Source organism: Tachypleus tridentatus, chromosome 13, assembly GCF_004210375.1.
Source record: "Tachypleus tridentatus isolate NWPU-2018 chromosome 13, ASM421037v1, whole genome shotgun sequence".
NCBI lineage: Eukaryota > Metazoa > Arthropoda > Merostomata > Xiphosura > Limulidae > Tachypleus > Tachypleus tridentatus.
The window spans coordinates 204132032-204204120 of NC_134837.1; the positions used below are offsets into that span (position 1 = coordinate 204132032).

General features: G+C 32.9%; 1 protein-coding gene across 1 annotated transcript; it reads left to right on the forward strand.

Annotated features, from left to right (window-relative positions):
• The first annotated feature begins 16136 nt into the window (after positions 1-16136).
• LOC143237723 (protein Wnt-7b-like) lies at positions 16137-57763 on the forward strand. Its single transcript, XM_076477252.1, has 4 exons — positions 16137-16477; positions 44483-44709; positions 50289-50557; positions 56825-57763. The coding sequence occupies exons 1-4, from the start codon at positions 16329-16331 to the stop codon at positions 57311-57313; spliced, it is 1134 nt and encodes a 377-aa protein (XP_076333367.1). The 5' UTR covers positions 16137-16328; the 3' UTR covers positions 57314-57763.
• The last annotated feature ends 14326 nt before the right edge of the window (positions 57764-72089 follow it).

The window sequence follows — 72089 nt, forward strand, 5'->3', positions numbered from 1 at the left end:
AGGACGTGCTGTTTGTCTTTTGAATTTCGCACAAAGCTACACGAGGGCCATCTGCACTAGCCTTCCCTAATTTAGCAGTGTAAGACTAGAGGGAAGGCAGCTAGTCATCACCACCCACCTCCAGCTCTTGAGTTACTCTTTTACCAACGAATAGTAGGATTGATCGAAATTTATACCGCCCTCACGGCTGAAAGAGTGAGCATGCTTGGTGTGACGAGAATTCGAAACCGCGACCTTCGCATTATGGGTCGAACGTCTTAAACACCTGGCGACGCTGGGCCAAGTCGTGTCCTAAATGGCTCTACTAATGTGGAATGAATAAGTGACACTGATAATTTGATTTATTTTTAAACAGTAGAAACTCAATTTCATGAACCTCACAACTAGCCTCTAGTATCAGGAGAGGTTGTAGTTTTTTTCCTTCTTTTTTTTTTAGGGCTGTCTCAGGAACTGGTCCTTGGAGTTTTCACCAGGTTGTTGGAATTATTATTCTGATGATTTGGACATTAACTACAACATGTTAGCACTTTAGTTTTACAATATTTTTTTATCTATTTATTAATGATACAAACAAAACCTGTTACTTTTCGTAGTAAAATGCAGCTTCTTGTGAAACATACAAAACAACGAAAGACTTTTATAACTGATTATTACAGTTGATGAAAACGGATGAAAAAGGTTTAGTTACGATGTGATAAAACTACAATAGCTAAAACTGTTTGGATACAATGTAATAAAACCACAATAACTACAACTGTTACAATGTGATAAAACACAAAAACTACAACTGTTTAGTTACAACGTGACAAAACCGCAGTAGCTACATTTGTTTAGTTACAATGTGATAAAATTACAATAACTACAACTATTTAGATACAATGTCATAAAACCACAATAACTACAATTGTTTACTTACAATGTGATAAAACCATATTAACTATAATTGCTTTGTTACGATGTGATAAAACGACATTAACTACAATTGCCTAATTACGATGTGATAATATCACAATAACTACAATTGTTTAGTTACAATGTGATAAAACCACATTAATTACAATTGTTTAGTTATAATGCGATAAAACCACAATAACGTCAACTGTTCGGTAACAATGTGAAAACAAACATTAACTACAACTGTTTAGTTTCATTGAGATAAAAACACATTAACTACAATTGTTTAGTTACAATATGAAAAAAGCACATCAGCTACAACTGTTTAGTTATATTGTGATGAAACTACAATAACTACAAACTGTCTGGATACAGTGGGATAAAACCGTAATAGCTACATTTGTTTAGTTACGATGTGAAAAAACCACAATAACTACAATTGTTTTGTTACAATGTGATAAAACTACAATAAATACAACTGTTTAGTTACAACGTGATAAAACCGCAATAGCTACATTCCTTTAGTTATAATGTAATAAAACCACATTAATTACAATTGCTTAGTTATAATGTGATAAATCACATTAACTGCAATTGTTTATTTACAATGTGATAAATCACATTAAGTACAATTTTATTTGATGTTATCTTAGTTCTAACATTGCGTAAAAAAAGCAGAGCGTTTTAAGAAAAGCTTGTAATATTGTGAGTGACTGAATAATTTGTTTTCAGGTTATGTTTCTATTTTTTTAGGATTGCTGAATGAGTCGATTCCATGTCTTACGTTGGAAATAAAAGTTACATAATTTGAATGAATGATGAAGAATTAACAGATTTACAATAAAAAAGCATCTTAGAAAGTGACTTATTGGTAATAAATCGATAGTAACGTCACCTAGGTTTTTTGTACAGCCAAATATATAATAACGCCGACTAGCAGCTAAGTGAAACTAAACTTATGATAATGCTGTCTAACTTCTGTGAGAAACTAAATTAATAGTTCTGCTCCCTAGCTTTCACGTGATTTCACTGGCGCGAAATTTCAATATTGAACCTTTTAATGTAGCTTAGTGTCGAAGTAACCCTTTCGATGTGTCTTATAACTCGACATCACAGATATTAAATAATAGGTTGAACAAATTCGTGATGACGTGAAACCCACTTGAAGTAAAAATGTATTCTGAAGACGGCTGGTACGAGTATTAAAACAATAACTAAAATAAAGCGGAGAACAACGTTTTGACTTTCTTAGGTCATCTTCAGGTGAATAAAGAAAGAGTTTGCAACTAACCGTTACAGGGAACATGTCTTAGGGACGAGAGTATAAACGGTTTCGGGATTGTAGGAGGCGTTGTAGTTAAATATTAGGTTATTTAATAGTGTAGGTATAAGGGTGTTGGTTTAATTTTGGTTGTATTTGTTGTATAAGTAGGACTTCTTTAATTTTGCGTTTCTTTATATTTGTTTCCCTACTTAATATCTCTATGTTTTCTATGGTTATGTTTTGTTTATTTAATTTGCAGTGTTCAAAAATGTGTGAAGGTGTTGTTTTTTGTGTGTATTCTTTGAATCTGGTTTCCATTTTTCTGCTTGTTTGTTCAACACAGAAGTTGTGGTAGTTGTTAACCTGAAGATGGTCCAGAAGGTCCAAACGTTGTTCAGTACTTTATTTTAACACTCATACCAGCCGTTTGAGATGCATCAAAAGATTGAAGAGTTGTCACTATTTTGTTATTTTAATCGCTTATGCGGTTTTAACTATATTTGTCTTTTTATAAAACTCCACATTGCACATGTTAACAACCTGTAGAATTTCCTGGTTCTACTAAGTCACATAAATTATCCTCCTTTCAGAACGCCTGATTTCTCCAAGTTACACAGGTTAGCAGTCTTTTAGATTTCCTGGTTCTACTAAGTCACATAAATTATCCTCCTTTCAGAACGCCTGGTTTCTCCAAGTTACACAGGTTAGCAGTCTTTTGGATTTCCTGGTTCTACTAAGTCACATAAATTATGCTCCTTTCAGAACGCCTGGTTCCTCCAAGTTACACAGGTTAACAGTCTTTTGGATTTCCTGGTTCTACTAAGTCACATAAATTATCCTCCTTTCAGAACGCCTGGTTTCTCCAAGTTACACAGGTTAGCAGTCTTTTGGAGTTCCTGGTTCTACTAAGTCACACAAATTATCCTCCTTTCAGAACGCCTGGTTTCTCCAAGTTACACAGGTTAGCAGTCTTTTGGATTTCCTGGTTCTACTAAGTCATATAAATTATCATTCTTTCAGAACGCCTGGTTCCTCCAAGTTATACAGGTTAGCAGTCTTTTGGATTTCCTGGTTCTACTAAGTCACATAAATTATGCTCCTTTCAGAACGCCTGGTTCCTCCAAGTTACACAGGTTAGCAGTCTTTTGGATTTCCTGGTTCTACTAAGACATATAAATTATCATCCTTTCAGAACGCCTGGTTTCTCCAAGTTACACAGGTTAGCAGTCTTTTGGATTTCCTGGTTCTACTAAGTCATATAAATTATCATTCTTTCAGAACGCCTGGTTCCTCCAAGTTATACAGGTTAGCAGTCTTTTGGATTTCCTGGTTCTACTAAGTCACATAAATTATGCTCCTTTCAGAACGCCTGGTTTCTCCAAGTTACACAGGTTAGCAGTCTTTTGGATTTCCTGGTTCTACTAAGTCACATAAATTATGCTCCTTTCAGAACGCCTGGTTCCTCCAAGTTACACAGGTTAACAGTCTTTTGGATTTCCTGGTTCTACTAAGTCACATAAATTATCCTCCTTTCAGAACGCCTGGTTTCTCCAAGTTACACAGGTTAGCAGTCTTTTGGAGTTTCTGGTTCTACTAAGTCACACAAATTATCCTCCTTTCAGAACGCCTGGTTTCTCCAAGTTACACAGGTTAGCAGTCTTTTGGATTTCCTGGTTCTACTAAGTCATATAAATTATCATTCTTTCAGAACGCCTGGTTCCTCCAAGTTATACAGGTTAGCAGTCTTTTGGATTTCCTGGTTCTACTAAGTCACATAAATTATGCTCCTTTCAGAACGCCTGGTTCCTCCAAGTTACACAGGTTAGCAGTCTTTTGGATTTCCTGGTTCTACTAAGACATATAAATTATCATCCTTTCAGAACGCCTGGTTTCTCCAAGTTACACAGGTTAGCAGTCTTTTGGATTTCCTGGTTCTACTAAGTCACATAAATTATCCTCCTTTCAGAACGCCTGGTTTCTCCAAGTTACACAGGTTAGCAGTCTTTTAGATTTCCTGGTTCTACTAAGTCATATAAATTATCATCCTTTCAGAACGCCTGGTTCCTCCAAGTTATACAGGTTAGCAGTCTTTTGGATTTCCTGGTTCTACTAAATCATATAAATTATCATCCTTTCAGAACGCCTGGTTCCTCCAAGTTACACAAGTTAGCAACCTTTTGAAATGCTAAGTTTTATACAAATGATCAAACTTTCAGTGGATCTGAGTGCGAATTGAGTTGACTTACTCGCCCTTTTAGAGAACCTAATAATCCCAAATCACACAAGTTGCCACATTCTAAAGGGTCTAGTTCCACCAATACACACAGTTTACTACCTTTCAAGAAACCTGGTTTAACCAGATTACTAATTAAATACTTTTAATCATCACAAAATATTTTCATATTGTATGGAAGCTCCAGCATGGTTAGAGCCTTTAGTTGCAATGTGAGAGTCACGTGTTCGAATCTGAAAAATGCTCGCCCTTTCATTCTTGGGGCATTATAATGTTATTGTCAATTTCACTATTTGTTGGTAAAATAGAAGCCCAAAACCTGGCGATGAAATTTGTTGACTAGCTGCCTTCAATCTAGTCTTACACTGCTAAATTAGGGACGGCTAGTGCAGATGTCCATCCCTCGTGTAGCTTTGCGCGAAATTCAAACAAATCTTGGAGAAACAAGGTGCACGTTCTTCGTTTCTTTAGCCGCATCGATCATTATATTTTTAATGGTGAGAAAACTCCGTCACCCGTTTGACAGGGTGAAACATCACGTGTTTCAATGACACGTGGCTCCTCTACCTAACCTTTGCCCCTGTATTCCGGACTTTTGTTCCGGTGATTCCTGGCTGTAAACTCCTGTTTGTTTCTAGAACAACGTACATGTGTTACAACAAACCTTTACCTGACACACGTTACCAAGCACGTTATTCATCACAAGTTGGGTGGAAACCCTGACCTAGACTAAATCCTTTTCTGTTATCACAACATAGTACGTCGGTGCATTTGTGACGTCATAAACAGGAGGTGTATGTAGGAGGTCCCTGGCTTTGACTAGTGAGAGTAAATACATGTATGTCTGAAGTAATACTACTAATGGTATTGAGAACATGATTGTACTGATAGACAAACATAAAATGTTATTTTGGTGTAGCACACTAAACCACTCTGAAATTTAGAAGTAAAATATTTAATGTTGTATAACGTTAAACATTGATATATTTAATTAAAACGTTCATAATGTCCTACCTTGAAATTGTTTAATTTCAACCTGCAATACCTTAGTACTTCATTAAGACTTCTGATGTGTCATTGAGTTGTATATGACTATTATTAAGCAGTTTATGACCATTGCTGAGTTGTATATAACCGTTGTTGAGCTGTATGTGACCGTTGTTGAGTTGTATATAACCTGTTTGAACTGTATGTGACCGTTGTTGAGTTGTATATAACCGTTGTTGAGCTGTATGTGACCGTTGTTGAGTTGTATATAACCTGTTTGAACTGTATGTGACCGTTGTGGTGTTGTATATAGCCATTGTTGAGTTGTATATGACCGCTTTTGAACTGTATGTGACCCTTGTTGAGTTGTATATGACCGTTGTAGAATTGTATATAACCGTTGTTGAGCTGTATGTGACCGTCGTAGAGTTTTGTATAACCGTTCTTGAGTTGTATGTGATCGTTATGGAGTTGTATATAACCGTTGTTGAGCTGATGTGACCGTTGTAGAGTTCTATATGACCGTTTTTGAGTTATATATAACCGTTGTTGAGCTCTATGTGACTGTTGTTGAGTTGTAAGTGACCGTTCTTGAGTTGTATATAACCGTTGTTGAGCTGTATGTGACCGTAGTTGAGTTGAATATGAACGTTGTTGAGCAGTATGTGACCGTTGTTGAGTTCTATATAACCGTTCTTGAGCTGTATGTGACTGTTGTTGAGTAGTAGATGACCGTTGTTGAGTTGTATTTAACCGTTCTTGAGCTGTATGTGACCGTTCTTGAGCTGTATATGGTAAAATGCTCTTGATCTACGCATTCCTACGAGTCAACGCTGTTTGGATTTCGACCTATCTTACTCCTGCTGTATGTATAATGATTCGTGACAATCAAATGTTCAGCATAAGTAAAATGTACCAAACTTGGCTGCAGACAAATATTTATATAATCTAATAGGTGTTTCACAGTGTGAAAGTGCGGTATTAGTGTTAATAACAGTACAGCAATATGTTGAGTGTTTTTTATTTGTTTAATGTCACACATAGCCAGTCCTCGACTGTATGTTCTAGCCATTCCTAGCTTTAATGATATATTAGAGAAAAAACACCATTTACAGTCCAATAGAAAAGTGGGACAGTATGGGATGAGGTTCTATCCTTATCCTGCAGACTGAAGGATACTAGAACTGTATTATGGAGTTAAATTAGGATTGTTTGAAATTGAGTGACTTTGAAGAAATCGAGTGAACACTTTGTAAAAGAAAACTAAGAAAAAAGTTACTTAATATCATTGGGATTAATGAAGAAACAGTGCTTTTACTGGATATTTGTTTCTAAATTAAAATTTACTTGTATACCAGTTCAGTGATGCCACCTCTCTCAGTGTGCATACACTTTCCACGTCACTAATGGTCATTATGTATAATAAACTCAAGGTATCACCTTACCTACCAATGGTCAAGATCAACTTCGTTTTTCATAGTATTTTCTGCTATACAATAATCATTACCGAGAGAAAACTCACGTGACACCATTAAGAAGTGACCCAGTGAAGTAGATAACCAGCGAAAAAGTAAATTAGCCACATTTTTTGCCAGTGTTCTGTTGTTAAAAACCATACGTACAGCTAGAAAACTGTTTGAATCATTTTAAATCTTCATAGTGAATATTAAAAGTAACTTTACTAAACTAAATAATAATAATTAAAAAACAACAGGAAATATGTTCAGCAAACCATAATATGAGGATGTTTGAAAAAATGAAAGTTGTCGTATGTAATAAATAAGGTAATCTGGAAAATTATTAATCTTGAATATGAAATGAGTTGCTTTCTAGCTATTATATATATTAAGGTATAAATAAACTCCCTCTAGAGGTCGTTATTAGACGATCATAGATGAAAAACAAATATAAAAATAAAATACGTTGTTGTTGTAAAAGCAAGAATAGAATGAATAACAATAATTTGCACATTTTGAAACTAAAATAACTGAAAACATTTCAAAAATACGAAAGTTTCATAAACTTCAAAATGTGAAAAAAAGGAAACAGATATTATACACTTTATTATGACGACAGTTTCCACTGTACACTGTATTACTTTCATTTCTTACTATACATGGCAATACTTTCAGTTTTTCTGTACACTATACCACTTTTAGTTCCCACTATATATGGTAATACTTTCAGCCTCCACAGTAAACTGTAACATTTTTAACTTCCACTGCACATTGTACCACTTTCAGCCTCTTCAGTAAACTGTAATATTTTCAGATTCCACAGCACTCTGTAAGAGTTTTGGCTTCACTGTACACTGTTACAAGTTAATTCTCCACAGCTACAATGTATTAGTTACAGTTTATATTTTACATTGTAGTAATTTTATTTTCTATTGTTTAAGTTCCATTGTTATACTGTACTAGTTTTATATTCTAGTGTTATGCTCTATTAGTTTCATCTTCTGTTACACTGTATTAGGTTTATTTTCCACGATTACATTGTATGAGTTTTATCTGCTATTGTTACACTGTATTAGTTCTATTATCCACTGTTATACTTACTGTATTAGTTTTATCTATTATTTTTACACTGTATTAGTTTTAGCTTCTATTGTTACAGTGTGTTAGTTTTACTTGCTATTGTTACACTGTTTTAATTTTATCTTCTATCGTTACATTGTTTTAGTTTTAACTTCTATTATTACACTGTATTAGTTTTATCTTCTATTGTTACACTGTATTGTTTTTATTTCCGCTGTTACATTGTATTAGTGTAACTTTCTATTGTTTCATTGCATTAGTTTTAACTTCTATTATTATATTGTATTAGTTTTATCTTCTATTGTTACACTGTATTGTTTTTATTTTCCACTGTTACATTATATTAGTTTTACCTGCTATTGTTACACTGTTTTAGTCTTGTCTTCTATTGTTACATTGTATTATTTTCATCTTCTATTGTTTCACTGTGTTAGTTTTACTTTCCACTTGTACATTGTATTGCTTTTACCTGCTATTGTTACAGTGTTTTAATTTTATCTTCTATTGTTACCCTGTATTAGTTTTAGCTTCTGTTGTTACAGTGTATTAGTTTTATTTTCCACTATTACACTGTATTAGTTTTATCTTCTGTTGTTACATTCTTGTTTATATTGTGTGCTATGTGGTTTTTAGACTATTTAAATAATTACTTACCCTAGAAATAGTGAAGCATTTTACATGTTTTTTCTTAGTATATCCGAAGTAACAAAGAAATGCTTTTTAGCGATTTAGGAGATAACTTTTGAAAGTGACTTCCTCTCCATCATTGTGAAGAAAACATTTATATTTTTAAAACAACTGAAATCGATGATTATGGTCTTGAGAGAAGCACAATTTTTACCCAAACAACACAACCACGATGTTGACAAACATGATGGAATCAAGGTCACAGTATTGGCCGATACAGGTCAGAATGAATATAGCTTTTATTTATAGCAGTCCATTCATAATACAAAACAAAGTAATAAAACGTTACAGAAGGGTTTGATTTAGTGTTCAAGGACTGCCATTATTCACGATGTTGTCGTTCGTAGTCCTATTAGAATTTCATGAGGCTCAGACAAATTAGAAGCTACGGTTGATGCTTAAAGTCATAAATTGTAGTTGTTAGTGTAATGATATGTTGAATCGGATTGTTAAGTTTCAACGACAATTTTGATATTGTTTTAAACAGTATTACTCATGGAAAAAAACAAGAAACAATATAAGAAACTAAAAACCCACCATAAGGGTTAACACATTAAATAAATGTTTAGACAAATTTAAAAATTAATGTTCTAAATGTGGTATCGAATGTCTGCATTTACCTATAAGTCACGTAAAGACAAAATTTAATCTTATACAAAGGCTTTAAATGATACAAGTTCATCAAGTGAAGTTGAACCTTTCAAGTGAAAGAATTTACAGACAAAAATTATTTCCGTCCTGCAATATGTTTCGAATATTAAGTTTCTGAAGGTTTAAAACAACATTTAACCTGAAACACGGCTTCTCTTAATTGCTACCAATTTAACCTAACTGATGCTACTATAGGGAACCTCACCATCTACCTTTACCACTCAATCAGCTGTTGTCACTAATTCTAGCGTGTTCGAAACTCAAGTTCAACAATATTTTGTGAGTGTTCAAAAGAACTGAGGTTCAATTGTTTGTTTTTGTTTGTTTTTTTTAATTTCGCGTAAAGCTACTCGAGAGCTATCTGCGCTAGCCGTCCCCAATTTTTCAGTGTAAGACTAGATGGAAGGCAGCTAGTCATCACCACCCACCGCCAACTCTTGGGCTACTCTTTTACCAACAAATAGTGGGATTGACCATTACATTATAACGCCCCCACGGCTGAAAGGGCGAGCATGTTTGGCGCGACGGGGATGCGAACCCACGACCCTCAGATTAAAAGTCGCACGCCTTCACATGCTTGGCCATGCCGGGCCGTTTACGATGTCCAAATGTTCCTGTAAAATACCAGATAAACGTTTTTCATGTAGTGTATTATTCTTATCTTTATAAATATCAGGTCATCCCATGAGTTGTGTCATTCGTAACACTAAGATTTAAAAAGATATAAACTCAAATAACAACTTTAATCAATTATGTATTTTCCATCACGTTCAATAACAATCTATAAACGTCTCAAAAGATTTTTTCATACCACATTTATAAAAAAACAGGTGATTCTGAGACAAAGAAAGATAAAAAGGTTACCTTTTAACTCATTCATGGAATTAAACTGTTTTTCATTCATATGATGTTGCAAGCTTCTGAAGAAATGGTAATCTGAAGGAGCAATATGAGGGGGATGGTGAAGTTTCTCCCAGCTGAGCTCTTCAGTTTTTCTTAAGGTGATTCTAGCGGTGTGAGGACGTGCATTGTTATGGTGGGAAACAACTGTTTTCCGATCCACCAAAGTAGGTCTCTTTTTTTATTTTTTTAGTGCAGTGTCCAATCGATCCAGTTGCTTACGATATATCTAAGCAATGATTGTCTGGTTTGATTGTAACAACTCAAAGTCTATTATACCATCTTTATCCCATCAAACACTAAACAAAACCTACCTAGGATAGACGTTCGCTTTTGGCTGTGGTGTAGCTGGTTCTCCTGCACTAATCCACTAATAAATGTGCATTTAAACTGTAGTTTGGACTATGGATACTATTAACTAGTTGTCTTCTCTGTTTAGTAGTTTGGACAGTAGATACTATTAACTAGTTGTATACTCTGTCTAGTATTCCTTTTTAAAACGTCCCGTGCTAGGCTGTTACACAGTAATTCCAGTATTTTTTCTATTACACGTTATATTGTTACAAAACAATTCCCATTAATGTGAGGGTTAATGATTCCTATTCAAGAAACAAGTAGATTCTAGGAAGTAATAACCTGGAGAAGACAGTATTATCTTAATGAATGTACAAAATAACGAAAAAAATGGGTTAATAAACAGAAGACAAACATTAGTAGATTTTGAAACTTGGAAAACCTAATTTTTTAGACCGGTTCAGATGTCACCAGCACGACATTTAGTATGGATTATAAGTGTATCTAGACACGAGATCAAGTTTTAGTTATTTATTTAGTCAGATGTGACCTACTTTTGCAGACGCTCGGCAGCTTGTGAGTTATTTCAGAAATTTCCCATGTTTACTGGAGTTTCGTTACGAACTTATTTGTTATCGGACTTCGTTCATCAATGTCTCAATCTTTCCTTTTTGATCTCTTCACCTGTCGTCGAGTTCATTTAAAGGCGGTTATAACTTGCGTGGAGTAACCTCGTCACACTGCCTATTTAAATTGAAGTTTTTAATCTCGGAAATCAAAGAGATACTCAACGTTCCCTGAGGACTCGAAACCAATCATATCTTCCCCACCCAACTCTTGAACAAGATGAAAAGAAAACAACAAAACACGTCAGCTAAACTGCCATAGTCTATACAATTATAACTGATTCCATCAGTGCTTTACCCTGTAAGGCACTTATTGATCATCGCATGAATGAAACCTTCTCTGAAGCTGGAACATCAGTGTAATATTAATGATTAAATGACCGCGTGTCTCAAACCGTTTCAAGCAGAAAATCGGATTTCGATACCTGCGATGGAAATAGCGAAGATAACCCACTGTGTAGCTATGGGTTTAAAAACAAAGAAAGTGAAGTATTGCCTGAGTTAACCATTAGATAAATGTAAGGAACATCCTTGTAGTTATTTCTTCCACAGAACACTGGAAAATATAAGGAACATCCTTGTAGTTATCTTGTCCACAAAACACTGGCAAATGTAACGAACATCCTTGTAATTATCTCGTCCACAGAACACTGGCAAATATAAGAAACATCCTTGAAGTTATCTCGTCCACAGAACATTGGCAAATGTAAGGAACATTCTCGTAGTTATCTTGTCAACAGAACACTGGCAAATGTAAGGAACATCCTTGTAGTTTTCTCGTCCACAGAACACGGCAAATATAAGAAACATCCTTGTAGTTATCTCGTCCACAGAACACGGCAAATATAAGAAACATCCTTGAAGTTATCTCGTCCACAGAACGCTGGCAAATGTAAGGAACATCCTTGCAGTTATCTTGTCCATAAAACACTGACAAATGTAATGAACATCCTTGTAGTTATCTTGTCCATAAAACACTGGCAAATGTAATGAACATTCTTGTAGTTATCTTGTCCACAGAACATTGGCAAATGTAAGAAACGTCCTTCCAGTTATTTCGCCCACAGAACTATGGCAAATGTAAGGAACATCCTCGTAGTTATCTTGTCAACAGAACACTGGCAAATGTAAGGAACATCCTCGTAGTTATCTTGTCAACAGAACACTGGCAAATGTAACGAACATCCTTGTAGTTATCTTGTCAACAGAACACTAGCAAATGTAAGGAACATCCTCGTAGTTATCTTGTCAACAGAACACTGGCAAATGTAAGGAACATCCTCGTAGTTATCTTGTCAACAGAACACTGGCAAATGTAAGAAACATCCTCGTAGTTATCTTGTCAACAGAACACTAGCAAATGTAAGGAACATCCTCGTAGTTATCTTGTCAACAGAACACTGGCAAATGTAAGGAACATCCTCGTAGTTATTTTGTCCACAAAACACTGGCAAATGCAAGGAACCTCCTTGTAGCTATCTCGTGCACAAAACACTAGCAAATGCAAGGAACCTCCTTGTAGTTATCTCGTTCACAGAACATTGGTAACTGTTAGAAACTGAGTTGAAACTTGATAGACTTCTACCCTGGTTTGTCACGTGAACACAGACGCCTTTTTCTAAAGGTTTTTAATTAAGTCAGTTTAAAACGTTGGATCCCACAAAATTCAACTGGTGGTTTGTCATAGTCTTCCAGTAAGACCCGCGACCCACCGATGTGTCTTGCGATATATTCCTTTTAAAGGGCCATTTATTGGCTGGGACAAAACGACCACATTTACAGATGAGAGTGGGACATCAGTACGTTTCTTATAGAAATGACAGTGGAACATCAGAATAACATATCTTTTCTAGACCCTGGAAAGTATAAGCAAAATAGGCTTGGGAGTCAACGTGTTAAGGATTTTTATGAGGTCAAAGGTTAAACAACCCAAATATGTACATTTTTGGCTCCTGTATTTATAACAATAAAAATTAAAATTGGCACAAATATAAATTTTAAGTTTATTACGTGAGTTATAGCTCAAAATAAAACATGATTCTCGGGGTTTGGTCAATTATTCGGTCACATTTGAACCAATTTACCTGGGGTTTGGTAGAGGTTACCTTTTTACCAGTCCAAAACGGTGACGTAACCAGCTTTGAGATGCTTTTCTCTTTGCTTAGGGGCCCGGCATGGCCTAGCGCGTAAGGCGTGCGACTCGTAATCCGAGGGTCGCGGGTTCGCGCCCGCGTCGCGCTAAACATGCTCGCCCTCCCAGCCGTGGGGGTGTATAATGTGACGGTCAATCCCACTATTCGTTGGTAAAGGGTAGCCCAAGAGTTGGCGGTGGGTGGTGATGACTAGCTGCCTTCCCTCTAGTCTTACACTGCTAAATTAGGGACGGCTAGCACAAATAGCCCTCGAGTAGCTTTGTGCGAAATTTCCAAACAAACAAACAAACTCTTTGCTTAGGTTTTCTTGTGGGAGAGCATAATTTGGGGTTTTAGTGAACTTTTCACGTCTATTTACATACAGTTTGGTTAAGTAATATCATTTTGCAATTCCAAGCAGTGATAAAAACAGTTTTTGAGTTTTCTGGTGTCAGAACTAGCAAAGAAATGTTTTATTCTGTCGCAAATCTATAACTTAAAATTATTTTTTTGAGTTTATCTTTTCTTTCCAAGTTTATGTTCAGATACATACGTGGTGTTTATAAACGTTTCAGATGGCCTCACGTATTAAAACGGGTTACCTTACTTCGATAACAAGATAGGTGATTGTTGAGAATAACAAGTTTCTCAGTTATTACTGACTATGTAATTGTTTTAGAGAAAAGTAATTTTCCACAGTTACCTATGTATCACACAAACATTTAACAACCAAATATTGAAGAAACGGAAAACGAATCCAGAATTTTTAGTCCCGTAAAGTTTCATCTAACTCATGGTAAGTAAGTCTGTAAGGTTATTTAACAATGATCAATGTCAATTGTATCATAATATAATTAATTACAAGCCTTTAAGCCATGCAGAACCAATAAATAAACGTTTCAGTCATGTAGGAACCAACAACAAACATTTCAGCAATGTAGAAACTAATAATAAACCTTTTGAGATATGTCGAACTAATAATAAACCTTTCAGATATGTAGAACCAATAATAAACTTTTCAGATATGTAGAACCAAAAATAAACCTTTTGAGATATGTCGAACTAATAATAAACCTTTTAGATATGTAGAACCAATAATAAACCTTTCAGTTGCCTAGATCCAATAATAAACATTTCAGCCATGTGGGAAGCAACAACAAACATTTCAGTAATGTAAAACCAATAATAAACCTTTCAGTTGTGTAGAACCAATAATAAACACTTCAGCCATGTAGGAACCAATAATAAACATTTCAATAATGTAGAAACTGATAATAAACCTTTCAGATATGTAGAAACAATAATAAAAATTTCAGATATGTAAAACTAATAATACACTTTTCACCCATGTAGGAACTAATAATAAACCTTTCAGTAATGTAGGAACCAATAATAAACCTTTCATTAATGTAAAAACAATAATAAACTTTACAGATGAGTAAAACCAATAATAAACCTTTCAGATATGTAAAAACCAACAAGAAACATTTCAATAATGTAGAAACTAATAATAAACCTTTCAATAATGTAGAAAACTAATAATAAATATTTCAACCATGTAGAAACCAACAACAAACCTTTCAGATATGTATAACCAATAATACTAATACTTTTCAGATATTTAGAACCAATAATAAGCTTTTCAGCCATGTAGGAACCAACAACAAACCTTTCAGTAATGTTGAAACTAATAATAAACTTTTCAGCAATATAGAACCAATAATAGACCTCTCAGATATGTAGAAACTAACAATAATCCTTTCAGTAATGTAGACATCAATAATAAACTTTTCAGATATGTAGAAACCAATAATAGACATTTCACATATGTAGAACCAATAATAAACCTCTTATCCATGTAGGAACTAGTAACAAATCTTTCAGGTACTTAAGAACCAATAATAAACTTTTCATCCATGTTGAAACCAATAATAAACCGTTCAGTTTCTTAAGAACTAATAATGAGTCTTCTAGCTCCTTAAGAACTAATAATAAACTTTTCACTTGTGTACGAACCAATAATAAATGTTTCAGCCATCTACGAACCAATAATGAACCTCTGAGATATGTAACAACCAATAATAAACCTTTCAGCTACAGATTCCCTTCAGAGTTTTTATAAAACATTTCAACCCCACTAAGTTATTATAAAACATTTCAACCCCACAATGTTATTATAAAACATTTCAAACCCCTGAGTTGTTATAAAACGTTTCAGACCCCCTACTCAGTTCTTCGCCAGGTGTTCTACGTGATATTCATTACGTAGTTTAAACACATTTATCATTATTATTTTCTGGTATTGAGAACACGTTCTAGCTGGTCATACTGCCGTTACGAGTTTAGCCTCGCATCGTTGTTTTCCAGGGTCTATATCCTGCTGGCATAACTTAAGTTGTTGAACATGTTTTGTTTTCTAAAAAATATATATATATGTTGAGGAAAAATGGCATTTAATATAAATATATTTCCTACATAGCTCGACTCGTGTTTGTATCTTTGAATAGAAATAATAAAGTCTACACATGGTCCGTGATGAAACATGACACGAAAGGACAAATACTTTACTCAGTCTGGTCCAGGAATATTCGTTCCGGAAATTATTATACTTTGATCTAATCTACAGATACGGATTAGAACACCTTAACACACGCTTTATCTGTGAATTGTCCTTTTCTGATATTTAGCCCAGCATGACCCTGGCTGCTCGTTGTCAAAAAGATAAAAAATAAAAGGCTGTTCAAGTCCCTCACGTCATGTCTTACCTGTCGAGCTACAGGGAACCCATGGAGGGACAGGTAATTAGTTAACCGAGCAGCCTATCTGTGGTTCCCCGCTCCGAGCTGACCAATCGGAACCTAGCAGGACCTCGCTGTATCACCGGCTACTAAAACTTCTTTCCTGATTATATATCATACAGAGAAGAAGTCGGTTCTCCAGCAAAATAGTGAATCCATTATTCTATATTGACTCAGAAGCACACAAGTAGAAACTTACTTTGAGAAACAACTTTACACAGTCCTGTTCTTTAAGCCTAAAGTATGGAGTGAATTACAATGAACAAGCTGATGGACCAAAAGTTAGTTCCTTCACATGAAGTTTTCGTGATGGAAACAATGGAAGATGAGAAATGGAAATGATAACAAAAATCTGTCTACTCTCTACTGTTGGAGTTATTCTGGGATCCGTATGTTAAGGAAGATGAAAACTGGAACCTCGTCCCCAGTAACCATCACCGTCTTCTTGCTGTTCCTCACTGATATAAACTTCTGGTAAGTTTATAACTGATATCACGCTTTTCATCAAACGGAACTGACAAACAAATGATGTTACAACCTCAAACATGTATTACATCCTAAACCATTAATTACATCTTAGATCATGTATTCACAAAATATTTCGCTTTTAAAAATTGACGATTATTTAAGATGAATTATTCAACATGAATTATTAACTGACAGATTGTGTCATTAGATGTTTATATAACACACAGATATTAGTACCAAAAAGAGTCAGGATACAGAGCTTATTACCTGACAGAGTGTGTCATTAGATGTTTATATAACACAAACATATTAGTACCAAACAGAGTCAGCATGTAGAACTTATTAACTAACAGAGTGTGTCATTACATGTTTATATCACACACACATATAAGTACCAAACAGAATTTAGATGCAAAACTTATTAACTGATGGAATGTGTCATTCATTACATGTTTGTATAACATACACATATTAGAACCAAAGAGAGTTACGATGTAGAACTTATTAACCGACAGAGTTTGTCATTAAAGTGAATATAGCATACACATATTAATAACAAACAGAGTCAAGATGTAGAACTTATTAACTAAGCGAGTGTGTCATTACATATTTATATAACACACATATATTAGTACCAAACAGCGTTAGGATGTAGAACTTATTGCCTGACAGAGTATGTCAGTAGATGTTTATATAATGAAAACATACCAGTACCAAATAGAGTGAAGATGTAGAATTTATTTACTGACAAAGTGTGTCGTTATATGCTTATATAACACACATATAATAGTACCAAACACGGATTTTGTATTATTAGAAAAGAGTAATGTAACATAACGGTCTCCATTATTACTAAACAGTAAAGTAACACAACGGTTTTCATTCACAGTAAACAGTAAGGTAACATAACAGTGTTCATTATTATCAAACAGTAATGCAACTGTTCATTATTAATAAAAAGTAATGTAACATAAAGTTGTTCGTTATCAATAACACCAATGTAATAGTGTTTATTATAAGTAAACAGTAATGTACATAACAATGTTAATTATTACTAAACAGTAATGTAACATAACGGTTTTCATTATTACTAAAAAGTAATGTAATATGACGTTCTTCATTATTAAAGAATAGTAGTGTAATATAAGAGTGTTCATTATTAATGAACGGTAATGTAACATAACAGTGTTCATTATTACTAAACAGTAATGTAAAATAGCAATGTTCATAATTAGTAAACAGTAATTTTAAATAACAATGTTCATTATTAATAAACAGTAATGTAACATAACAGTGTCTATTACTAGTAAATACTAACGTAACATAACAATGTTAATTATCCGTAAACAGTAATGTAACTTAGTGGTTTTCATTATAAGTAAAGAGTAATCTATCATAACAGTGTTCATTACAGGTTAACATTCATGTAACAAAACCGTGTTTATTTTTTTTTGTAAACAGTAATGCAACATAACGGTTTTAATTATTAGCAGACAGTAATATAAAATAATAATTTTCAATATTAGTATACAGTAATGTAACATAAAAGAGTTGATTATCAGTAAACAATAATTTTACACAACAGTGTTTATTACTAGTAAACAGTAATGCAACATAACAATGCTTATTATTAGTAAACAATAATGTAGCATAACAATGTTCATTATTAGTAAACAGTAATATAACATAACAGTGTTCATTTATTAATGAGCAATAGTGTAACATAACAATTTTCTTTATTGGTAAAAGTATTGTAACATTGTTCGTTATTTGTAAACAGTAATGTAACATTGTTCATTATTAGTAAACAGTAATGTAACATAATAGTGTTCATTTCTAATGAACAATAAGTTAAAATAACGGCTTTCATTATTAGTAAACACCAATGTAACATAACGGTTTTCATTCTTAGTAAAAGTAATGTAATATGACGTTGTTCACTATTAATGAACAGTAATGTAACATAATACTGTTCTTTTTTAATGGACATTTATGTAAAATAAGTGTGTTCATTATAAATAAACAGTAATGTAACATAACTGTGTTCGTTATTAGTAAATAGTAACGTAACATAACAGTGTTTATTGTTAGTAAAGAGTAATGTAATATATCAGTTTTTTATTAATGAACAGTAATGTAACATAATAATGTTCATCATTTGTAAACAGTAAAATAATATAACAGTTCTTTATTAATGAAGAGTAGCGTAACATAACATTGTTCATTATTAGTAAGTAGTAATGTAAGATAACAGTGTTCATTATTAGAAAGCAGTAATGAAGCACAACTGTTTTCATTATTAGTAAATACTAATGTAACATAACGGTCTTCATTATTAATGAACAGCATATTAACATAACTGTGTTCTTTATTAGTAAACAGTAATGTAACATAGAATTGTTACTATTAACAAACAGTAATGTACCATAGAATTGTTACTATTAACAAACAGTAATGTACCATAATGGTTTTCATTATTAATAGTCAACAATGTAACCTAACAGTGTTAATAATTAATGATCGGTAATATAACATAACGGTGTTCATTAGTAGTACACAGTAATGTAACATAACAGTTTTAAGTATTAGTAAATTGTAATGCAACACAACAATGTTCTTTATTAGTAAACAGTAATGTAACATAACGATTTTCATTATTTGCAAAAAGTAATGAAACATAATAGTTCTTATTTTTAATGAACAGTAATGGAACATAACCGTGTTCATTATTAGTAAACAGAAATGTAACATAACGGTTTTCATCATTAGTGAAAGTAATGTAACATGGCAGTGTTCATTACTGGTAAACAGTAATGCAACCAACAGTGTTAATTATTAGTGTGTGTGTGTTTTCTTATAGCAAAGCCACAGTGGGCTATCTGCTGAGCCCATCAAGGGGAATCGAACCCCTGATTTTAGCATTGTAAATCCATAGACTTACTTCTGTACTAGCGGAAAGCGTTAATTATAAGTAAACAGTAATCTAACATAACGGTTTTATTAGAAGTTAACAGTAATGCAACATGACATTGTTAATTATTGGTAAACAGTAATGTATCATAATAGTTTTCATTATGAGTAAAAAGTGAAGTAATATGACGTTGTTCATTATTAATAAATAGCAATGTATTATAACAGTGTTCATTATTAGTAAATAGTAGTGTAATATAACGGTTTTCATTATTTGTAATCAGTAATATAAAAGTGGTCATTAGTAAACAGTAATTTAACATAATAGTGTTCATTTTAATGAACAATAATGTATCATAACGGTGTTCATTATTAGTAAACAGTAATGTAACATAACAGTGTTTATTATTAGTAAAGAGTAATGTAGCGTAACAGTGCTCATTATTAGTAATCAGTAGTGTAACATAACGGTTTCATTGTTAGTAAATAGTGAGGTAACATAACGGTTTTTGTTATTAGTAAATAGTTTTATAACATAACAGTGTTCCTTATTAGTAAAAAGTAATATAACATATCAATATTGATTGTTAATGAAAAGTAATATACCAGTGTTCATTATGTACATTAATACAACGTTACAATGTTCGTTATTAGTAAACTGTAATGTAACATAACAGTGTTAATTATTAGTAAACAGTAACGTATTATAACAGTTTTAATAATTAGTAAGCAGTAAATTGTAACATTAGTGTTAGTAGTAAACAGTAATGTAACCTAACAGTGTTTATTATCAGTAAACAGTGATGTAAAATAACTGTTGATTATTAACAAACAGTAATGTAACACAACGGTTTTTATTAGTAGTAAACAGTTATGTAACATAAATTTGTTTATTATAAGTAAACAGTGATGTAACATAACGGTTTCATTGCTATCAAACTCTGATTTAACATTTCAATCACATGATATTTTACTTAAATTAAATAAATTAAGCTATATTTATTCGATGTTATAAATAATATACATTATTGTGCATACACTGCTGGCCAAAATATTAAGGCCAATGAACAGAAAAAATATGCATTTTGCGTTGCTAGACTCAACCGCTTATTTGAGTTGAGCTTCGAAAGATGAAAATAAGAAAAGAGAAAATAAAAATAAAAACCTTTTTAAACATTTAATAAAGAAAATGTAAATACTATGAAATTAGCCTAAATATTAGCTGGTCAAAAGTTTAAGACCATACCAAAAAGAAGTTCTAAACAGGGTAGGAAATGCCCAACAAGAGGTTCCAGTGGTGAGTTGCACGGCCGTCATTGCAAATAACTTCAAACATTCGCTTTGGCATGGTCGATATAAGCGTTTGCAGAAGGCTGGCTGGAATGTTATTCCTAGTGGTGAAGATGGCTTCATAAAGATTATGCACTGTTTGGAATTGACGTCCATTTCTATAGACTTCTTTGCCATCCACCCCCAAACATTTTCAATGGGGTTCAGTTCGGGCGAACACGCTGGATGGGCCAAAAGAATCACGTTATTCGCCATGAAAAAGTCCTTTGTCCTGCGTATATATTGATTGCAGCATTGTTCTGCTGAAAGATCTAGTCATTTCCACACAAGCGAGGGCCATTAGTCAATAAAGATGCTCTCTCCAACATGCCAATGTAGCCAGCTGCTGTTTGTCGTCCCTGTATAACCTGAAGCTCCATTGTTCTATGGAAGGAGAAAGCACCTCAGATCATGATGGAACCTCCTCCACTGTGTCGTGTAGAAAATGACTCCGGTGGGATATCCTTATCGTGCCAGTAACGTTTGAAGCCATCTGGACCATCCAGGTTAATGTTTTTCTCATTAGAGAACAAATCCTTCTTTCACTTTTCTTCGTCACATGTTTGGTACTTCTCAGCAAAGTTTAACTGAGCTGTTTCGTGGTATGGAAGTAGGTGTAGCCTATGAAGACGTTTACAATTTTTAAAGCCTTTTCTCGTAGATGCTGTCTTATTGTTCTTGAGCTGCACTCTGTGTCCGTGAGGGCCTTAATCTAGTTCGACGATCGACTGGTGTCTTGCTGGACAACCCGCCGAATCCTCCTGCTCAACGCCGGCGAAGTTTTCTTGGGCTGAAAACTTGAAATTCTCGTTCCATATCCCTCAGGGTCTTTTAAGAAATTTGCAACAACAGTTTTACTACGCCCAATCTCACCAGCGATGGCAAGTTGAGAGAGACCTTGCTTTTGCATCTCGACACTTCTGCCACGTTCAAACTCTGTCAACTCTAGCTTTTGCCATGTTTTTACCCAATGTAACACAGGAGATGTCAGTGGGAGATGTTGACAACGCTAATGCTTGAACATAAATGACTAAATTTCGTTATGTGTTTACCGATTAACGCTTCGTTTCAGTATGGTCTTAAACTTTTGATCAGCTAGTATTTTGGCTAATTTCATAGTGTTCACATTTTTCCCTATTAAATGGTAAAATATATTTTTTTTTATTTTCCCTTTTCTTATTTTCACCTTTCAAAGTTCTACTCAAATAAGTGGTTGAGTCTAACAATGCAAAATGCATATTTGTTCTTTATGTTCATTGGTCTTAAGATTTTGGCCAGCAGTGTTTGCCAGAAAGTCTAGATATAATTAAACTGAAAGTCATATCGAAGTTTATACGGCTGATTGCGGGATATCGTATTGAACTATTATAGCTTAGGCAACTTGTCCACAGCCGTCATTGCCCTGCCATTCACACCTGTGATATAAAAGTGAAATTTGACTGTCACTCTTATAATGATCTAACAAATATCCTACTAACGATCTAGAATCTTTCCCCGAAGGAGCTATTATTTTTGGAAATGTGCATAAAATCTTAGATAACAAGAAGTTAATTTTTGAAAATGCTTATGAATAGAATCGTTTATTTTCATCATAAATATAAATCGAAGTTCTGGTCTTTGAAAGTCGTGTATCCTATTAGTACGTTTCAGAGAAATCCTTAAGTTATAGAAGGAAACACTAACTATTCCTGGTTCAACTCCGTAATTATGAAACATTTTCTCTTCTACACGAAGAATTATCGAATTGTACGAGACATAATTTATCCAGTTAAGGAACGAAAGGAAAGTAATTTATTGTAGACTCCCCTCTTGTGTGTCAAGAAACGATTAGTAATAAGTCTTTTAGATCTGGTACAACTTGACCCTAGACAACCGTTCCTTCCACCTGAAGATGATTAGTTGTGGTTACTTCTAGGTTTATTTGTATATATATATGTCATCATGAATTATACATTTGTAAACTACGTCTTTTGTAAAATCCACTATCATAAGTACTTAACATCTATCTGTCTTACACGTTACAACGTTTTATTTATCGACCAATGGATGAAGGTGTAAGATACAGCACTAGCAATACAAATCCAATCATCTGCGTTGTTTTTTATCCAGTTAACCTTGGCGAGTGTAAATTACGTTGACAAAGTATTCTGTAACGAAGCAGAAAAACATTTAAAATGTCAAATTTTTAGGAATCTGAATAACAAAAATGAAATCCGGTTAACAGAGACAGTTTGTTGTAGGTTCAAATTATTTTTTTTGAGAATTCGAAAAATTTGCTGAAAAATTCGTTTTTTGATTGTATTCTATAGCGAAAACGTTTTGAGTAAACGTTATTTGGTAAGTACATAAAGATAAACACGATCATATAGGCTCTGCAGTTAACATACAGGAATGGGAATCTGTACTTCTCATACCGTTACTGCTCCAAAAGTTGCACTCTGCACTTCCTAGCAGTGGGTGTGTTATAAGGCGATAGTAACATATTACTATTTGGTGGAAAAGTATCCACTTTCTGGCAGTGTGTGTGTTATAAGATGACGACAACATATTGCTATTTGGTGTGAGAAGTAGCCACTTTCTGGCAGTGTGTGAGTTATAAGATGACGACAACATATTGCTATTTGGTGTGAAAAGTAGCCAAACTCTGGCAGTGAATGTGTTATGAGATAACGACAACATATTGCTATTTGGTGTGAGAAGTAGCCAAACTCTGGCAGTGAATGTGTTATGAGATAACGACAACATATTGCTATTTGGTGTGAAAAGTAGCCAAACTCTGGCAGTGAATGTGTTATGAGATAACGACAACATATTGCTATTTGGTGTGAAAAGTAGCCAAACTCTGGCAGTGAATGTGTTATGAGATAACGACAACATATTGCTATTTGGTGTGAAAAGTAGCCAAACTCTGGCAGTGAATATGTTATGAGATAACGACAACATATTGCTATTTGGTGTAAAAAGTAGCCAAACACTGGCAGTGAATGTGTTATAAGATGACGATAACATATTGCTATTCCGTGTGAAGAGAGTAACCCAAGAGTTGACGGTGGGTGGTACTGATTGCCTGCCTTCCCTCTGATCTTTTACTTCAAAGTGAGGGATAGCTAGCACAGGTAGTCCTAATGTAACTTTACATAAAATATTATAGTTAAACTGACAATACGTCGAATTGTTACATTAAGCTTGAATATCAGAACATTTGTTATACACAAAATTAAACCTAAATCTAATTAAAAAATCCATAGACCATAGAACAGAAACTTATCTAGAATATGATTGTTTCGGAGTAGAAGCCTTCATTATATGAACCACCGAAAAATCTATATCCTACCAACCACGACAGAACCTTCGTTCTAACAATCACGAAATGTTTCATCATAAAAGCCTCTATTCTAACACTCACGAACTGAAAATTACTGGATGAAACCTTTAAAATGAGTTTACAAATTATGAGTTGAAAATTGCAGACAACCAGGAAATACTAAACGTTCTATTAATTTTTACTAACAGACAACCAGAAGACACTGAATGTTCTACTAATTTGTACTAAAAGACGACCAGAAGACACTTAAGGTTCCATTAATTTGTACTAATAGAGAGCTAGGAGACACTGGAGGTTCCGCTAATTTTTACTAACAGAGAACAAGGAGACCCTGAAGGTTCCATTAATATGTCCTAACAGACAAACAGGAGATACTGAAGATTCTATTAATTTGTATTAAGAGAAAGCCAGAAGACACTGAAGGTTCTACTGATTTTTATTAAGAGACAACCATGATATACTGAAGGTTATACTTTATTTGTATTACCAGACAACCAGAAGACATTGAAGGTTCTACTAACTTGTACTAACAGACAATCATGAGATACTGAATAATCTACTAATTTGTACTAACAGAAGACCACAAGACACTGAAGGTTCCACTAATTTGTACTAAAAGAGAGCTAGTAGACACTGGAGGTTCCACTAATTTGTACTAAAAGAGAGCTAGTGGACATTGGAGGTTCCACTAATTTGTACTAAAAGAGAGCTAGTAGACATTGGAGGTTCCACTATTTTTTTTTTATAACACAGAGCTAGGAGACATTGCAGTCTCTACTAACTTATACGAGACAGTCACGAGAACTTCCTACTCAATTGATATGGTTTATGTTACAGCGACAATGTAAGCTTCACTTTCATTGTCTGACCAACGATTGAATGTAGACAATTTGTTCTCTAATCTCTTAGGATTTGTCGCTGAAGATGATTGTTTGTTTAAATGTCGTGTACACATATCTGACGAATACGGTGCTAGCTACCATCAGTTAGTATTGATGCTTAAATATGGTTTCTGAGAGGTCGCTACGTTTTATTTCAATACGATTACCCCGACATTTCACCAAGGAATTTATGAATAAGAAATCAGGTTTTGTTTTTATCTGTGCCCGACTCACACGCAAGATAACTCACGCTATTAGCTATGCTTTTATAATTCGTTATGTAATGCCTTCTACAACTAATTAGATCGACATTTGGATTATAAGCCCATTAACACGTAGTAGCTTCATACATAATGACTTACCACAAGTCACCATCCTTTACTATGAATATTAAACGTACTACACTCAAGATAGTGTGGATTAAATTAATACCGATATTCTATTCTGTTTCGTCACATTAATCAATGTTTAAAATTCGTGTTTTTGTATATGTTTTCTAACCATGAGTTTCGAACGTTAACATTATTGGTTATCGAGCTGAAACTGGGAATTTGAAATGTACACTGCGTCATAACGTATTTGAGTTTTAACATATATCTATATATAAATCATCTCTCTCGTTCAGGTAAACATTACTCGCTTCGAATAACACCAGTTTTAATGGCAAAAATTATTATTCCACATGAAACATAATCACTCAACCACAAATGTTTAGAAGAATATAAAACGAGAAAGTTGCTGTCTTTACCCTACCTTCTGAGGCAGAATGGGATTTGTTGCGATAAAATGATTTATGGGGAAAATGAAATCATTTAGTTATTTAACTTTATATACCTTTTAAATTGTCCTTACCCTCTACTGTAACCTCAATTCTAACATTTCACACTAATCACATCAAGAGGATCAGATATAAAAAAGGTTTTTTTCTTAATTACTTACTTTATTGATACAGACATAGATACAAAGAGCTACTTAGCATAGTTCCTCTCTCTCAGGTGTATATGACTCTCTTCAGCTATCCGGAGCGTTCCAAAGTCGAAAACCAGCGTCTACCTACTCCTAACAGTAACTGTAAAATGGTCTTCACGATCTCTGATTACATATTATATTATTATTCTGTGTAAAATTTATAAAATTTTACTGTGTAAAACCCAGTAACTCATACATGTCATTGTAAACAAGAATAAGGGAAAAATCACTAAATAAAATAATTATCTAGGGGTATGTACTGAACTTGAGAAAAGAACCAAACAAGCTAAATATGTAAGTGGACATATCACTTGATCAGCTAGTGAGCACATATCAGACTAGGCTGTCTCTACTTTACGTGGAGAATAAATGTATACATTACTGGCTTCCTTACTGACGAAACAAATAGAACCAGAATTTCCAATCGTAAAATAAAACGGTACTCTATTTTAAAATAACTTTAAGAGTAGTATTCTAAAGTTAACTAACTTAAAGGTATAATGATGAAAGCTGAGGTTATATTCAAAGTCCAAATTTCGTATTGAAGTTAAGTCAGTCAATTGTCATTTCATAATACAGCCAAGGTGTTCTTAGAAATAATAACTGTTAAACTTTTTTGGATTAAAAAAAACAACTCAAAACGGCCTTTAGGATCACAAGAACCCCCCCCCCCGATTTGAGTTTTTGTTTGTGTATTCAACTGGGACATAATGATGGATAAAACCAACTACTTAACTTGACTAACTACTGTTTGATGTAAAGTTATTATCAGTTTGGCCGCCAATTTGATTTCATTCCTTTGAGCTGCACAATCAATCTTTTTTAAACATCACCACTTTACACATCTAAGGTGTTTTTGATTTAATAGCTTAACATTTTGTCAATACACTCCAACAAACATATAGCGAGTAAGAAAGTGATACTCGATAGCGTTGACATTAGAACTGCAACTTCATCATTCGGAACAGACCTATACTTTATAGATTACTTAAAATATATGGTAGTTGGTTGCCCTATAAAACAGTGTTAATAGCTTCCTTTCCAGCAATGCCATGGGATTTAGATTAACAGATTTTTTGTCATCGTCAGTACAGTGATGACATGTCAGAAACAGTTTGTATAGTGATAAGATGAAGTAATTCGTGTTAACCTTTTTGTTAACCTGAAGATGACTTAGGAAGGTGAAAACGTTGTTCTATACTTTATTTTAATTAACGTTTTAATACCAATACAGCCGTCTTGAGAATACATTATACAATGTTTCTAAACCATCTCATCACGATATAAACTGTGTCTAAACCATCTCATCACCATATAAACTGTTTCTAAACCATCTCATCACGATACAAACTGTTAGCCTGAAGAAGACCTAAGAAGGTCAAAACGTTGTTCTGTACTCTATTTTAATTAAAGTTTTAATACCAATACCAGTCATCTTGAGAATACACTATACAATGTTTCTAAACCATCTCATCACAATATAAACTGTTTCTAAACCATCTCATCACAATATAAACTGTTTCTAAACCATCTCATCACAATATAAACTGTTTCTAAACCATCTCATCACAATATAAACTGTTTCTAAACCATCTCATCACGATATAAACTGTTTCTAAACCATCTCATCACAAACATATAAACTGTTTCTAAACCATCTCATCACCATATAAACTGTTTCTAAACCATCTCATCACGATATAAACTGTTTCTAAACCATCTCATCACGATATAAACTGTTTCTAAACCATCTCATCACGATATAAACTGTTTCTAAACCATCTCATCACAATATAAACTGTTTCTAAACCATCTCATCACGATATAAACTGTTTCTAAACCATCTCATCACCATATAAACTGTTTCTAAACCATCTCATCACGATATAAACTGTTTCTAAACCATCTCATCACGATATAAACTGTTTCTAAACCATCTCATCACCATATAAACTGTTTCTAAACCATCTCATCACGATATAAACTGTTTCATCTCATCACGATATAAACTGTTTCTAAACCATCTCATCACGATATAAACTGTTTCTAAACCATCTCATCACGATATAAACTGTTTCTAAACCATCTCATCACGATATAAACTGTTTCTAAACCATCTCATCACAATATAAACTGTTTCTAAACCATCTCATCACCATATAAACTGTTTCTAAACCATCTCATCACGATATAAACTGTTTCTAAACCATCTCATCACGATATAAACTGTTTCTAAACCATCTTATCACAATATAAACTGTTTCTAAACCATCTCATCACAATATAAACTGTTTCTAAACCATCTCATCACGATATAAACTGTTTCTAAACCATCTCATCACGATATAAACTGTTTCTAAACCATCTCATCACGATATAAACTGTTTCTAAACCATCTCATCACAATATAAACTGTTTCTAAACCATCTCATCACCATATAAACTGTTTCTAAACCATCTCATCACAATATAAACTGTTTCTAAACCATCTCATCACAATATAAACTGTTTCTAAACCATCTCATCACAATATAAACTGTTTCTAAACCATCTCATCACGGTATAAACTGTTTCTAAACCATCTCATCACGATATAAACTGTTTCTAAACCATCTCATCACCATATAAACTGTTTCTAAACCATCTCATCACCATATAAACTGTTTCTAAACCATCTCATCACGATATAAACTGTTTCTAAACCATCTCATCACGATATAAACTGTTTCTAAACCATCTCATCACAATATAAACTGTTTCTAAACCATCTCATCACAATATAAACTGTTTCTAAACCATCTCATCACCATCTCATCACGATATAAACTGTTTCTAAACCATCTCATCACCATATAAACTGTTTCTAAACCATCTCATCACGATATAAATTGTTTCTAAACCATCTCATCACGATATAAACTGTTTCTAAACCATCTCATCACCATATAAACTGTTTTTAAACCATCTCATCACGATATAAACTGTTTCTAAACCATCTCATCACGATATAAACTGTTTCTAAACAATCTCATCACAATATAAACTGTTTCTAAACCATCTCATCACGATATAAACTGTTTCTAAACCATCTCTCATCACGATATAAACTGTTTCTAAACCATCTCATCACGATATAAACTGTTTCTAAACCATCTCATCATCACATCTCATATAAACTGTTTCTAAACCATCTCATCACAATATAAACTGTTTCTAAACCATCTCATCACGATATAAACTGTTTCTAAACCATCTCATCACGATATAAACTGTTTCTAAACCATCTCATCACCATATAAACTGTTTCTAAACCATCTCATCACGATATAAACTGTTTCTAAACCATCTCACGATATAAACTGTTTCTAAACCATCTCATCACAATATAAACTGTTTCTAAACCATCTATCACCATATAAACTGTTTCTAAACCATCTCATCACAATATAAACTGTTTCTAAACCATCTCATCACGATATAAACTGTTTCTAAACCATCTCATCACAATATAAACTGTTTCTAAACCATCTCATCACCATATAAACTGTTTCTAAACCATCTCATCACAATATAAACTGTTTCTAAACCATCTCATCACGATATAAACTGTTTCTAAACCATCTCATCACCATATAAACTGTTTCTAAACCATCTCATATCACTGTTTCACTATAAACTGTTTCTAAACCATCTCATCACCATATAAAACTGTTTCTAAACCATCTCATCACGATATAAACTGTTTCTAAACCATCTCATCACAATATAAACTGTTTCTAAACCATCTCATCACCATATAAACTGTTTCTAAACCATCTCATCACCATTTCTAAACCATCTCATCACCATATAAACTGTTTCTAAACCATCTCATCACATATAAACACTAAACCATCTCATCACGTTTCTATATAAATAAACTGTTTCTAAACCATCTCATCACGATATAAACTGTTTCTAAACCATCTCATCACAATTTCTAAACCATCTTCTCACAATAAACTCAACCATCACACATATCTCATCACTAAACTGTTTCTAAACCATTTTCTAAACCATCTCATCACAATATAAACTGTTTCTAAACCATCTCATCACGATATAAACTGTTTCTACCATGTTTCTAAACCATCTCATCACAATATAAACTGTTTCTAAACCATCTCATCACAATATAAACTGTTTCAAACCATCTCATCACAATATAAACTGTTTCTAAACCATCTCATCACAATATAAACTGTTTCTAAACCATCTCATCACAATATAAACTGTTTCTAAACCATCTCATCACGATATAAACTGTTTCTAAACCATCTCATCACAATATAAACTGTTTCTAAACCATCTCATCACGATATAAACTGTTTCTAAACCATCTCATCACGATATAAACTGTTTCTAAACCATCTCATCACGATATAAACTGTTTCTAAACCATCTCATCACCATATAAACTGTTTCTAAACCATCTCATCACATATAAACTGTTTCTAAACCATCTCAAATATAAACTGTTTCATCTCATCACCTGTTTCTAAACCATCTGTTTCTAAACCATCTACTCATCACAATATAAACTGTTTCTAAACCATCTCATCACAATATAAACTGTTTCTAAACCATGTTAAACTGTTTCTAAACCATCTCATCACAATAAACTGTATAAACTGTTTCTAAACCATCTCATCACCATATAAACTGTTTCTAAACCATCTCATCAAATAAATAAACCATCTCAAACCATCTCATCACTCACATAAACTGTTTCTAAACTGTCATTATAAACTGTTTCTAAACTAAACCATCTCATCACAATATAAACTGTTTCTAAACCATCTCATCACAATATAAACTGTTTCTAAACCATCTCATCACAATATAAACTGTTTCTAAACCATCTCATCACAATATAAAAACCATCTCATCACGATATAAACTGTTTCTAAACCATCTCATCACGATATAAACTGTTTCTAAACCATCTCATCACAATATAAACTGTTTCTAAACCATCTCATCACCATATAAACTGTTTCTAAACCATCTCATAACAGTATAAACTGTTTCTAAACTATCTCACCACAATACAAACTGTTAGCCTGAAGATGACCTGAGAAGGTCAAAACGTTGTTCTGTACTTTACTTTAATTAAAGGTTTAATACCATACCAACCGCCTTGAAAGTACAGTGATGAGATGTTTTTAGAAACTGTCTGTATTATATTAATTTACACTATACATATGTATGTGAGAGGACGTAATTGCCGAACAGTGGGATGTAGGGAGCCTCCAAAACTGAGGCTAACTCTATGTGATAACTAAATCTTATAAAAGCCGTTATTGTTGCGTGATTTCCACCACGAAAGATAGGTAATAAGTCGATGCCGGTCCACGCCCCTTGTAAAGACTCACGCTTCCTGGCGCTCCTTATGAGGCTGTCAACTAGTTTGTATCATAACTCTTCTCAGTTGATCGCCTACCCCAGTAGTGACCGCAATTCAATTAGAAGTCTCCGATCGACATTCCGTAACAATTACTAAACGTGTAAAACGCTTATCCTGAGCACTAAATTATCACTGATGAAAATAAGACGAGTTCGACTAAAACATCCACAAACGGTGTATTATAGACGACACAGCACTAAATTATTACGGATAAAAATAACATGAGTTTTGTTAAAACAGCTACAAACGGTGTATTATTGATGACAGAGCACTAAATTATCACTGATAAAAATAAGACAAGTTCTGCTAAAACAGCTACAAACGATGTATTATAGACGACAGAGCACTAAGTTATCACTGATGAAAATAAGACGAGTTCGACTAAAACAGCCACAAACGATGTATTATAAACGACACAGCACTAAATTATTACGGATAAAAATAACATGAGTTTTGTTAAAACAGCTACAAACGGTGTATTATTGATGACAGAGCACTAAATTATCACTGATAAAAATAAGACAAGTTCTGCTAAAACAGCTACAAACGATGTATTATATATACGACAGAGCACTAAGTTATCACTGATGAAAATAAGACGAGTTCGGCTAAAACAGCCACAGTACCATTAAACACTTGAATAATTCAACATTACAGGTAAAAGTACCATTAGACACGTGAATATATGAACAGCACAGGTAAAAGTGCCGTTAAACACATGAATAATTTAACATCACAGGTAATAGTAACATTAAACATATGAATAATTTAACATCACAGGTAATAGTAACATTAAATATATGAATAATTCAACATTACAGGTAATAGTACCATTAGACACGTGAATATATGAACAGCACAGGTAAAAGTGCCGTTAAACACATGAATAATTTAACATCACAGGTAATAGTAACATTAAACACATGAATAATTTAACATCACAGGTAATAGTAACATTAAATATATGAATAATTCAACATTACAGGTAATAGTATCTTAAACATCTGAATAATTCAACTGTACAGGTACTAGTACCATGAAGAACATGAATAAAACAGTAGAGGTACTAATACCATTAATACTTGGATAATTTCCCAGTACAGGTACTGGTACCACTAAAGACATGTAATAATACTGTAGGACACACCTTCCATGGATAAGAAAGAATAATCAACAAATTTCGAAGGTGAAACTTTTAATGAGCGTGACTTAATTAAAACCTGAAGTGGACCTCTAACTGTGATAGTTCGCGTAGATTTATATGCTTTATTACGCGAATGACTCCTTGCTGTCATAAGCCAACGTCTTGTAACTTCGAGAATAACACTCCATGATTAATGGCCAACCAATTCCTGCCTCTGTCCACCACACATACTCCATTCTTAGGCCCGGCATGGCCAGCTGGGTTGAGGCGTTCGACTCGTAATCTGAGGGTCGCAGGTTCGAATCCCGATCGCACCAACATGCTCGCCCTTTCAGCCGTGGGGGCGTTATAATGTGACGGTCAATCCTACTATTCGTTGGTAAAAGAGTAGACCAAGAGTTAGCAGTGGGTGGTGATGACTAGCTGCCTTCCCTCTAGACTTACTTACACTGCTAAATAAAGGTGTGGATATTACCAGTGCTAGTGTTGGCAGACTGAATATCTTGTAAAACTGGTTAAATGAAAGTGTGTATGTTACTAAGGTTACTGGTGTCAGACCGAGTGTCCTGTAAAACTGGTTAAATAAAGGTATGGATGTTACTAAGGTTAGTTGTGTGAGACTGACTATCCTTTAAAACTGGTTAACTGAAGGTGTGGATGTTACTAAGTTTAGTGGTGTCAGACAGGCTGTCTTGTGAAACAGGTTAAATAAAAATATGAATGTTACTAGGGTTACAGGTATTAGACTGGCTGTCTTGTAAAACTGGTTAAATAAAGATATGGATGTTACTAAGGTTAGAGATGTCAGACTGGCTGTCCTCTAAAACAGGTTAAATAAAGGTGTGCATGTTAGTTAGTTGTGTCATACCGACTGTCCTGTAACACTGGTTAAATGAAGGTGTGGATGTTACTAAGTTTAGTGGTGTCAAACTGGCTGTCTTGTAAAACTGGTTAAATAAACATATGGGTGTTACTATGGTCAGAGATGTCAGACTGGCTGTCCTCTAAAACAGGTTAAATAAAGGTGTGCATCTTAGTTAGTTGTGTCATACCGACTGTCCTGTAACACTGGTTAAATGAAGGTGTGAATGTTACTAAGTTTAGTGGTGTCAGACTGGCTGTTTTGCAAAACTTGTTAAATAATGGTGTGTATGTTAATAAGGTTTGTTAAATTGTTTAAACTAATACGTCTCTACTGTTTGATGAAATTGAGTATTTTAGTCGCTAGATTTACACATGTATTCCCTGTTAATATCTTAGTGTTTTCTTCTCATATTAAAACTAAATAAATATATCATTCTCAGAAGTGTATGAGGTAACAGAAGGAGTCATCTCTTCCCACTGTTTCCTAAGACCCTTCTACGAAGATCTTTATGTGGGATGTTGCGCGGTTAAACACGCAGAACATGCAATGCTATTATTATTTTTCTATTCAGTAACAGAGCAGGAAAATAAGTGTAGAATGGCCAATGCTGCTTGTTCCCCAGCTGACCAGAAAGAATTACTTAAAGAGTGGTTAAACAAATTCATAGAGAAAAACGATGAAGAGCACGTGAATATGGAGAATATATGTTTTAGTTTTGACACTTGACCTCTCATTTTAAATCCGATTTACTAGAACCAGTGATACTTTTGTAGGTTTTGAATTCGGTGTTCGATTCACGGCTTTGTGATCAAGCAGAGTAAATAGGTATACTCTGTATTCTACAAACTGTTTCAGAAATTATTATCTGGTCGTTATGCGACTTCCTTTCAAGCATCCCGTGTTTAGTTTTTCCTATAATACTATTCTCGACTGAAATTAAAGGTAACTTTAATTCTCTTAGGTTCATTCTACCCCAGCGAATGTTTAATTTGATAATCACAACCAATTCTTGATAATTATGTTGTCACGGTTCCTCCCAACATCAAGTAACACTCCACCCTGATGGGCGAAAATTTCGGACAATTCACTGTTGTGATGCCCACCAAGCATCAATCTCTGTTTTTTGTTTTCGATTCTTCTGTGTAGAGCCATATAACGAGATACTAACAACGAAAACCTCTTAGATCTTCTTAACACATTAATTTTCACTAAAATACCTTTGTTTCGGTACCATTTCAATACTTCAAAATGAAGTGACAACTACGCAGCGTCTTCCCACGGAATATTTAAGGTAGAGTAATGAAACTTATTAATTTTAAATCTTTCTCCTTGTCGGTAACTTTCGTTTATAGTCTTTGAATACAAGAACTTTTTTAAATACTAAACTTTAAAATTCTATAGCTCCATCAAACCTAAAGAAACTATAGACAGTTTGCAATTTACTGAAAGCTCTCACAAATATTCATGATATTAGGAAAATACGCAGTTTTAGAAAATCAATTTGTAAGATAGTTATTTTACAAATTAGATTGTAAGAAACAGTTATTTTTAACATTGGTTTGTAAGATAGTTATTTTATATATTAGTTTGTAATATAGTTATATTAAACATTAGACTGGAGGATAGTTATTTTAAAAAATAATTTGATTGATAGTTATTTCAAACATTAGATTGTAAGAGTGTGGTGTAATTTCTTATAGCAAAGCCGCATCGGGCTATCTGCTGATCTCACTGAGGAGAATCGCACGCCTGATTTTAGTATTGTATATCCGTAGTCTTACCGCTTTAATAGTGGGGAGCTAGGTTGTTAGAAAAAGTTATTTTAAACATTAGTTTGTAAGATAGTTATTTTAAATATTAGCTTGTAGGATAGTTATTTTACACATTAGTTTGTAAGATGGTTATATTAAATATTAGATTGTAATATAGTGATTTTAAACATTAGTTTGAAAGAAACAGTTATTTTCACATTAGATTGTAAGATAGCTATTTTAAAAATTTCTTTTCAAGATAGTTATTTTAAGCATTAATTTGTAACATAGTTATTTCAAACCTTAGTTTATAAGACAGTTATTTCAAATATTAGATGGTAAGATACTTATTTTAAACATTATATTGGAAGACAGTAGTTTTAAACATTAGATTGTAAGATATTTATTTTAAACATTAATTTGAAAGAAACAGTTATTTTAGACATTAGTTTCTAAGATAGTTATGTTAAACATTAGATTGTAAGATAGTTATTTGAAACATTTGTTTAAATTGTAAGTTTATATATTCAATTTAAGACAGTTATCTTAAACATTAAATTGTTAGATAGTTATTTTAAACATTATATTGGAAGACAGGTATTTTAAACATTAGATTGAAAGACATTAATTTTAAACATTAGATTGGAAGACAGTTATTTTAAACATTACATTATAAGATATTTATTTTAAACATTAGTTTGAAAGAAACAGTTATTTTAGACATTAGTTTGTAAGATAGTTATGTTAAACAAAAATTTGTAATATAGTTATTTCAAACATTAGTTTCTAACATAGTTATTTTAAACATTAGATTGTAGGACAGCTATTTGAAACATTTGTTTGAAAGAAACAGTAATTTTAAACATTCAATTTAAGACAGTTATCTTAAACGTTAAATTCTTATATTGAAAGACAGTTATTTTAAACATTAGATTGGAAAACATTAATTTTAAACATTAGATTGAAAGAAACAGTTATTTTAACAATAGTTTGTAAGATAGTTATTTCAAACATTAATTTGACAGATAGTTATTTCAAACATTAGTTTGTAAGAGAGTGTGTGTTTTCTTATGGCATTAGTTTATAAGATAGTTATATTAAACATTAAATTGGAAAATGGTTATTTTAGAAATTATTTTGTAAGGTAATTATTTTAAACATTAGTTTGTAAGATAGCTATTTCTAACATTAGTTTGTAAGATAGCTATTTCTAACATTAGTTTGTAAGATAGCTATTTCTAACATTAGTTTGTAAGATAGCTATTTCTAACATTAGTTTGTGGAATAGTTATTTTAAACATTAGATAAAAGATAGCTATATTAAACGTTAGATTTGAAGATACTTATTTTAAACATCAATTTATAAGATAGTATTTAAACATTTGATTGTAAGATATTTATTTTAAACATTAGTTTGAAAAAAACAGTTATTTTAAACATTAATTTGTAAGAATCAGTTATTCTAAACATTCGTTGGTAAGATAGTTATTTTAAACATTAGTTTGTAAGGTAGTTCTTTTAACCATTAAATTGGAAGATAGTTATTTTACACATTAGTTTGTAAGATAGTTATTTTAAACATTAGATGGAAGATAGTTATGTTAAACGTTAGATTGGAAGATACTTGTTTTAAACATTAATTTGTAAGGTAGTTATTAAACATTAGATTGTAAGATAGTTATTTCAAACATTAGTTTCTAACATAGTTATTTTAAACATTGGATGGTAAGATAGTTATTTTAAACAATTTTTGAAAAAACAGTAACTTGAAACATTCAATTTTCAGACAGTTATTTTAAACAGTAGATTGGAAAACAATTATTTTAAACCTTAGATTGGAGGACAGTTATTTTACACATTAGATTAAAGGACAGTTATTTTAAATATAAGACTGAAGGACATTTATGTTAAACATTAGATTGTAAGATGGATAATTTAAACATTAGTTTAAAAGAAACAGTTTCTTTAAACATTAGATTGTAAGATATTTATTTTAATCATTACATTGTAAGAAACAGTTATTTTAAAGAGTAGCAGAGTTATTTTCAACAATTAGGATAGTTATCTTGAACATCAGTTGTAAGATAGTTATTTAAAAATTAGTTTTTAAGATAACTATCTTAAACATCAGTTTGTGGAAGAGTTATTATAAACAATAGTTTGAAAAAAAACAGTTATTTTAAACAATAGTTTGTGGAAGAGTTATTTTAAACAATAGTTTGAAAAAAAAACAGTTATTTTAAACAATAGTTTGTAAGATAGTTATTTTAAAGAGTATGAGTTATCTTAAACATTAGGATAGCTATTTTAAACATTATTTTGTAAAATAGCTGTTTTAAATATCAGTTTGTAAGATAGTTATTTAAACATTAGTTTATAAGATAGTTATATTAAACATTATGTTGGAAGATAGTTATTTCAAATATTAGTTTATACGATTGTTATTTCAAACGTTAGATTTTACGACAGTTATTTTAAATATTAGATTGTTAGCTAGTTTTTTAAATATTATATTGGAAGACAGTTGTTTTAAACATTTGTTTGTAACAGTTATTTTAAACATTAATTTGTGAGATACTTATTTTAAACATTATGTAGTTATTTATACATTTGTTTGTAAGATAGTTATTTTGAACATTAGTTTGCAAGATAGTTATATTAAAGATTAGTTTATGAGATAATTAATTAAACATTAGCTTGTGAGATTGTTATTTTAAAGATTAATTTGTAAGATTATTATTTTAAACATTGGTTTGAAAGAAACAGTTATTTTAAACATTAGATTGTGAGATAGTTATTTTAAAAATTAGTTTGAAAGAAACAGTTATTTTAAACATTAGATTGTGAGAGTGTTATTTTAAACATTAGTTTGTACGAAACATTTATTTTAAACATAAGTCTCAAGATAGTTATTTTAAACATTAATTTGTAAGATAAGTTATTTTAACTATTAGGATAGTTATTTTAAGCATTAGGATAGTTACTTTTAATATTAAGATAGTTCTTTTAAACATTAATTTGTAAGATAATTTATTTTAACTATTAGGATAGTTATTTTAAGCATTAGGATAGTTACTTTTAATATTAAGATAGTTCTTTTAAACATTAGTTTGTAAGACAGTTATATTAACATCAGATTGTCAGATACTTATTTTAAAAATTAGATTGTAAGATAGTAATTTAAACATTAATTTGAAAGGAAGTTATTTTAAACATTACTTTGTAAGAATCAATTATTCTAAACATTAGTTTGTAAGAAAGCTATTTTAAACATTAGTTTGTAGGATAGTTATTTTAAACAGAAGGAAAGTTATTATAACCATTAGGATAGTTATTTTAAAGCATTAGGACAGTTACTTTTAACATTAAGATAGTTCTTTTAAACATTAGTTTGTAAGACAGTTGTTTTAACATTAGATTGTTAGATAGTTATTTTAAACATTAGAGTGTAAGATAGTTATTTTAAACATAAATTTCTAAGAAACAGTTATTTTAAACAATAGTTTGTAAGAAAGATATTTTAAACATTAATTTGTAAGATAAGTTATTTTAAACAGTAGGATATTTATTTTAAACATTAGGATAGTTATTTTAAACATTAGTTTTAAGATAGTTATTTTGAACATTTGTTTGTAAGATAGTTATTTTAAACATTAGTTTTAAGATAGCGATTTTTTCAAACATTAGTTTGTAAGATAGTTATTTTAAATATTAATTTGAAGGAAAAGTTATTTTAAACATTAGTTTGTAAGATAGTTATTTCCAACATTAACTTGTAAGATAAATATTTTAAACATTAGTTTGTGAGATAGTTATTTCAAACATTAGTCTGTAAGATAGTTATTTTAAACATTAGTTCACAAGATAGGTGTACTAAACATTATGTTGGAAGATAGTTATTTTAAACATTAGTTTATACGATTGTTATTTCAAACGTTAGATTTTACGACAGTTATTTTAAACATTAGATTGTTAGGTAGTTTTTTTAAATATTATATTGTAAGACAGTTGTTTTAAACAATAGTTTATAACACAGTTATTCTAAACATTTGTTTGTAAAAGTTATTTTAAACATTAATTTATGAAATATATATTTAAACATTATGTAGTTATTTATACATTTGTTTCTAAGATAGTTATTTTAAACATTTGTTTGTAAGATAATTATTTTAAATATTTGTTTGGATGATAGTTATTTTAAACAGTTGTTTGTAAGATAGTTATTTTAAACAGTTGTTTGTAAGATAGTTATTTTAAACATTAATTTGTGAGATAGTTAATTTGAACATTAATTTGCAAGATAGCTATATTAAAGATTAGGTTATGAAATAATTATATTAAACATTAGTTTGTGAGATAGTTATTTTAAAGATTTAATTGTAAGAATATTATTTTAATCATTAGTTTGTAAGATAGTTATTTCAAACATTAGTTTGAAAGAAACAATTATTTTAAACATTAGATTGTCAGATAGTTATTTTAAACATTAGTTTGAAGATAGTTATTTTAAACATTAATTTTAAACAGTAGGATAGTTATTTTAAACATTAGGATAGTTACTTTTAACGTCAAGATAGTTCTTTCAAACATTAGTTTGTAAGACAGTTATTTTAACATTAGATTGTTAGATAGCTATTTTAAACATTAGTTTGTAAGATAGTTATTTTGAATATTAGTTTGAAAAAAAGAGTTATTTTACACATTAGATTGTAAGATAGTTATTTTAAACATTAATTTGTTAGAAACAGTTATTTTAAACAATAGTTTGTAAGTTAGTTATTTTAAATATTAATTTGTAAGATAAGTTATTTTAAACATTAATTTTAAAATAGCTATTTTGAACATTTGTTTGTAAGATAGTTATTTTAAACATTAATTTGAAAGAAATAGTTATTTTAAACCATAGTTTGTAAGACAGTTATTTTAAAGAATATGATATTTATCTTAAACAGTAAGATAGTTATTTTAAACATTAGTTTGTAAGAAAATTATTTTGGACCTAAGTTTTTAAGATAGTTATTTTAAATATTAGTTTGTGAGATAATTATTTCAAACATTAATTTTAAAATAGTTATTTCAAACATTGGTTTGCAAGATAGTTATTTTCAACATTAGTTTATAAGATAGTTATATTAAACATTATGTTGGAAGATAGTTATTTTAAACATTATGTTGGAAGATAGTTATTTTAAGCATTAGTTTATACGATTGTTATTTCAAACGTTAGATTTTACGACAGTTATTTTAAACATTAGTTTGTAAAACCATCGTTTTTATTACCATTCTTTAGTAGCTATTTTCATATCCTAAGATTCGAACAACGAAAGATAATTAATTTTCTGATATTAATAAACAGTTGTTACTTATATAGCAAGATAAATCATCTAGTCTTGTAACGTCTCTGTACACCTTCATCAAATTATTATTTTATGAAAATAAAATCTTAGTTTAAGCTTTTGTTCATAGTCTATATGGAAAGTAGGCTTTATTGTTTACCATTACTTCCTGGGATATACGAGTTAAAGTAGGCCAAGAGTTGTGAAGCTGAAACCTGAAGTTTAATAAACATCAATGACTTGGCATAAAGAACTTAGAGTTGTTATGAAATTGGAGAACACAGATAAAGTCTGTGAATCACATTTTAGGATAAATTATCTTCAATCTAATAAAGAGATAGGCTCAACTTTTTTTTTTTTTCTTTTACTATCGAAATAAGATCACCCCAGTTTTTGTCTCCTACGATTTTCATAGAATATGGATTCTTTTCTGGATGTTGATAAATGAAACTTTGTGTAAGTGGCCATAATTTTTCATCATTTATTGTCTGGCGCCGTGAATAGAGTCAACGAATATTGTCTTCAACGATGTAACTCGGCAAGCCACATGATCAATCCATCACACTTATATTTTGGGAGAATACTCAAATCTGAGTCCATTGTTCACGTAGTCTTCTGGAGAGAAACGCGAAAGTAAACATTTCGCCGGCACGTAATACTATGTATAAACCATTGTTCAAGTGTTCGTTCAGCCACACAGAAATACAACAAAAGCAACGAACGATATAGAAGATAATATATCAAGTTGCGATGAGAATGGACGATGTAATATTTTCTGTGGCTACTTGGAGAGAAAATATACTTTACAAAGCAGCTCATTAGAACATATTATTCCGGCCCGGAAGAGACGTTATAGTAGTTATTCACCCCTTCTTCTAATGGGGTAACACCGGTGTACACGTCATTTATAACCCCAAGGTGCACCTGAATTACCTCTTCCACCTGTATTCTACTGGGATAACAGCAGTATACCTTTCACTTTGATAGTTGGACTCGTAGGTTACGGTTGTTCTAAGTAAGAAACTACATAAATGGGCTGATAACCCAGGTTCTACTCTAGAGGGGTCCAAACCCGATATTTAGGGGTACAAGCTCCCAGACCTATCGGTGAACCCACAAATAACAAACCTGTTGAATTTTAAAGAAAATGAAATAAAACTTATATTTATTTGTGTTTAATACCCGTTTATCAATAAATTTATTTAACAAAAAACACAATTTTGTCTTTGTTATCAAGTGAATTAACAGTGAAATGTAAATAACAATATTAGACAAAAAAAAAAAAATATTTTGAAAGCAGCATAATAATGATGAGCTATGTAAACATAAAACTGTTATGTTGAGGAACTATGTAAACATAAAAACTGTTGAGGAACTATGTAAACATAAAAACTGTTGAGGAACTATGTAAACATAAAAACTGTTATGTTGAGGAACTATGTAAACATAAAAACTGTTATGTTGAGGAACTATGTAAACATAAAAACTGTTATGTTGAGGAACTATGTAAACATAAAAACTGTTATGTTGAGGAACTATGTAAACATAAAAACTGTTATGTTGAGGAACTATGTAAACATAAAAACTGTTATGTTGAGGAACTATGTAAACATAAAATAAAAACTGTTATGTTGAGGAACTATGTAAACATAAAACTGTTATGTTGAGGAACTATGTAAACATAAAACTGTTATGTTGAGGAACTATGTAAACATAAAAACTGTTATGTTGAGGAACTATGTAAACATAAAACTGTTATGTTGAGGAACTATGTAAACATAAAAACTGTTATGTTGAGGAACTATGTAAACATAAAAACTGTTATGTTGAGGAACTATGTAAACATAAAAACTGTTATGTTGAGGAACTATGAAAACATAAAAACTGTTATGTTGAGGAACTATGTAAACATAAAAACTGTTATGTTGAGGAACTATGTAAACATAAAACTGTAAACATAAACACTGTTATGTTGAGGAACTATGTAAACATAAAAACTGTTATGTTGAGGAACTATGTAAACATAAAAACTGTTATGTTGAGGAACTATGTAAACATAAAAACAGTTGAGGAGTTATGTAAACATCAAAACAATTATGGTGAGGAGCTATGTAAACATAAAATCAATTATGTTGAGAAGTTAGATAAACATAGAAACAGTTATGTTGAGGAGTTATGTAAACATAAAAAGTTATTTTGAGGAGTTATGTACACATAAAGATAGTTATGTTGAGGAGTTATGTAAACATGAAGACAGTTATGTTGAGGAGTTATGTAAACATAAAAACAGTTTTTTGAGAAGTTATTTATACATAAAAACAGTCATGTTGATGAGCTATGTAAACATAAAATCAGTTATATTGAGGCGTTATGTAAACATAAAAACAGTTATTTTGAGGAGTTATTTATACCTAAAAACAATTGTGTTAAGGACTTATTTATACGTTAAAACATTTATGTTGAGAAGTTATGTAAACATAAAAACAGTTATGGTGAGGAGCTATGTAAACATAAAAACAGTTATGTTGAGGAGTTATGTAAACATAAAAGGTTATGTTGAGGAGTTATTTAAACATAAAAACAGTTATGTTGAAGAGTTATTTAGACATGAAAACAGTTACTTTGAGAATGGTGAAAACGTTGCTAATTAAACCACTTCCTGTAAATAAAACGAATACAGAACGTATTAACAATCAATAATTAACGTTCATTAACCAACGTAAAGAATGGTTAAAACGTTGTTAATTAATCAACCTCCTGCAAACGAAACGAATACAAGACGTATGAACAATCAATAATTATAAATCATTATTAATTAATTTATATGATAAATATGTTAGATGTCATGATAATAATTTAATGTTTTATTTAGAAAACGTGGAAGGAAATGACAAAAATTGACCATAATTGAATATTTTCTAATATAGTGTTGATGCTTTTAGTTTAATTTAGATTGTTTCATTTACAATAAAAATAACTACCTTAAAAGTCCGATATTACGGATATCCTTACTTAAGTGAACAGTATATAACTAAATTTAAAGTCGAAATTGTAACTATAGGTTGTGGAGGCAGAAATCCCTGGTGTTTGAAGGCTTGAACTGAAAGTGTAAATACAATAGGGGTGGTAGAACCTCCGAGTGTTTATTGAACCTCGGAACTGAGGTAGGGAACTGAAATGTATTGTTCGAATGTCTGTGTTGTTTAAATACCACATATATATATAACGAGACAGATTATAACCAATGACATGAACATTGTTCTGACATCGTGAATGTAACTAGTGATAGATGTGATGAATCAAATAATTTAAACGTTAGGCGTTTTGAATAACAAAACATTCCCTCGTACGTAGCCTCCAAATAAAATGCGTTAATTAAACGTCAAAACTATAACAAGCATTACATTAATCTATTTGATCCAACGTCAGTCTCACACACCCACCTGCAGGCACATAAACTGTGACAGGTAGACAGATAGATATAAAAATATTAATTATTAATATTGTTAATTATTCTAGGTTTGAATCAGCTATGAAACATCCCAAGGCACAGGACAGAAAATCAGATTATTTCGTTTTATTTTTATAACAATGTTTATAAACTATTTTGTTAGTATTATTTGATTATTACAGTTCCATAAGAAAACTTTTAATTTTTAAATATAATTTGTTCATTTACCGTTTTTCTTTCTAAAAACTGATTATTATTTTCTTTTCAAAAACCTCAGTGGATTTTCTGCTATTTTTTTCCGTCTTAAGCTCATCTGTCAATAATTTGAATGGAACAAACGATTTGTTTTGTTACTAGAAATGTACCATTTTTTCGTATTTTCTCGACGTGTAACAGTTTTGTTTCGCTATTGCTAGAAATGTACCGTTGTTTTGTGTTGTTACAGTTCTGTAATTATATCATACTGTGTGTATGAAGGACATTTGTTTGTGTGAACAGTAATGTTCAACGAATATTAGATCATACGACTATTCTTTTAACAACCTGTACCTCAGCGCCCTCTCTATTTTAGTTTCTCACAACCGACTCTATTTATCCATTGCAGGGCTGTTCCGATAGTCAGAGCTTTCAGTGCACGGCTGTTATGCGACAAAATTCCGGGTCTGACACATGGCCAAAGACAAATCTGTTACCGAAAGCCAGATCTTTTAATCGCTATTGGTGACGGGGTCAGATTGAGCCTCGGAGAGTGTCAACGTCAGTTTGAGGGCCATAGGTGGAACTGTACAAGTATAGGTAGCGACAACGTGTTTGGTCACGTGATTGTCATTGGTGAGCGCAAAGATATTTTTGAACTGTTATTATGTTCCGAAATAATTAATAAATAAAGAGATTAACTGGTATCAGATGACAGAAGCTTTGAAAGTGTAGTCAAATTGTCAAGGTCATATTTTGTTCACCTAACTTTTAATTTGTGTAAAACCAGAGAGGACTGGACTCTAGACATATATGTAATTGATTGGAAAACCACACAACTCCCACGACCGGTATATTTTGAAACCACAGAGTAGGAATAAAGCATCTTCAACAGAAATACTTCCACGTAAGTCATTCTCTGTGCACATCAGTACTAACTTACCTCAACAGGCAAGCTTTAACGTAAGTCCCTCCCTCTCTGTGTACATCAATACTAATAGCGGGATATCTTAAACAGAAATACTTTCACGTAAGTCCCTCTCTGTACACATCATTACTAACAGAATGACAGAATTTAAACGTTCATTTTATGGCAATCGCAAAATCTATTTCTGTGTTCGACTGACACAGAAGTAATCTATATTTCTATGTACTTTCCCAAGGGGTCCTACCAATGGGCCTATATAAAACAGATGGAAGAGAAAAGTAACAAACATACGTCAGTAAGGTGTCTACCTTATGGTTACTGATGAAATATTTTATCACTATTGGATTTTTTATTACCTATCACACAAATAACACTGAACTGCTAGAAACGTTTTCTACTAACGTTAACCTCTCCTGTAAAATATATATATGCTACTTAAAATCAAAACCAAAAATATTCAGGTCGTAGATACATATATCTGATAACACCGTTCCTACTTGTAATGAGTTCTATATACACGTTACAGATTTTAGTTCTCTGAAGATAAAACTGAAAAGAGAATCTGTGAAGTAGGGGCCTAATACCTTCTTTAATTGGCTGTAACCTATCACGTGAACTGTAATTTCACCTACTAGATGCTCATCATCACAGCTTGATTCAGCAATAAAAAAAAGCAGTTAGGCTTACCATAATTGCAAAGTTTGTATAAAATTTGTTTTCTTTTATAGTACTTTTCAATTCACCATACACGTGTATGGATAATGTTGTAGCACAGATAGTGTATGATGTATTCTGAATATATGTGGTTCAAGTTAAGTACAAAACCACACAACGGGCTATCTGTTCTCTGTCCACTATGGGAATCGAAACTCAGATTCTAAAGTTCACAGACATACTGTAGTGCTACTGTATAATACCACGAGTCATCTTACGTAAGGTATAATAACAGACATTTTCAATTTTACGTTTAGTGAAAAGAAATCTGTAATACACACATGTGAGCATTACAAAGTTGGACCCTCCACAATATCGAATATTAAATTTAACAAAATAGAATAACAATATTCGCACATCTAAATTAGCGTAGCTTACTGTATGGTAAGTTAAAAAGGATTAAACCGTATCCGAAACTGTGCAATACAAGTATATGTTAATGTGGAGGAAACTACATGATAAGTGTCCTAGTTCTTTAGTTTGTTTCTGTTCCACTTGTGGTTATCTGTTAAAAGTCCTTAGTTGGTTAGGTTGTTTCTGTTCTACTTGTGGTTATCTGTTAAGTATTCTAGTTCTTTAGTTTGTTTCTGTTCTACTTGTGGTTATCTGTTAAGTGTTCTTAATTGGTTAGGTTGTTTCTGTTTTAATTGTGGTTATCTGTTAAGTATTCTTAGTTGGTTAGGTTGTTTCTGTTTTACTTGTGGTTATCTGTTAAGTGTTCTTAGTTGGTTAGGTTGTTTCTGTTTTACTTGTGGTTATCTGTTAAGTGTCCTTAGTTGGTTAGGTTGTTTCTGTTTTACTTGTGGTTATCTGTTAAGTGTTCTTAGTTGGTTAGGTTGTTTCTGTTTTACTTGTGGTTATCTGTTAAGTGTCTTTACTTGGTTAGGTTGTTTCTGTTCTACTTGTGGATATCTGTTAAGTGTTCTTAGTTGGTTAGTTTGTTTCTGTTCTACTTGTGGTTATCTGTTAAGTATCCTAGTTCTTTAGTTTGTTTCTGTTCTACTTGTGGTTATCTGTTAAAAGTCCTTAGTTTGTTAGGTTGTTTCTGTTCTACTTGTGGTTATCTGTTAAGTATCCTAGTTCTTTAGTTTGTTTCTGTTCTACTTGTGGTTATCTGTTAAGTATCCTAGTTCTTTAGTTTGTTTCTGTTCTACTTGTGGTTATCTGTTAAGTATCCTAGTTCTTTAGTTTGTTTCTGTTCCACTTGTGGTTATCTGTTAAGTGTTCTTAATTGGTTAGGTTGTTTCTGTTTTACTTGGGGTTATCTGTTAAATATTCTTAGATGGTTAGGTTGTTTCTGTTTTACTTGTGGTTATCTGTTAAAAGTCCTTAGTTGGTTAGGTTGTTTCTGTTCTACTTGTGGTTATCTGTTAAGTGTCTTTACTTGGTTAGGTTGTTTCTCTTTTACTTGTGGTTATCTGTTAAGTGTCCTTAGTTGGTTAGGTTGTTTCTGTTTTACTTGTGGTTATCTGTTAAGTGTCCTTAGTTGGTTAGGTTGTTTCTGTTTTACTTGTGGTTATCTGTTAAGTATTCTTAGTTGGTTAGGTTGTTTCTGTTTTACTTGTGGTTATCTGTTAAGTGTCCTTACTTGGTTAGGTTGTTTCTGTTTTACTTGTGGTTATCTGTTAAGTGTTCTTAGTTGGTTAGGTTGTTTCTGCTTTACTTGTGGTTATCTGTTAAGTGTTCTTAGTTGGTTAGGTTGTTTCTGTTTTACTTGTGGTTATCTGTTAAGTGTTCTTAGTTGGTTAGGTTGTTTCTGTTTTACTTGTGGTTATCTGTTAAGTATTCTTAGTTGGTTAGATTGTTTCTGCTTTACTTGTGGTTATCTGTTAAGTGTTCTTAGTTGATTAGATTGTTTCTGTTTTACTTGTGGTTATCTGTTAAGTGTCTATACTTGGTTAGGTTGTTTCTGTTTTACTTGTGGTTATCTGTTAAGTGTCTATACTTGGTTAGGTTGTTTTCGTTCTACTTGTGGTTATCTGTTAAGTGTTCTCAGTTGATTAAGTTGTTTCTCTTCTACTTGTGGTTATCTGTTAAGTGTCCTTAGGTCGTCTGGTTGTTTCCATTCTACTTGTGGTTATCTGTTAAGTGTCCTTAGGTCGTTGGTTGTTTCCATTCTACTTGTGGTTATCTGTTAAGTGTCTTTACTTGGTTGGGTTGTTTTTCTTCTACTTGTAGTTATATATTCAGTTTCTCACTCGGCTTTTATATTCGGGTTTTACTACTTTGTAATTGTTTAACCAGTATCCATATTTGAGTAAGTAATTTCTGTTCTTTTGAGCGTTTCTTTAATCAGTGTATTTGATCGTGTTGACTGTTAACAGTTCGTTTATTTCCGAGTTTTAATGGTGTTCTGAAATTGTATCTATCAGGTACTCACTCCTTCATTACCTCTACTGCCTTTCTTAAAGTATTTATTTCTAGCCCTGTGTTCTTGTTGCTGGTTGTTGGTGTTATCTTCACACAGAAGTTCCTTCTTCAACATTAGGAATTCCTTTCCGAGCCAATCCTGTTTATCTTTCAGTCTGCATCATGATGACAGATTCTGTTCCATCATTCTTCAAGTATAGCTTTCATCAGTAATTAAAACACGCCCTCTATTTTGAACTGCCCACTTCGTAATAGGACTAGCTGTCGTAACTACATTCCAAGATTGGTTTTAAAACAGCGCCCTCTTTACTTTGGTAATTAGTTGGGATAACTGTGCCGATAGGGGGTCTGTGGGGTGGGAACTTGACACTAGGCTAGGATGATGGCGGAAACCTTCTTTATGGCGCTGCGAAATTTCATCATCCCTTATCATCACACTAATTTTTCAGAATGTTTAACTAATTTGCATAAGTTTAGTATTTCAGAACAGTGTTTTAATCAGGTATTCATTAAGTCATCTTGTTTACATTAAACCTGTCATAAACATCCGGCTCAGTGAAAAACATTTAGTAGAACGTCCTTCTGTACGATAAAAGTTCACGTTTCAAATTTCATGCATTTGAAACGATCTTAAATGTTCTCAGACCTCTAGATCGCAAGTAGAGACGACGTCGATTAAGCTTAATCAATTCACTATTCCAAGACAAAAGTAGTTTTTAGGTTCTGTAACTAAGTGAATTAACCCTAACTATTTATATCGCGGTCTTTCGTATATTAAAGGTACTTAAATGTCTGTTCTTACGACTTTTGATCAGGTTGAAACTAGTTAAAAAAACATTCAGTGAAACTAGTTCGTTCACACAGAACATAAGTTTGACATCAAAAAGATGTAGCTAGTATATAACGTTTTGCAGAATTACTTATTAAGTTATGTTTGTCAAACTATGACAACCTACAACCGAAAAATTAAACACCGAAACTCGATATGAGAAAGAGGTGGGGTCATAATGTGGTCCAGGGGAATCACCTGGACAGCCTTGGGTTTTCTAAAGATTAAAATGAAAACAAAAATATCTTTATTTTTGGTATATTTGCTCTCATTAGTTCGTATATCATGTTATGTAGCTGCAACAAAAACTAAAAGGTTCTATGGCGAATATTTTGTTTTTTCAAACATTAATAGAAATAACTGTTTTATTACAGGATTGTTTTCAAAGTTCTTAAATCTTAGAATGAGTTTATATGAATGTTATTATGGGCTAGACGAAAATGATATTAGTAAACAAACTTTGTTTCACAGTTCCTTCAAACTGGCACATGACAAAACAAGAAACAAAATGGCGGAGAGATTATCTAGAAAGTAACGATAGGTCATAACAGAAAGAAAATTCAACTTTTAATGTTTCATAATAGTATACCAATAACCCTGTATTCTTCATATCTGTTACAAACGACGCGGTTTGCTCAATCCAGAGTTCATCAAGCTGTTTGTGACACAACAAAACACAATTTACATAAGCCATTTGATACAATAACAGTTGTACATAAATCCCTGAGATACAAGATTTAGAATTTAATATTTAAAAAGTATTAAGACATAGTTGCTGGTCAGTCTTGTATCAATGAACACCAGAATCGTCACTACATAGAACGACATGACTTCTGGTCAGTCTTGTATCAGTCAACACCAGGACTGCCACTACTTAGAAGGACTATTTACACATATTATCTGAATTTGGAATAAACGATTGCAGCCTGAATGACACCTTATTTGTTGGATAAGTAGCCAGGTTGACTCTCATTTATTACAGAGTACGAAACTTGTTTAACAGTATCATGAATCGAACCTTCGATCCGTAGCTCCACATACTGATCACTAGGTTACGCTCGACCCATTATCATCAACAAAATAAAAGTATATTCATAGATGACTAGTAAACTGAATATCGCAAACGACTTTACTAGAAATATCGCTAGGTGTCTCTAAATCTGAGTAATAATACTGTTTCTTTCTTACAATTTAGATTTTTAGAAAACAGAAATACTAATAAATTAATCTTAAATTATTTCTTTAATATCGCCGATAAAATAAATGTGTAATATTGTAGTGTCTGCTAAAGGACTTTTTAACCAGTGGAATTGACCTCATACATGTTTGATAAAAATGGTATTTATCATGTTTTAATTTCTGCATTTTTGCCAGGTAGTAGAGAGGCGGCTTACATTTATGCCATTTGTTCGGCCGGTGTGACGTATGCCGTAACACATGCATGCAGCCGAGGCATGATTGGGTTGTGTGGGTGCGATGTCACACAAGAAAACCTCGATCCCAGAGTGGATTGGAAGTGGGGCGGTTGTTCTGCTGACATCAGATACGGAATGCGGGTAGCACGGAAGTTCATGGATTCTCGAGAATTTGAAAAAGATGTTCGTTCTTTGATGAACCTACATAATAACAGAGCTGGTCGAAAGGTAAGCATACAGACGTTGTTTCACAGTATTCACAACTGGTTGAATGTTAGACATAAAGACACTAGTTCACTCTATTCACAAATGGTTGAATGTTCAACATATACACTGGTTTACTCTATGCACGATTGATTGAATGTTACACATAAAGATACTGGTTCATTTTATTCCCAACTGGTTGAATGTTAAATATAAAGATACTGGTTCACTCTATTCACAACTGGCTGAATAATAAACATACAGACACTGGTTCACATTATTCACAACTGATCAAAATACAAACGTTTGTTTAATATTTTTACTTATTACAGTAAAATCTTCTATTTGAATTATTGGTCAGTTTCATATATATCTATTAATCTAGACATAGTTGCTCTAACATAACTCAAATTTTTACTACATTAAATTAGAAGTGTTTGAATTTTTTTTTTTTATTTCCCATGAAAGTCATATTTCAAAAATCATGACTATTTCACACGTAATACTTATTCAAAACCATGTATTTTAAAACATCAAATTATAACTTACAGATCTTCTCACTGGACGTCAGCAGGATTATAGTAATGAGTTCTATCTCAGAATCTGCTTTTGATATTACGATGATGAAGAAGTGGTGTTGAAGTAGATATTCATATAAATTTTAAAATCGAAGTAGATGTTACACGTTCTTCAGTTAATTACAGTTTATGTACGTCATAGGTGGATGTAAATCACTTGTTTATAGTTGTTTTACATTTTACTACACAATATAAGGTAAACATACTGTCAATTCAGTTTAAAACAAAGCATCTACTGTATCGAACTGGAGGGAGTTTGTGGGTGTGAACAAACAGCCGTAGCCTTCTGAAGTTTATTTAATTGTTTCATTATAAATAGAAATGTAAAGAATGTATCCTGAACATAATATGAGTGTTCTTTTATAGGCCTAATAGTTAGTTCGCTTGCCTGTAAATCACCGAATATTGTTCTGTAGCCCTAACAGTTAGTCCTTCATTCTTTAAATCACCGATTATTATGCTATACGCCTAACAGTCAGTACTTCTTCAATTACTAATTATTATCTTTTAAGCCTAACAATTAGTCCGTCTGTATCTAAGTCACTGGTTATTATTTAATAGGCCTAACCGTTTGTCACTTTACACTTTGATCTTAGCCAAAAGGCCGAGAAGCGATAACCGTTTGTCAATCTGTCTTTAAATCATCGATTATATTTTATAGCTCTAACAGTTAGTCCTTCTTTCTTTAAATCACCAGTTATTATTCTATAGGCCAAACAATTAGTCCTTCTGCATCTAAATCACTGGTTATTATTTTACAGGCCTAACCATTTGTCAATTTGTCTTTAAATCATCGATTATTGTTATCTTATAGGGCTAATACTTAGTCTTCCTAATTCACGTCAGTGAATTACAGTAATCTTTTTGGCTACATGATGGGTATAATATCCTATTTTGTAAAAGAAAAAATGAATGATTAAAGATATTTTAAGAGAATAAGTAAGTGATAAGCGTGTAAACTAATAATAAACTGTACAAATAGTCCTTTAGTGAATGACGCTAGTTTGTGAATAGCCAATCCATGTGTTAAGTTATTACTTAGTCTACTAAAGTATGGCTCTAAATCGCTTCAGAAAACAATAACAATTGGTTACGTAACTAGGAAACGTACAATGAATATTCTAGTATCAGTCAAAACTCCTCTAAGAAAAAAAACTGCCTCCTGACGACAATTTTTAGCACTGCTTTATATTAATTTATTCATTGATTTACCGTGAAAATTACAAAAATATAAGCCTAATTAAGTCATCCATTTTGTGGACTTTATTACTATACACGTATGTTTATCGTTGTAGCGTGTTCTATTAGTGGGCCGGTTTTGATCAGTGATTTGTCGAAAATAATGTCCATTATACGTAACGATTACTTTTATTATAACATCTACTGTCGCTATAACAGCAATTGTAGACTTAGGTTCACAAATAACGTTTCAACAGAAATACCTCGCTAATTGTACTATACTTAGCATAAAAATAAACTTGCTTGTAAAAGTCGACCGCTAACTGATCAAATAACCAAATGCACACGATAAATTCTCACTGATTAACTTTCTTGACACTCAGCTAACTTTTTACAAAATATTTCACTAAATTATCTTTATCTTCATTAACTGATTGCTTTCAGTATTTCAGCGTTAAAGCTGATGACGCTAAAAACCGAAGTTCAGTACCCGTGGTGGGCACAGTACAAATAGCTCATTGGATAGTTTTGCATTTAGCAACAAACAACCACTAACCGATTAACTAGATATAATAAAAATAACGTTCTCTCAACTTTAGGTATCAGGTGAAGATTCTCGACTATTGTATTATCATAGTTTGCTGCTCCCCTAGCAAACAACTGACTTAATACTAACTGAAGTATTCATAACACATATGTACCAAAACATCAATTTAAAATTCAATTCAGCAGAAATGAGACACAACAAATACACTGCTGGCCAATGAGCATAAAGAAAAAATATGCATTTTGCGTTGCTAGACTCAACCACTTATTTGAGTAGAGCTTCGAAAGATGAAAATAAGAAAAGGAAAAATATAAATAAAAAACTTTTTAGCATTTAATAGGGAAAATGTGAACACTATGAAATTAGCCTGAATACTAGCTGGTCAAAAGTTTAAGACCATACCAAAAAGTAGTCCTAAACAGGGTAGGAAATGCCCAACAAGAGGTTTCAGTAGTGGGTTGCACAGCCGTCATTGCGAATAACTTCAAGCATTCGCTTTGGCATGATCGATACAAGCGTTTGCAGAAGGCTGGCTGGAATGTTATTCCAAGTGGTGAATATGTCTTCACGGAGATCATGCACTGTTTGGAATTGACGTCAATTTCTTTCGACTTCCCTTGCCATCCACCCCCAAACATTTTCAGTGGGGTTCAATTAAGGCGAACATGCTGGATGGTCCAAGAGAATCATGTTATTCGCCATGAAAAAGTCCTTTATCCTGCGGGCATTGTGGATTGCAGCGTTGTCCTGCTGAAAGGTCCAGTCATTTCCACACAAGCGAAGGCCATCAGTCAATAAGGATGCTCTCTCCAACATGTCAATGTAGCCAGCAGCTGTTTGACACTCCTGTATAACCTGAAGCTCTATTGTTCCATGAAAGGAGAAAGCATCCCAGATCATGATGGAACCTCCTCCACTGTGTCGGGTAGAAAATGTCTCCGGTGGGATATCCTTATCGTGCCAGTAACTTTGGAAGCCATCTGGACCATCCAGGTTAAATTTTTTATCATCAGAGCACAAAACCTTCCACTTTTCTACATCCAATATTTGGTGCTTTTCAGTAAAGTTTAACCAAGCTGTTTCCTGGTGTGGAAGGAAGCTTTTCTTTTAAAGCTCTCGTAGATGCTGTTTTATTGTTCTTGAGCAGCATTCTGCGTCCGTAAGGGCCTTATTCTGGTTCGACGATCGGCTGGTGTCTTGCCAGATAACCCGTCTAATCCTCCTCCTCAACGCCGGCAAAATTTTATTAGGCCTACCACTCGATATTCTCGTTCCGTATCCCTCAAGGTCTTTTAAGAAATTTGCAACAGCAGTTTTACTACGCCCAATCTCATCAGCGATGGCACGTTGAGAAAGACCATGCTTTCGCAGCTCGCTAATTCTGCCACGTTCAAACTCTGTCAACGTTTCAGCCTCTGCTGTGTTTTTACCCAATGTAACACAGGAGATGTCAGTGGGAGATGTTGACAACGCTAATGCTTGAACACAAATGACGAAATTTCGTAACGTGTTTACCAATTAACGGTTTGTGTCAGTATGGTCTTACACTTTTGACCAGCTAGTATTTAGGCTAATTTCAGTGTTCACATTTTCCCTATTAAATGCTATAACAGTTTTTTATTTTTATTTTCCCTTTTTTTTATTGTTATCTTTCGAAGCTCTATTCAAATAAGTGTGGTTGAATCTTACAACACAAAATGCATATTTTTTCTTTATGTTCATTCGTCTTAAAATTTTGGCCAGCAGTGTACACTAGACGTTACAACTAGTTCAGGGATTTGACGGGTTGTAAATACAGCCCTACGAAATATATATGTAAAAACGGCGGGTTTGGATCACGAATTTTTTTTATGTGTAGGAGCGAACAACATTTCTACCTTCTTCGATCATCGTCAGGTTCACAAAGAAAGAAAGAGGTAACTGACCGATAGCTGACCACATGTCTCAACCCAAACCAGCCGTTTTTACATATATATTTTTCTCTACAAGTGGGTTTAATCGTCATCACTTAGAGCTCTGCAAAACTTTAAACGTGTTTGATGCAGTCTTTAAAATTATCTATCCTCATTACTTTCCAGCAAAGTTATTGGATTGTAAGTTTATCTTTAAAGTGTAAATACTTAGAAAATCATTTGTAAATATCCTCGATGTTTTCTAACACTAATGTGCAAAATAGAAAAAAAAAAGAAAATTTAATGACGAGATTTACAAATCTCCTTACATGGAGTTGAGTGCCAAACATGAATCCTAAGGTAATGTTGACGGCAGCTAAAGTGCTGCAATTTACTTGTTCACCTGGTGGTCGGCAAGGCCATCAGAGTCAACACGAAAAACCTTAATTACTCTTTCAATAGAGGAATAATTGGATAATTGGAGCTCGGTAATTTGAAAAGTGATGGCGATTAAAGCTAATTTGTATGGAACCTCAAGAATTAAAAATACCAGTAATAACTTGTCATGCAGAACAGGCTCTTCTGTTTCGGAACGTTCCCAAATAAAGCATTGAGGCATCATCATATGCACGGATCTGTTCACAGCTGAAGATACTAGTTTTAAACACATAGTAGATATTACAATAAAAAGGTGTCCAGTTTATACATTATCTAAGCATTCATATTGTTATGAAGTAATTCTGTTATATTTGTTGATGAACATAATTCAACTTCCAGTCCAAAATTATAATAAATTACTTCATTTCTTTCTTATTTCTACATATTTTAACACTTGTACACTGCCGTGATTTCGGTTATTTATGCCTACGTTAGAAATGACGTCAACAAATAACGTAAATCAAATCAACTTACCTGTATAAAATAACTGCTAGAGCTAACACACTGATTGGTTCAACTATTTTGAAATAAAATTCCTTCACACTTCACAACATTCTTGAATTCATAATCTAGAACATTTTATGTTCTAGAAATATGTTTTATAAATTCGTAATAACTGCGTAGAATTTATAAAATATTTTAAACCTACCTGTTTGAACTTTTTATCTTAAAATCAACATTCAGGCCCGCAGCTTACTTTAGTGAACAACTTATTACATCAAACTTTTAGCTAACAAAATATCCGGCATTTTTGGACACTACAAACATCATTGAAACAAAATATATAAAACAGTAATCGCGTTGTTGAAAGTCATAACTTAAAATACTTATGAGGTGAAAACAGCAAATATGTCTATTGTCAAAATATATATACTAATATTATTTAAATATCACTAATTAGTACGATTACTGTGAAGTACTGCAATTATATGATGTATTTTATTTTACGTTTCTTCGTCAAAATTTAATGAAACATGAGTCATATATAAATACTACTATAAAAGTGACTGTTTATCTTTACTGTTATGAATTGCTTTTATTTTTATTGTTATGAGTGACTGTTCATCTTTACTGTTAGAAGTGACCGTTTATATTGGTTATTCTGAGCAACTGTTTAGTTTTATTGTACTTAGCGACTGTTTTTTTTTATTGTACTAAGCGACTTTTTACTTTTATTGTACTATGCAACTGTTTATTTTTTATTGTACTAAGTGGCTGCTTAATTTTATTATTGACAAAAGAAACAATATAGAATTGTATTATTCACTTTGTTATTGTTTTTCTTGGAACAAAGTTGCATGATGGGTTATACACGCTGCGCCCTCCACTGAGAAATAGATCCCCAGATTTTTTAGTTATAAGTTCATAAACTCACCTTTCGCTCATTGGAGACATACATTCGTATTATTTCAAAATACGTATCAAATAACTAGTTCAGTTTTATAATTATTTATTATTAAAAACCGTTAACAGCTTTACTGTAAGAGTTCCTTTTGATTCTCTCCAACCTATGAAACAAGTTTTGAAATGTTTGTTTTTGAGTTCAATCTCAGTAGATAACATTGGTGCTTTGAATAGCGTTTCAGACGGTGTTAACTGACTCAATGTTCGTTTCATGTTCTGTGTTAATGTTTTATTGTTACATTTCTCGTCTAAGGCTGTCAAACAGAATATGCTGACCGAGTGTAAGTGTCATGGCGCTTCAGGCTCTTGCACCATCCGTACTTGTTGGAAGACTCTACCACCATTCACCCGTGTTGGAGACTTTTTGATGAAGAAATATCGTAGAGCGAAAAGAGCATTTCCAATCTGGAGCAACAAAAAGGGGTTGTCAAGTCCTTCCCAACTCCGTGTTCGCCGATCCAAGCTACCGAATTCGAAACCAATATCTAAAAATCTTGTTTATTTAGAACGGTCACCAAACTACTGCGACCGAGACTTGTCTCTTGGATCCCCTGGCACCTGGGGACGGCGCTGCAATCGGACTTCCTACGGGATCGATAGCTGCGCCCTAATGTGTTGTGGTCGAGGCTATAACACTCATCAGCTCATACGAAGCTGGCAGTGCAACTGTAAATTCCAGTGGTGTTGTGACGTGAAATGCAATATATGCAAAGAAAAATTAGAGGCTTACACGTGCAAGTAGTTTTATGTAAATACTGGAATGTGTTTTAAAGTATGGCGAAAGGTGAAGATTTGACGGCACATGTAGACTTATACAGATAACTATTTAAAGAAACTTCGAAACTGTGAAATATTTCATTTAAAAACCTTCATTTGGTTACAGTTGATTAAATCCAACTACTAAAAAAATACTCATGAGAAATTTACCAACTTAAATCGAGCAGAAATCATGCAATTAATTGTTCGGTCAGTTACCTCTTTCTTTCTTTGTGAACCTGACGATGACAGAAGAAGGTCGAAACGTTGTTCGCTCCTCTACATAAAAAAAAAAAATTCTCTATCCATACCAGCCTCTGACTTGCTCATCCGTTTTTAATTATCTAGAAACAATAAGCTGATGATGTGTTAGTAATGCCATTACAAAGTCAAAATCAGAAGATGAAATATATTCCCTTCTAATAACATTAACAGATTACACGGTTAAATCGTAGTTTAATAAAATATACCATCAATTTTTATTTTTAAGTTTTTATGTCTGTTGTGTGGCTTTTATTGTTGTTTTACAGAAAATACTGAGTTTAGTGAACTTTAGGCATTATTATATTATAACAAAACACAGAACATCCCTTTCAATGAAACAAATGTTTGACTTTTATTAATACAAATTAATTGTTTCTTCCTTTGAAATCTAATAATTAATAATTCTGTTATCCTCGATGCATCCATTACAGTTGATTTACAGTAATATTATTTGTTTTGGCGTATCGACCGATTTGTGAATAAAGAGATTTGTTTTCACCGACTTGTCAATCACGGTACGAGAAGAACTGACAGGAAACAAGTTAGCTGAGTTTCTCAAACAAATTCAACATTTAACAATATACCTTAAATAGCTAGTCAGAAATCCATACTACGACGGATTATACCAGTAATGGTCAGAGTTCCATACTAAAGATGGATTATATCAGTAATGGTCAGAGTTCCATACTAAAGATGGATTATACTAGTAATGGCCAGACTTCCATACTAAAGATGGATTATATCAGTAATGGTCAGACTTCCATACTAAAGATGGATTATACCAGTAATGGTCAGACTTCCATGCAAAGTATGGTATAACTCTAATACTGTAGGTGATGGTATATCTAGTACTGTAGGGGTGCTATATCTCTGGTACTGTAAGTGATGTTATTACTCTAGTACTATGGATGATGCTATATTACTGGTTACCTGGTTAGATGATAGTCTCGCGTGATGGTCAGAGTTCCATACTAAAGATGGATTATATCAGTAATGGTCAGAGTTCCATACTAAAGATCTAAAAAACGTATGTAAGTTTTGAAGTTTATTATCACTAGGCCTTAACTCTTAGCGTTTGTTAGTTATAAAATTTATTGTCGTTAAGTCCAGGGTGTTAGTGTGCGTAAATTATGAAATTGATTACTATTCAGGCCTATGCTGTTAATTACCACGCGTTGTAAGAAATGTTTATATGTTTCTAACAAATCGAGGTTATACAACAAATATATAAAAAAAAATTAGTGTTTGTGTGTTGAAATTCACGCAAAGCTACTTAAGGGCTATTTGCAATAGCCGTCCCTAATTGTAAATAATAGACATGCAGAGAGGGCAACAAGTCAACCCCATTCACCGCCAATTGTCAATGATATACATTTTTATGTGCATAACGCATTGACTTAGAAAAAAGTTAAAAACCAACAGTAAACGCTAACGGTGACTCAAACCAACTAACACCGACTGCAAACAATATCAAACCCTCCTATAGTAACTGAAGCCAATTACAATCCCTCTAACATTGCCTGAAACCAATATCAAAATCAATTATAGTGACTAAAGCTAATTACAAACCCAGTAACATGGACTGAAAGCAATATCAAATCATATAATAGCGATTGAAACCAATATCAAACCCATTAGCATTGACTGAAACCAATATCAAACCCATTAGCATTGACTGAAACCAATATCAAACCCATTAGCATTGACTGAAACCAATGAGAAACCTACTAACCACTAACGAAATGTATAACAATAGGTACCCATGAATGTAGGTGAGAAAATACGACATTAGACTAGTTTGACAGTAGTTTACCGAAAACAATAAAATCTTCTATCTGTGAGAGGTAGTAAAAACCAAAATTCATAGTAATAATAATAACACATACGAGTAACCTTGTTTAACTGTAAAGATATGACTGTTGTTTAACCACAGATATCTAAACAAAATACAAATTAAATATTAGGAAACATATCATGACGATGGTATATGATAACAACCTGGTAAAGGTACAGCTCATATACCGTCGTTATGATAACAACCAGGTCAAGGTTCAGCTCATATACCGTCGTTATGATAACAACCAGGTCAAGGTTTAGCTCATATACCGTCGTTATGATAACAACCTGGTCAAGGTTCAGCTCATATACCGTCGTTATGATAACAACCTGGTCAAGGTTCAGCTCATATACCGTCGTTACGATAACAACCTGGTCAAGGTTCAGCTCATATACCGTCGTTATGATAACAACCTGGTCAAGGTTCAGCTCATATACCGTCGTTGCGATAATAACCTGGTCAAGGTTCAGCTCATATACCGTCGTTATGATAACAACCTGGTCAAGGTTCAGCTCATATACCGTCGTTACGATAACAACCTGGTCAAGGTTCAGCTCATATACCGTCGTTGCGATAACAACCTGGTCAAGGTTCAGCTCATATACCGTAGTTATGATAACAACTTGGTCAAGGTTCAACTCATATACCGTCGTTATGATAACAACTTGGTCAAGGTTCAGCTCATATTCTAAAGTGAGAATTTAAGGCAATATATTTTATTTATTTACACCAAAAATATCTGACAAAATACTTCTGGTTTCTAACCGTAAAAAAAAAATTGTACTTAACACATTTCTCTGTAAAATTTAAACATGCTGTCTTAGGCTCTTTTATCAAATGTCTTACAACACTTGAAAAAAGGAAAACTTTGGCTTGTGAAAAGTGACCGTTTTTAAAATAACAATTGTGATAAAACTGAAAGTCGTCGTACGCAACAGCACACAATAGAAAAGGTGTACATGAAATGTTGTTATACAATCTTCTTACTAAAATCCAGTTATGGGCGCGCTAAGAACGATGTGACTAATGTCTCAGATTATTATCACAATTGAACCCCTAAAGGAAAAAAGATCATTTATATTCATAGCTAGGAGATTAATTATGAGCCAAATACAGAACTCATTCTACATTCTACTTAACAGATTTTCCATATATTCATATCATACTCAAAATGCTATACAACGTAAAAAAAATATTTCAATTACTTTATCAGGTTATTTATCCATCAGTCAAATAACGGCAGATAATCAGAAGTAAGGCTATCACTTACTAAACTGGTATAAACCGATCAAGGGTAATTTCATCTTTTTTTTTTTTTTTGGGGGGAGAGAAGAGGGAGTAGAATATTATACTCCAGGAGTAATTATCTTGAAAAGTGAATTATTACCCTTTATTCTTTTCTCCAGGTCAGGTGGGTTAAGGCGTTCGACTCGTAATCTGAGGTTTGCGGGTTCGAATCCAGGTCGCACCAAACATGCTCGCCCTTTCAATCGTGGGAGCGTTATAATGTACGGTCAATTCCACTATTCATTGGTAAAATAGTAGCCCAAGAGTTGGCTGTGGATAGTGATGACTAGTTGCTTTCCCTTTAGTCTTACACTGCTAAATTAGGGACGGCTAGCGCAGATAGCCCTCGAGTAGCTTTGTGCGAAATTCAAAAACAAACAAATAAACAATTCTTTACTCTCGAACCAGAAATCAATTGATAATTTCACTAGGCATAGTTGTGAAGTTTCATACAGTATAAAAACGTGATTTCACTCCTTTAAAACTCTGAACTTAAAGTGTTTCGATCACGTTTGTTCAAACCAAAAGTTCATTTTTTTTCTGAAGTGAAATTTCACTCTTACATTCAGTGTAATAGCACAACTATGACTACCTATTCTATAACCATTCATCTGGCACGTAACATACTGAAAGGTTTAACTTTGTTGTGTTAATTGAAAGATATCTCGAGTTTATTAAGTAAAAAACTCTTTATCTAATACAGTGATTCTCAAACTGTGGTGTGCGACCTTGAGAGAGATAAGAAATGCGTCATGTGTAGGGCGAGAAGGTTGATACACACAAAGAAATAGCGCACACTTCTTTATCAGCGTTTGTAATGTAAATCAAATCTTACTGCTGCTGCTCTTGGCATGTCAAAACTTCTAGATGGCGCTATGTGTATGACTATTGCTTTTTTCTCTCTCTCTGATTTAGCGCGAGTATTGTTGGACAAAGTCCTTTTTTTGTATGATGTAGTAAGTCGGATATAATTGTTTTATTCTAATGAATAGCCACACCCTTCCTACTAATAGGTAAACATAGGTACAAAATCGTACTGAAGCCTGGTTTTTAGCACAATAACTATTCACACTTACCGCTGACCTCCTGGGGAACGTCTCACATAAAATTTACATTACTGATTCTCTGAACCTCTTTCACGCTACTTTGACCTCCAGTAACAGTGGATTTTTAAACAATGTACTGCACATGGGTATATAGTATGGATGGTACCACAGACAAGAAAGGGGATGTAACTATATACAGGATACTATATTATACTGTCGCTTTAAATATTTTTATATAATATTAATATTCTATATTTTTAAATCCAGTTTATATCACCAATTTTCATCATTTATAGTACTGTTTACAACATGCAAAAGAAAGCGCTACTAGCAGAGGTCGTTTGTTATTAAGCCCAAAACTACACAAGAGACTTGGTATGAGGGTTGTTCAGTGTTTAACGTGATAAGTTTGTGCATTTAGACTCACTTCAAGTTTCTGGTGCTAGCTTTTCTAAAGAAATAGACATTTTAATTTTAACAGAGTAAACTAAAACCTCTTATATTTGGCACATACAACAACAACAACAAGTAGTAACCATATTTGAAACTTTTTTTTCAAAATGTTAATATAACATATTTTTTATGGAGCTAGTCAGACGAGCTAAGAATTTATGTGGTTAGTGTCTATAGTACTGAATTAATAATACACGTAACACTAACATACAACAACTTACCCCAAGTTATAAAGAACCAAAGGAAATACCTTACATAATATTATTAAAAACTGTGTTCAGAAAGTTAATTTGTATAACGTCAACTATGTAGTTGCCATGTGATAGAGAGGCAGATAGACTGAAAATGTTTTAAACATCTGATCCTAACAACTTATTTTGAAGAAAGCTGAAAAGAACACACACTAAGCAGTTGACTTTTCACAAGAGATTCTACACACACACATACACAGCAAGAATGTGAATTTTGAATGTTACTCAATGAAGCACATGGAAAATATGTCGGAAATGATGCCACATGAAAATGTAAATAAAAACTCCACATTAAAAACATCCAAACAAGCCACAAAGAGAAATGTAATTCTAAATACTTAAATAATAGAACAAGTCAGAAAGCAAATATAATTCTAAATCCTTCAATAATGGAACAAGTCACAAAGGAAAATGTAATTCTAAATCCTTAAATACTAGAACAAATCACAAAGGAAAATGTAATTCTAAATCATTAAATAAAAGAAAAAGTCACAAAACAAAATGTAATTCTAAACCATTAAATAAAAGAAAAAGTCACAAAAGAAAATGTAATTCTAAATCATTAAATAAAAGAAAAAGTCACAAAACAAAATGTAATTCTAAATCATTAAATAAAAGAAAAAGTCACAAAGGAAAATGTAATTCTAAATCCTTAAATAATAGAACAAGTCACAAAGGAAAATGTAATTCTAAATCATTAAATAATAGAACTAGTTACAAAGGAAAATGTGATTCTAAATCCTTAAGTAATAAAAGAAGTCACAAATAAAAATGTAATTCTAAATAAATAATAGAACAAGTCACAAAGCAAGAAGAAATTCTAAATCTACACACAGAAATAACAGATTTCCATCTAAATGTCCATCATGTTCTTCACATAGTGAAGAGAGAGACACAGTCTATTCAACAAAATTGTTTATGAAAAATGTGTTCATAAATCGCAACTTTCTTGGAACTATTCAACGTAAGTTGGAAAGGTAAAAGACATTTACTAGTTTTAGCCATTACTTATCGGTTGTTTGTACACACAAAGATTACGTTTATACTTCCAAGTTCTAATATGCTAATAAAATTCTGGAAACTCATATCGGAAGTAACGGATTACGACATTTAAGTAATACCTTATTAAAATTTATGTAGACACAGATTAAATCACAAAATAATTCGATGACAAACACGTTGTTCCAGACTCTAAACTGCGAGAAGGGGCGAAACGCCCGTGAAGACCTGGAAAAAAATTCATCATGACTTTTCATATTAAGAGTCTTGTACGTATACACTAGTTTCTTCTGGAATGTTCTGCGTGGAACGAGGGCGTCGCCACTCTTCTACACTTACTTTCAAACTGTATACTCCATGGTAAAATTACGTATCCACTCTTGTATACTCACTTAAAGCTGTATACTCCATGGAAGGAGGGCGTAACTACTCTTGTACATTCACCTTGAAACTCTATACTCCATGACGTCACAAATATTATATACTCATGTTGTAGGTGTATACTTCATGACGTTACCAATATTGTATACTCATGTTGTAGCTCTATATTCCATGACGTCACCATTATTGTATACTCATGTTGTAGCCCCATACTCCATGATGTCACCAATATTATTGTATACTCATGTTGCAGGTGTATATTCTGTGGTAACATTCTTTATCACTACTGTGAGGTAGAAAATAAACATAACAAAATTATACACAATATGAAGAAGGAATTCACTTTTTAGGGCTTACTAAAGTCTTGAATATATGTCAACTATACAAAAATAAGGTTTTAACTTTCTACCTTACGTTAGCGAAAATGGTAGATGAACACTACAAAAACACTCAGTGACAGAAAGTGTCTACTCAAGTTCATATTTAAGTTGATATCCTGTAAACATCAGAAAGATTAAGTAAGAAACAAACATCAAGAACTGAAAACGGCTTTCTTTCTAACACGAAAAAAGGTGTCTTAAGATTAATAAACAACAGCTAAAGCCTTTATAGCATGAACAGGGTAACTTAGGGTTAACAATAGCTAAAACCTTTATAACACAAACAGGGTAGCTTAGGGTTAATCAACAACAGCTACGGTCTTTATAACATGAACATGGTATCTTAGGGTTAGCAAACAACGGCTGAAAATTTATTGATCAACAATTTTACATCAGTTTACATTTTCAGACACTTACCTATCATATCAGATATTCAGGATTTAATTTTAAAATATGTTACAACCCGCCATCCTGAGGCATGAGGAATAAGATTAGTTGTTGAAAACCTTTCTTTGTTGGCTATTCACTAGATAGGCAAAGGAAATAATGAGTAAAATGATATCGTAAGCATATTTTTATATCAAAATCTTAAAGAATTATTTTATTTTTTTCCTTCGTAGTGAAAACGTATTTAATAAGCTGTCTATGTAAGAACAAGCTAAACTCTTGCATTTAATTGAAACCAGTTTATTAATCAAATAGATTTATTAGCCACAATTAGAAATTTCTGGGAATGACAGAGTTAAGATTTTTTATTTATAATTTTCTTCAGACTATCCAATAATACCAAACCGTCTTTCACGTCAAAATAACTAAGTTTAAAAGTTTCGATACCTTTATTATTAAATGGAGGTATTTAACTGACGAATCGGTGTATTACATTGTAATGGAGTGTGTGTGTGTTTTTCTTATAGCAAAGCCATATCGGGCTATCTGCTGCCTCCTCCGACGGGAATCCAAACCCTAATTTTAGCGTTATAAATCTGCAAACTTACCGCTGTCCTAAGGAGGGAAATTTCAACATAAAATAACCTATTCTTTAATAGTAACATTTTTCTCCAAAAGCTCAAATAAGAAAAACTACGAAAACATATTTCATTCAGTATTATGCTCAATAATAACTCTAAGTCAACTCAGCCTAACGAACAATATGTTATAAGCCACTATCCTTCAACTACATATTTTTGTTAATGTAGCCAAACCTGCAATGTGTTTTATACCCTAAGTAATGAAAGCACCGCAACTAAGCCTAATTTACATTGCATATGCACTAAACCTAAAATATTTCAACTAGGTCTAGCGTACAACATGTTATTTGCTAAAATAATCGTACATGAATGAAGACTAACATCATTACTTATTACATCATAAGCATTAAGCCTTGGATTATATTCTTTTAATACCATGACAAAAGAGTTGATGACCGAGAAAGATGACTCATGAATTAATTTATAATTCAGTGTAATTTAAGTTGTACATAATTTGTCTGTAAGCTTTAGATAAGTAGCAACAACAAGAAAATATATTATAATAATATCTGCATTTCAGGTTACTTCGAAAATTTAAGTAAAGTAAGTGCAGTGGTAAAATAAAGACTTTGGCATAGTTCAAACGCGCTATTTTGCGGCCAGCTCCGTTATTTTCGAGGCTATTTCGCGCTTTCCCTCATGGGTCACGTGATTAACGATTTTTGTCACGATTGTGCCGTTCACACCATCTTGCTCGTTCGTCCAACAACGATTCATCTGAAAACAAGGTCCGAAATTGTGTCTAAATGTTAAACAACTTTATTAAAACGTTCAGTGACGTCACCTGAAGCTTCGTTTTCGTGACTGACTGGCATTTCTTGTGACATCAATGATTTTGTAGTATCTCCTGAACTATTATAATTGTTACATCTAACAGTTTTGAACTCCACGTCTAAACTTAGAGGTCGTAGAATTTGCTTGCTAATTAAAGTAACATTTCAAAACTAATTAGTCCTGTGTTTTTATGGAAAAAGCTTATTTATTTGAGTTTAACGTTCAGCTATTAAGCTGAAGTCTATATCATTTCATACAAGGGGCGTAGATTTTTTTACATCCGATGGGGGGGATAATTTTTGCAACCACCTTTGTGGACTGTTCAATTTGCAAATTGGTAATATCTGATTACCTGAACCTGAAAGCTGTAAACATGCAGTGACAGAGTAATCCTGTTGCCACGATACTTCAAGGTTTCCATGTAGGTTTGTATAAGTGAGGTGTTGTGAACAGTTTTCAAAATGTTAATAGAGTAAAGACAAATGTATCACAAAGTAACTGCCACATGAATTTATTCCTGCACACTGCACAGTATAAAAGATGGCCATTATACTTGACAAGGTTACTAATAACTTTCATTGCATGAATTACGTTTTCAAATATCAATAAAATTAGTAATTATCCTTGATAAGTTTATATCTACTGAAAAACTGTTCATGTTGTTTGATAAAAATAATTAAAATGTCTTTGCGAACTCTTAAAAATTACACATCAATACAATGTAGCACATAATTATTCATACTTTTCATTGAAGTAATATTCATTAATCCTCTAGTCTACATGTTCCCAAACGTAGACCTCCTTTGTGATGATCTGTTTATGAATGATTTCATAAGCTCTTCTATATTTATCTTGTCGACCTCATCTTTGTGAATGTGACAAACTGCCACGTGGTTGAGGCGGCACTGAGACATAGTTGACTTTAACCACGTCTTCAACCACCTTAATGCAGAAAAGCTGCGTTCACAATCGCAGCTGGATACTGGACATACAAGCAAAATTTTCATGAGAAGAAACAGTTCACTAAACATCTGCTGGCTTGTTTCATACATTTACAGTAAGCATCCTTCGCACCTTTTAGAGAAACTGCTTTTGTTGTTCCTTTGAACATGGGCAACTGAAATTCGAGTCGTTGTGCAGAGATTTCTGGATAGAAGTTTATAACCGAGTTGTCAATCTTGCCAAATGTGATCATGTTCTCAAGTGCCAGATATTATCTCAAGTCATTATTGTCTGCGTTGAATCTAGTGATCAGATGTTCTATGAGTGTGTCCACAAATTCAAAATATTGACTTCTGTAGTAATCTCTAGCTGTTGCAGAATGGTGTGATCTTTTTGGGAGGTCTGCGAATGCGTGGTAGTTCAATAGGCACCAGATCTAGGGAAGTTACCTTTTTCTCAGCTTCATCAAATATCTTGTTGTAATTTTCCTCTGTTCGCAATTCCCGCAATTGCTCAACTATCATTGCAGATGCTTCAGTCATGCCAGATACTATCGCCGATTTTGCTTGGAATGCACGGTTTAGTTCTTCTAATGCGGCTAATGGATGCTGAGCCATCAACAATCCTAAAACTATCTTTCCTTTGTCAAATCTGTCCAGCAGACCTCGTGCTTTCACTGCTACATCTGATTTTTCATTTGCTAATTCAGAAAAAGAATCAACAATGTCACTGCAGCGATCATCAGCACATGTAATTGCAGATAGGCGGCACAACCAGCATGTTGGACACAGTGGGCGGATGTATTTAACTGGACCATTGTGGCTGTCTGACGATACAATATTTTCAGAGATTGTCTTGTATTTGCCTGACCTCTGAAGCAGACACCAAGTTCATGTACCCACTAGATAGAATCTCGAACACATTCACAAGCTTCAACTGCATGTTGCATTATTAAATTAGCCTTGTGTGCTCCGCAATGAAAAAACAAAGCTGATGGTTGCTTCTCTTTTATTTTTGCCTGACATCCACTGTACGCACCACTCATGTTAACGGCTCCATCATAAGTTTGTGCTCTTAATCCTGACAGTGGTAAATTGAGTCCAGTCAGTACATCAAGTATAGTCGAGAGTATTGTTGCACCAGTTGTACTGGAAACACTGTACAAACCAAAAAATGTCTCATGGACGTCAAGGTTCTCATCTACGTATCGTATACATATTGCTTCCTGTTCGGCATCTGTAACATCTTGAGTGCCATCAACCATAAATGCAAAGATTTTACTTTGCTGCACTTTGTGTGCTATGTTCCTCAGCATTTGATGGCTGAACATCTCCATTATTTCATTCTGAGCCTGGGGTGATGTGAATGTGGTTTTCTTTGACAAGTAGGCCGTCAACTCAGGATATTCCTCTTCCAGGAGTTTCATTAACTGCAGGAAGTTCCCCTGCGTATCAGTATGTCCACGTAATGCTAAACCTTGACGCAGTAAGAAACGTAAACTTCTGAATATTTTGGCTAGACTTCTTTTGCATTCTTCATGCTGCTTCTTTTTTCCATCATGTAGCTGGACAGTCACTAGAGTTACATCAAGTGAACCTTCTGGAGATATAGCGAATCTGTACTGAGAGGAGGATTGGTGTTTGGTGAATTTCTGTCTTGCCTTTCCCCAGTTGCAAAAACCGGGGGATATGAAGGTATACTCCACTGGCCTCTCCAATCTCCCTGTAAAAAGGCCTCTATTTTCCTTCTTGGCACAATGAAAGCATATGAGTTTTTGAGTTTGATTGTCGAAGTGCAGCCATGGGAACTCATCAAACCACTTGCCCTGAAAGTTGATATTTTGAGATTTTGCTTTCTGTCGTGGTATTAGTTGTGCGTCTGAATGATATGGCTTTCCACACCGTATTTGTGGAGTGTCAGATTTTTCATCACTGCACAAACTTGTTTCACAACTATCTGATGGTTCATGATGTGCAATAGTTGCACAAGCATTTTGAGACTCGTCCTCTGATGAGCATGGTATTTCCTCTGTATGGCAAGTTTCTATTTCTTTGCTTGAGGTTGTTGGATTATCTGCATCTGCATTGTCACTTGTAGTATTAGTAACTGGCTTGCAGAATTGTCTAATATCGGAAAGTGTCAGACGCTTGCTTGTCATAATTGGAATCTGTTTCCCAGATGACTCAACAAGCTAAAATACAGTCTTTATTGAAAAACTCTAACGTACAACGAACGAAGACAGAACAGAATGGAGGTAAGACAGAACTGTACAATGTATTTAAGTCGAACGCGCGAACCTCACAGTGACTACCGAGCCGACTGACCGCCTGGGCATCGCTGGGACAATAATGTGTGCTAGTTACAACACAAGTAATTGAAAGTTTCTCGAAAAATACTTAAACAATCACAAATATATTATATTCCTGTTAAAGCTCATCAAAAGGCAAACACGTTGTGATATAATGTCTATAAGCATGTCTATTAAATAAACACACCTAAACAAAACTAGCAATACAATTTGAGTAGAGGCTTCAGGCCGTTGAAATCGCTCCTTTTGTGTTCTAATTATACAAGAAAATACAATATTTTTACTATCTATGATAATAGAATATATTGTTCTTTTACCTTAAAGCACCAGCACTTTATTAGAGGGCGGTGATAATCTGAAATTTCATGGATTAATGAGGACCACAAACACAGATCTAATGAGCCCTGTTGTAAAATAGAGGCTCAGACTAAAGGCGCTTGAGGGGGGTGATGTAGGGCGTGCCTGGATCCGAGCGGCCCGAACCTGTCGTTAACTGTACACTAAACGTACACTATGGTCAGCGACTTCGGCAGCTAAGGAGTGTAAGGCGTTCGACAATAAAACCGGATAGACATGCATAAGAACAAATGGTGTAGGAAAACCGCACAATATACACATAAGATTGATGCAGTTACAAGCTAGAAATGGCCTGCCAGATCTAGATCACAGGAATTTACACTTGGGAGTAATATTTTCGAATTTTATGCTCTGTTCAATCTGTTGTGATGAAAATTGTACTTAATCTTACACTACGTAGAAGACGTAGGTAGATTCTGTGATAGTGCTTGCAAGCCTTGCATGTGCACTTAGGCTTACTGACTGATACTTACTAACTAACGCTTAGATCGAAAAGCTTAGCAGCACGCCTATATTAAAGATCTACATTTCGGCTACTGAAAAAGACTACATCCAGGCCTAATTATGTAATTCGATTGGTAAGAACACGAGAATCACAAGAACAAACACACAATTTGTAGGCCTGTGATGCAATAAAACAGTTCAACAGACCAAACTGTAGGGGGGATAATTGTATGCACCATACCCCCATCTAAAATGAAGGGGTGTGTCCCCCATCCCCCCAGGATCTACGCCCCTGTTTCATACGATATTATAATGTTAATAATAATGATTGTTTTTGTTGTTGTTTTTTGTATTGTCACACATTAGTTTAGGCGTCTGAGTATAAAAACATAAGTTCTAAATGTGTATAATTCCACTGAAAAAGAATACTTTTGGGCCCTTGTAAACCCTCAAAATTCAAAATTGTACTTTAAGGTTAATAAGTATATCGTAATATAAAAGACTGTTCAGTGTAGATAATATTAATTCATTTATTTTGTGATTGAATATTTTATGGCTAATTTTTTATTAATAAATGAATTAAAAAACTATTTTAAAGAAAATATTACAAGTTTAATTACGTAACTTGGTAAGAGCCGTACCTTGTGCTTGTAACTTATTGATGAACAGATTATCAAACATAGGTTGAAATTTATTGATGTCGAGAATATATCAAACAGACGATTAAATAATAAACATATTAATAGTGCAAAATGAGCGAGAAAAGCAGACAGATAGACAAAGACAGAGCAAATAGCAAAGAAAGTAAAGTTATGAGAAGGATTTAGGTTAAAAAAAAATTAAATGCAGAGTTAATCGTCGTAGGAGTGGAAGGCTTAACGGTTGGTATATTAGGTGATACTAGCAGTGTTGAAAAGAAGGCCTAACGGTTGTTATTTTAGAGTGAGAATAGCATTGCTAAAACATATGATAATAATTAATTTCATCAAAGAGAATTATAAAGTAAATGAACCTGCCTGTATATACTTTGACAAAAGTAAACTTTTTTTTTCAAATGAGCCTCAATATGAAAAAGAAGCAGACTACTTTAGAAGTGTAGGATATAACCGCAGCAACTCGACAAAAATTAAGTGAATTGTGTTCGGATAGTTTGGCAATAATGATAGAGAAAAATAATTTGGCTTGTCAACTGAAATTCTAAAGCAATTAAATAGGCTTAAGGGGACGTTTTACAGGAAGAAGAGAATAAACAAAACAACAATCTTGTGGTATCACACAAACATCACAATAAAACAACAAACTATTGTTTGTGATATCAGGTTCTCAGGTGGCACAGCGGTGTATCTGCGGACTCACACCGCAATAAATCGTGTTTCGATACCAGAAATGGGCAGAGCACAGATAGCCCATTTTGTAGCTATGTGCTTAATACCAAACAATCAGTTGTGATACCAAAATAACCAGGAAAACTAAGTGAAAAAATGTATTGAGAACTTTATGATAACGAAGACGCTCCAGAGACTTTAGGAAGTTATCCGTTATTTTTAAAAGTGAAATGATCGCATCAGTCACAGATATGAAGACAGGAAAGGCAGAAGGAATCAACAGAATCCCTTCTGAAATAATAAAACTGTTAGGAAAAGAAACAGTAAACATGTACGAGAGAGTTAAATAGTGACGAGACCTTTTGAAATCAGTAGTAATACCAATTCCGAAGAAACCAAGTTCAGTTGACCTCTCAGATTTCAGAACCGTTATTTTCACACCACACATGTAGAATATCATGTTAAAATTATTTAGTCAAGGACTGAAGGCGGAAATCTACTTTGTAATTGACCAATTTAGGTTTTGAAAAGGATGTGCAAAAAAACCCGACTGGAGTAATGGGAAGTATCTGTAAAAAGAGGATGTAATCTAGCCAAGAGATATTTATCTGTTTCATTGATTTTGAGTGGACATTTGATAAAATATATTAATTTGTTCATTGTATTCTTAATGATTTTGAAAGACA

Bases quoted from the DNA above. Each gene is read 5' to 3' on its own strand.
- LOC143237723 (XM_076477252.1), top strand. From the start codon at position 16,329: ATGAGAAATGGAAATGATAACAAAAATCTGTCTACTCTCTACTGTTGG. The intron at 16,478-44,482 runs GTAAGTTTATAA...TATCCATTGCAG, and splicing joins CTCACTGATATAAACTTCTG to GGCTGTTCCGATAGTCAGAG. The intron at 50,558-56,824 runs GTAAGCATACAG...TTCTCGTCTAAG, and splicing joins ATAACAGAGCTGGTCGAAAG to GCTGTCAAACAGAATATGCT.